This window comes from Prionailurus viverrinus, chromosome D3, assembly GCF_022837055.1.
Source record: "Prionailurus viverrinus isolate Anna chromosome D3, UM_Priviv_1.0, whole genome shotgun sequence".
Lineage (NCBI taxonomy): Eukaryota > Metazoa > Chordata > Mammalia > Carnivora > Felidae > Prionailurus > Prionailurus viverrinus.
The window spans coordinates 23,096,452-23,148,441 of record NC_062572.1 but is presented as its reverse complement, the minus strand read 5'-3'; the positions used below and the strand labels follow the sequence as shown (position 1 = coordinate 23,148,441).

General features: G+C 43.0%; 2 protein-coding genes and 1 long non-coding RNA gene across 7 annotated transcripts; 2 read left to right on the top strand and 1 right to left on the bottom strand.

Annotated features, from left to right (window-relative positions):
• Positions 1-300: 300 nt before the first annotated feature.
• MORC2 (MORC family CW-type zinc finger 2) lies at positions 301-41,252 on the bottom strand. 5 transcript variants are annotated; one of them, XM_047827705.1, is made up of 27 exons: positions 39,985-41,252; positions 32,440-32,493; positions 30,069-30,103; positions 24,261-24,329; positions 23,456-23,546; positions 19,912-20,020; positions 15,981-16,140; positions 15,761-15,872; positions 15,117-15,242; positions 14,432-14,511; positions 13,638-13,720; positions 12,994-13,079; positions 11,701-11,841; positions 11,448-11,602; positions 11,204-11,332; positions 10,580-10,685; positions 9,923-10,055; positions 8,503-8,577; positions 8,037-8,417; positions 7,398-7,529; positions 6,897-6,951; positions 6,335-6,476; positions 5,965-6,207; positions 5,784-5,877; positions 1,844-2,032; positions 1,658-1,750; positions 301-587 (listed from the first exon to the last, which is right to left on the bottom strand). In XM_047827705.1, the coding sequence occupies exons 1-27, from the start codon at positions 40,050-40,052 to the stop codon at positions 519-521; spliced, it is 3,210 nt and encodes a 1,069-aa protein (XP_047683661.1). In that variant the 5' UTR covers positions 40,053-41,252; the 3' UTR covers positions 301-518. The 5 variants fall into 5 exon arrangements, with proteins under 5 accessions (XP_047683661.1, XP_047683662.1, XP_047683663.1 ...); XM_047827706.1 differs by having other exon boundaries at positions 1,658-1,720; XM_047827707.1 differs by having other exon boundaries at positions 1,658-1,720; positions 1,853-2,032.
• Positions 41,253-41,524: 272 nt separating this feature from the next.
• Positions 41,525-45,912, top strand: TUG1 (taurine up-regulated 1; the record flags this gene model as incomplete). The annotated part of the gene is made up of 2 exons (XM_047828291.1): positions 41,525-43,929; positions 45,096-45,912. A coding segment is annotated over one exon (465 nt), but the record flags the coding sequence as incomplete, so codon positions are not given.
• A 2,839-nt stretch (positions 45,913-48,751) lies between these two features.
• On the top strand, positions 48,752-51,461 carry LOC125149093 (uncharacterized). Its single transcript, XR_007145805.1, has 2 exons — positions 48,752-49,638; positions 50,145-51,461. It is a non-coding gene; the product is annotated as an uncharacterized LOC125149093 (long non-coding RNA).
• Positions 51,462-51,990: the final 529 nt, after the last annotated feature.

Below are 51,990 nucleotides of genomic sequence, written 5' to 3'. Positions count from 1 at the left end.
ACGTCCCTGACCTGAGACAGGACCTGCTCAGTGCTGTTTCTCTATCCTAACCCACTACCCCCAGAGGTCTTCCAGATTAGAGCCCCCAGAAGAAGCACCACTCTGGAGGGTCTTTCCGTCCCCCCACCCCTCAGATCCCAACACTGTTCATCTTCTAGGAGAGACCAGCCCTGCCCCTGAAGCCTCTCCGACTTCCAGGTGGCACTGGATTTACCACATCTTGAGAAGCCAGGAGCCAAGAGAAGGAGCTTGGCATCCCAGTTCTCTGTTCTTTGCCCAACAGTTACCAAAAAAAATGTATGGTCTCACAGCAGGTGCAGCATCTTATTTCTTTTAAAAAATAAATATTTATAAACTTAGGGAGGAAGATTCAAAGAATCAGAGTATTTTTCCCTCCAAAAGCACAAATGTTTCATGTGAATCAAACCAAGGTAAGTCCACCAACCCAAGAACAAAACACCACCCCCCGAGGGCTCTGCCTTGAAGGGCAGAGGAGCTGGTTTTTGGCTCCAAGCCCTTCAGTCCCCCTTGGTGATCAGGTCCTCGATGTAGGCATCCAGCTCATCATCTGTGTTGATGTCTATGTCCTGGAATAGAAGGGAGCAGTCAGCTGGGGGCCTGAAAGCGGTGAGGGGGCCCACCACCTCCCCATCCTTCTTGCAGCCCATGGAGCCTGAGCCCAGAGTCCCCTCCTCTTCCCCCTCCGCCCTGTCAGGCCTATCCCATCTTGGTCATTCTCCCCCCTCCCCATCCTCTATGCACAGATGACGCCCAGATTTCTTGCTACTTCCCTGCCTCTACCCCAGGTTTCTGGTTGCCTTAGATGTGTTGCAGGCTTCTAAGAATCAGTACATTCAAAACAGGCCAAATGCACCGACCCACCCCAGGTTGCATCCATCTCAGTACAGGCTACCACCTTCCCTCACCTAGGGACTCAAGACAAACCGAAGAATCACCCGTTTCCTTTTTCCCTCAGATATTACAAATCTGTGTTTCTCACTGTCACCATCCAAGAATCAGGCCACCAAAATCTCTCACCCAAGTCCTGGGTTCTAACCTCCACCCCACTCCAGGCCTTCCTACAACCAACAGAGTAAATGTCTTGGGTTGCAAACTGGATTGTGCCACAACCCTCCAGGGACATCCCACCTTGTACAAGCCCTGCCTCTTCTCCTATGGCCCACAACTCCCTGCCCTGGGCCTCAGGTCCTACTCTTACATCTGACTAAAGCACTCACACAGCCAATCTTGTATGACTGATTCTACTCTCAGCTCAAATATTAATACCCCTTTCTCAGGCCATCCCTGAACACCCTAGTAAAGTGGCCTCCCTGTTTTTCTTCTCTTGTATTTACTTCACAGGACTTCCCATAATCAATATTCTGTGTCCTTTACCACTGTTGGGCCATGAGGATAGGGACCTTATATTGCCTATCTGGTTCACCCGGTATCCACAAGAGAGACACAGAGCCATGTCCTCAGTTTTCACTGCCTGGATGAAGGACTGAGACCCTCTAGGGGTATTCCCCACTTCTAGGCAACCCAATCCCATCTGGGCGTCATCTGGAACAGTAAGAACATCTTTGTTTCATGGCGTGGAGGATTTTCAAACCAGGCTATAAATCAGAAGATCTAAACAAGGGCAAAAATCTGATACCGTGGGTCTGGCTGGGATGAGGCCCAGGCAGCCGCACCACCTCCAGCCCTCTTGGTCAGGATGCTGTGCAGCCAGGGTTGAAACCACAGATTCCTGTGAGTGGGGAGAAGGGAGCAGGAGGTGCCCAGGCCCCCCTCCCTGAGACACCAGGTGGTCCAGCTACAATGAGAGGGCTGTCTGGCTCACCTCCTGCACCTTTTGCAGGAGCGCCACGATGTTGGTCCTCAGCTTCTGCAACTTCTCCTCTGTCTCTCGGAGCTTTCTCTCAGAAGTGCGCAGGCTCTCCTCAGAGGCCTTGGCCCGTGAGTCAGCACGGCTCTGGTAGGAATGGCACAGATTCTGGAGCCCCACTTCATACTGCTTGAAGTACTCTTTCTGTAGGGAAGAAACCCAGAGAGTGAGTGCATGGGCTTACAGGGGTCCCCAGGGCCCCTCTAGATAGGCACTAGTATCCCCAACTAGCTCAGCACAAGGATGTGTGAAGGGATATCCATATAAGGGACAAGTGGGCTCTTTAGTTCCAGAGTGGAGGACCCGATGCCCATCTCGTGGGGCTGCCATGAGGATGGAGATGAGATTACTCATGTGAAGCACTCAGCAAAATGCCTTGGCAGACAGCAAGCCGTCAGGAAATGTGAGGCAAGATTCTTCCACTCCAGTTAGGACAAAAAAGATGAGTCTCCCTCCCAGCTCAATCACATCTAACTTCACCACAGCCCTTTCAGCAGTCCATTCCAAGTCACATCCCACAATGTCAGAACCAAAAATCCTGTTCCAGAAACATTTATCAAGCACCCACCAATAGCAGATACCTCAGATTTGTATAATATATAAGCAGGATCAGAGCTTTTACTATCTTTCCTGAGTACCTGAAACTTCCAAAGTGCGGGGAAATGATGTTAACTAGCAGTTTCTCTAGACATGAGGCTTTTCAAACTTTTAAAAGGTAGCAGAAAACTTGCTTCAAAAGCAATTTACATGGAATCTCATTAAAAAATTTGAGCAGGAGCTCTTTACGTTTATTTTTAAAATTCAAATTTATAACAATTTACTCATAAGTCACCAATGAGAACGATAAAACCATTTTGGTGAAAATGAGTGGTGCTGACTGACCATTGCGGTAATATCAACTCCTGCATTTACATGCTTCTATGTACGAGCTATATGGCATTTAGCAGTTCCTTACTGCTGGTTTTAAAAACTATTTTGCTACAAGTACTTACCTTACAATTTTAGAATATTATCCTATTAAACCAAAATGGCAAGAGAAATTTCAAGTTCTGTGTAGAAAATAATTACCTTGGCAGCACAAATTAAGTGTTCAAGCAGGTTCCAAAGTATTAAAACTTTAATTGTATGATGTTTTGAGCCCATGATCTGTGTTCGTTTATCTCTTTAACTTTCTATCACAGATTTGCATGGTTATATTATTTTAAACATATATATTCATATATTCATATATATTCATATTCATATACATGAATCTAACATTTGCAAGACCTTCTGATGGTTTTATGGAACTCCTAGTCCAGCATGAAGGGAAAAAGGATGATCTTTTACAGACAGACAAGAACATAATGACCATTAGACTGTTTTGTCCGTGACATTAAAAAAATCAGTTTGCCTTATTTTACACATTCTGGTCAGCAGACTATAAAGTTGATGCCTTGGTGGTATACCTCCTTTTTTTTTTTTTTTTTTTTTTTTAATTTATTTTTAAAGAGTTCACAAAGTGGAAGCTTTCTTTTTTTTTTTATTTTTTTATTTTATTTTTTTTTTCAACATTTATTTATTTTTGGGACAGAGAGAGACAGAGCATGAACAGGGGAGGGGCAGAGAGAGAGGGAGACACAGAATTGGAAACAGGCTCCAGGCTCTGAGCCATCAGCCCAGAGCCCGAAGCGGGGCTCGAACTCACGGACCACAAGATCGTGACCTGGCTGAAGTCGGACGCTTAACCGACTGCACCACCCAGGCGCCCCGGTATACCTCCTCTTACAAGCATTGCTCAGATGCTTCTGGCTGTGTTTATGGTCTGAGCAGCAGAGATCCCACTGCACCCAGAGTTTGCTCTGAGTCTGGCAACAACCTTAAGCCAAAAGCAACAAATCTGACTGACAGGATGCCAGGCCATCCTAGCCAGCCTATCAGCGTTTTTTTTCCTGGAACTTTCAGACAGCACCTGCAGCCTCAACAAGGTCAAGAGTTGAGGTACGGAGCTTTCTGGGAAGCTGCTATGAGCTCTGCCATCCTCTAGCTTCCTTAGCTTGCACCTGCCTTCTCATCTCACAGGGAAGCAAGGCAGCACTGGGAGAAGGGCAAGACCCTTGTCCTAAAGAAGCACCTGGAGTCAAATCTGGGCTCTATTACAACAGACTCTACCTCTCTGAGCCTGTTTCTTCAACTCCTAACCTCACTGTCTAATGGAGGTTAAAATCCCCATCTCTTTCCTCAAGTACATACCTGCCACATGTGGGCCTGACATCTTGAACATACTAGCCCTGCAGTTTTGATTCTAGTTCTATTTTCTAGAAACTCCTCCCTGAAAACTTAAACTATTCCAACCATAAAGATATCTATCCCATTTGATGTAGACAACTCACAGATCCCATCTGCAGCCCTGGCCTTCCTGCCCCTCCAAGTTGAGAACTTGGACTGAGAGTCCCCAGTCTCCACCTGCCCAATGGACATCACCAGAACTGTAGGTGCTGGTGCTTCCAGCCCAACACAAATCACAATTCATCACCTCTCTTACCCTCACCCTCTGTTTTCTCTCCAGTTAATAGCTTTGTCATCATTTCCCACAGGCCTGAGACACAGGGAAGCATGTGGCCTCTGCCTCCTCCCCCATCACTTGCTTGCTGTCAACAACTTCTGACACAGACCTTTTACTGGCCAGTCCACTTTCACCACTCTTGTTCCTGTTCCCGTTCCCTCATCTCTGACCTTTCACGACTGGACCTGCCCCCTTGCCCTTGCATCTTCCATCCACCCAAACAATCTGCCACCAGAGGTATCCTCTTAGGACAGGGTCAGTAAACTAGAGCCCCAGGCCAAATCAGCTGCCTATTTTTATAAATAAAGCTTTACTGAAGCACAACCACATCCATTCCTTAAAAATAATCTGCAGCTTTCACGCTCTAATAGTGGAATAGTCACCACAGAGACTCTAAGACCCACAAAGCTGAAAATATTTGCTAACTGGCCCTCTACAGAAAAATTTTTTGACCCCTCCCCTAGACCAGGTTCAGACTAACAACACCCCCAAGCTCCAAACTTTTGCTGGCCCTCCACTTCACACAAGGTTTAAACTACTATAGCTAAGATCAGACATTCAAGACACACCATAACTTGGCTCTCAGGCCCTCTTCTTCCCTAAATGCTCACCACATGCCTGCTGCCTTGACTTGGGAACTTTCATTCCTCTGACACCTCACTCACAAAAGTTCCCCTGCCTCAAACCTTGCCCATCACTTACACAGGCACTTGCAGAAATCCACATCTTCTTCAGGCTGCTGCTCTCTCCTTCCCCAAGGCTGCCACAGGCCAACTACCTGCTTCCACAGCACTGACTGCTCTCATTGGTCTCTTGTCCAGCTACCTGGTAAAAATTCAGTCTCTACTAAATCTTTAGTCCCCTGCAGGCAGCACTCTCTTTTGTTGCTCATTAAAAGGTCCAGCAGAGGGCCTGTGACACAACAGCATACCACCACCCAGTGCTTGCTTCCACACATCTCTACCTCCCTCTAAGAGTCAACTTTTAGGCACTTTGAACCTAAGTTCTTCACTACTGCTTGGGACAAGTTTACTCCATCTGCCAGGATAGAGGAAGAAGGACATATTCATTGTAAAACGTGAAACTAGGCTTCTATCCATGAGGATTCAGCCCCAGCATCTTATGGTAGGGTGTGGTCGGCTTCTGCACACCACAATCATATCCAGCTAAGCTGCTTCTTTTTCTACAGTAAGTCTCCTATTCCTTTTAGCAAAAAAAAAAAAAAAAAAAAGGGGGGGTACTGGCTGGGGGGTGGGAACACAGCTGAGAGCTTGTAATCACAAGCACAAAGGGGCAGGGGCATGTGCAGTTAAAAAAAAAAACACACCCCAAAGATTAGGCCAGACTCACCAGAGGAAATGATATTAGCTCATCTGAATTCATAACACTCAGCTCCTTCTTGGAGATGGGGAAACTTGGAGGCAGGAAGTACCGTAAACAATTCCTAAAAAAAGAAGGTGGGGACAGGAATTCAGAACAGCAAGAACAAGGTGGAGAGCCACTGCTAGCCCGAGTGGGAAGACACACGCACCGGAGGATCTGAACAAGCAGGTCAATGGTCTCGTGGTTGGTGCTGGGGGCGGTGGTGTCAGGCTCTATGCGGATGCAGTCAGAAGTGGAGGGCTCTGCCATGGCTACAGCCTGCTGGGCCACCACCACCTCCTCTTCCTCCTCCTCTTCCTCCTCCTCCCCACCCTCCTGCTGAGTGTCAGGGCTCTGGTACTCCGGAGAAGGAGGTTTCATCAGCCGCACATCCTCACTGCCTTTCTCCACCCTAGGAAGCACACAGCATTTATTATGTGTGTCCCAGACTCCCAGGATGGGCTGTCTGCAGGGAAGCTAGGGACACACCCACCCCCCCCACCTGGCCAATTTTGTCAGCCTCTGGAAAGGGGCATTACCAGCGGTCTCTCGGAGTGGTGTCTGTGGGCACGTAGTCAAACTTCACCTTCCACCGCACCACATGCTTGCCCACCTCCACAGCTGTGACACGGCCCGTGTACCACTCCCTGTTCACACGCACCTCCACGTGCAACCCTTTATCTGAGACAATGAGGATGGAGTGAGTGTCAGAAAACTATAGACTCCCCCACTCAGCCAGGGTCACCTTGACAGAGGCAGCCCCAGGATTTGCAGGGACAAGAATCCCCTAGATGCTTGCCCTGCACTTTTCCAGGAACATGCAGCCCAGCCACCCTAGTCTCCTTCCCCATCTACCATGAAGGTACCAAAGAGCAGCAGGATGAGTGACTGCTAGAGGTGCAAGCCAAGAAATTTGTGCTAAAAATACACATAAGGGTGTGTTCTCTTCAGACTTCTTCTTGGGATCAGACTTGGAATGATTGCTGCACAAAAGCTCAGAGCCAGGAAAGCCTCCAAGAGTCTTTAAGATAAGCTGTTGCTGGCCGAGGGGTCCGAATACCCCCTTCCCCCACAGGCTGCCAGGAACCTCCCCAAACTCACCTTTCTGAGCCCTCTTAAGGTCAGCTGGATCCTCTTCCCCAGCACTGTCCGAGAGCTGCAAGGAGAACAGTCTGTTAGAGGCATCCCCAATGCCCCTGAAGAGCAGATTTTTGCATGATTGGCCACCCAGGGTCATCAGCTATCACTTCATACTGCATTATGTGGCTGTTTAAATCTCCATGCCTCACCAAGAGCTGTTCTCTAAATCATCTACCTTGTATAAACAAGATAACACACAAAGGACAGAAAATCACAGACACAGGGAAGCAAAGAGTTTCAAGCCTTCCTCATCTGTATGTGATCTCCAGCCTGTGATTAGGGCCAGAAGCCAGTCTCACTCAGAAGCCTACCTGACACCATGTTTCTAAATCATCTGGATAACTAAGAGTCCTACAGAGATGAACTGGGTTTCTGGAAGGCTGAGGTCACAAAACAGAAACAGAGCTGGTGCAGACTGCAATCCTAGGGAAGGAGGCTCTAACCTCACCTGGGACCACCTACCTCATTCAAGTCCTTCTTTTCCTCCTTCACAGCAAACTTGCCCCGCTTAGACCTCTCTTTCCTCCTCTCAGCCTCTTCCTCAGCTTCTTCCTCGTCAGAAACCCCAAGAGTCCGCTTCCGACTAGGAGTGGTCTACAGCAACAGGAGAGGGAATGTGAGGGGCCCTGTCAGCCCTTGAGGTGCAGGAAGATTTCATCTGGCCTAAAGCTGTTCTACTTGTATGCTTCTCAGTCCCCCCAGGGCTGAACCTTCCCTGACGTTACTCAGTACACAGCAACCTCCTAGTCCCTGTGCCCACGAGGACCTTTGCTCAAAGCTGTCGTAGGGGGAGCCTCTCAGTTCACTTCTCTCTTAGCCTGCCTGGCCAGCCAGGTGTGATGTCCCTGAAACATACTGACCATCTGCTGCGGCCCACCAATGCTGCCACCAGGCTGCCAACCTATGCCCACAGCATAGAAGCTGATGGAAGTGACTCAAATTAATGGCAGACCAATATTCAAAGGGAGCAGTGAAGAACTCCCTTCAATTATTTAGACTCCTCCTGAAGGGCAACAGAAAGCTCCCCCAGTACAGCTTTGACACAGCCTGATTCCACTCCTACACCACTGAAGGTAGGTTCAGGTTGGAAAAGCATCTCACTGGGGAGAGTTTACTGGGTGGCTCTGGCTTCTTGACCACTGGAGTCTTGATTGCTCTGGGAGCAGGGACCTCCCGAGGGCTCTTGGAGTTGGGCAGCAGAGATGATGATAGTGGCTGCACCATGGGGGTGGGCCGGGATGCAGTCTTGACCGGCGTGTTAGCAGGCTTCCGGGGTGCCTCCGGTGGTTGGAGAAGCCTGGATGTACTGGCCTCCTCCCGGGCTGCCAGGACAGGAGGCTTTGGGGTGGTGTTGATGACAGCAGCCTTTCGGGGCTGGCTGGCTGGCCTGGGAGCTTGCAAAGAAGGGGGCCTGCTTGGGGCATTCTTGATGACAGCAGGTAAAGGAGGTGATCGAGGTCGCTGAGGTCTACGTGCAGGTTCCTAAAAAAGATCCAGAGAAAGTGAGAACACTGATCCTAGTACAAGACACCTAAGGAAAAGCTCCTCCCCTGTGCCTGGGCTTTACCTCAGTGGAAGGTCTGGTGGTCACTTCCAAAGGCAGTTTCTTCAGGTCAGCTTGGGAACGGATAGGTGTGGTTTTCTGCACAGGAAACATGGTGATGAGGTTGTTTGCGTATCTTGGTACATTCAAACAAAACTTTTTTTGGATCCCTACTATGTGTCTGGGACAGTGGGAAAACAAAAAAGAAAACCTAGGCCTATTATAAAACTCCCTACTATGATAAGACTCCCATTCTCACTGGGGAGACAAAAAATAAAGTCACTAAACCATCAGCAAACTACAGGATTCTATGTCTGATTAACCTAGCATTGGAGAGACCGGGAAAAAGTGTCAATGGACTAAATTCCTATAAAAGAAGCCAGAAAAAGTAGGAAAAGCTTGACGGACAAGGCCAGAAGGGACAAGTGAGATTCAGCAGACAGGAAGGCACGCATAAGACATCCAGGTTAGTGTGACCATCTCCACAGACAGGGAAGCCAGAAAAAAAAAAAAAAAACTTTTATAATAAATACAATAAAGGATTAATACCTCAAATATATCTCAAAAACCTGACAAATCAATTAATAAAAAAATAAACAAATCTGAAAAAACAGAAAAGTAAAAAAATTATCCAATTTAGAAATATGAAAGAAATTCTAAGATGCATAGCTTTGTCTGTCAAATGTGCAAAAAATACCCTAAAATAAATGTTCTGCTTGTAAAAAAAACAGAAATTAACACATCTTCTGGAAGATAATTTGGAAGCAGTTATAAAAAGCCATAAAATTTTATAAACCCTTTTATTATTTGAAATTTCCTAGAAAATTATCCCAAGAAAATTGTGTGCTAAAAAAAGTTTGTGTGTGATGACATTATATATATGTATCATGACCTCCATATTTTTATTTATATATATATATTTATGACTATGTAGGCAATCATAAAAAATTAGAAGAATATGTTAGTGGTGGTTACCTCTATGGTAGGATATTTATTTTCTGACCACTTGGGAACATATAAATAAGACAGTTTGCTTTTTTAAAATGATCATCATGAAAAAAGAAAAAAGGAAAAAAAAAAAAAAAAAAAAAAAAAGGCCAGGTGCCTGCGTGGCTCAGCAGGTTAAGTGTCTGACTTTGGCTCAGATCATGATCTCACGGTTCATGGATTCAAGCCCTGAAACGGGGTCTGTGTTGATAGCTCAGAGCCTGGAGCCTGCTTCAGATTCTCTCTCTCTCTCTCTCTCTCTCTCTCTCTCTCTCTCTCTCTCTGCTCCTCCCCCACTTGTGCGTGCTCCCTCATTCTCTCAAAAATAAGCACTTAAAAAAATTTTTTAAATGCTCATGGTGTACTCAAGAACCAGTGAGTCACTGAGGGTTCCTGTCCCATCCCAGACAGATCCCTGATACAGGCTGGCTCTGCCCATTGCCCATGACCCATGTACCTGCAGGGCCTCTAGCTTCTCCTGCTGCTGGCGAATTTTCTCTGTCAGCTGCTTCTGCTTCTCTTCTTGTGTCTTCAGGTCCTTTCTGAATGTCCCCAGGGGAACCTTCTGCTTCTGTTCAGAAGCCTCACATCTGTTGAGAAAAGGTGCTAGGACGGTTATAGCAAAATAGGGCTCTAGGGGTCCCTGGGTGGCTCAGTCGGTTAAGCATCCAACTCTTGATTTCAGCTCAGGTCATGATCTCACGGTTCATGAGTTCAAGCCCTGCGTTGGGCACTGTAAGTGCAGAGCCTGCTTGGGATTCTCTCTCCTCCTCCCTCTCTGCTCCTCCCTGGCTCCTGCTTTCTCTCTCTCTCAAAATAAATAAACCTAAAAAACAGGGTTCTAAGTAGGACATGGTCCTTCTTCCTCAGTCAACCCATTCTCTTACCATAGTATAACAACCTCAGGGTTCTCAAATGTACAGAATTAATACTCACTGCAGGACATACATGTATTCGTATTTCCAGGGCACTTATTATTTGCAGCAAGACAGAAATATGAGGATATCAGCAATGACTTCAAGATGTACAGCGAGTTATTTACCCAAAGAGTGGAGAGAATATAGTGGAAGAGATAGGAGATACCCACAATCTCCTTGTTAGAGCAAGTGCTCACCGGTCCTGCTCAGGATCAGGGTTCATGGAGCAAACCCAGGTATCAGGGTAATCTTTTTCCACAGAACTCAGCTGGAAGGGGAGGGTTCGCCACTTCAGACACAAATCTGTGACACAGAAAACACCCCAACAAACATCAGCTATACCCGACAACAATTGTAAGCAGGTTCCTCCCAAGCAGGCACAAGGCAAAGATGCCCCCCGACTTTCCATGCAAAGATCTTCACTCTGGCTTCAACTCTGCCTTCCTTGAAGAATAGTAATTCTTCTCAGGGACAGTAATTCCAGCAAGAATAGACACTTTACATCGTAGACTTTCAACACTCCCAGCCCCTCTCCCTCCAACAGGATCCTGGCTCAGTCACTACTCACACTGTTAATAATGTGGTACCAAACCAAATGAGGTCTGGCAGGTTAGACACCTTCTGCCTCATTCAGGAGGGACAGGTAGAACCTGGCACAGCCCCAAGGCTGAGCTCCCAGGGCCATCACCAAACAGACATCCCCAGTGGGACCAAAAGTCCATGAATGTTAGTCAAGTCAGAAGGCCAGCAAGGGTACAGTAAAAGAGGTTCATGGACTATATCACATGGGAGTCAGAAGGGGGTTCTGACCACTGGCTCACCACACTGGATTGTGGTTGGGATTTCCATAGCTCTCCGACGCTTGTAACGTAGCTCACTGGATGGGGGCTGGTTCCAGTTGGCAGAGAGGTAGCCAAACTCATCCCAGAACTTGATGATTCCCCTCTGGGCTAGAAAGCAAACACCCACACATCATATTAGGAGCTAGCCTCTCGCTCTTCCTAAATTCACACCCTTGGGTGCTAAGAGTATCCTAAGATTGGAAGTGAACAAAAAGGTAATTACCAATCGCAATGTCCTTCCAGTACTGTGCCAGATGCTCCCCCATCGCCCTCAACAGGTGCCGGTACTCCTTGGCATCAGCAAAGTCCTGCTTGTTGTGTGTAGGTTCCAGGACCAGGTAGGGCACATCAACAACCCCAACAACTCCACCACATGCCCTGCAGGGAGAAAGAAGACATAGCTCTGTCACCCCATTGGCCAAAACCCTCCCTGCCATCTGCCTTGGGCTGAAAAGTCCTCCTTGGGGAATACTCACATGCCCCCTTCCAGCTGTGGGCCCACTTTCTCATACATCTTGATCAGGCGGCTACAGTTATAGATGAACATGCCATCCAGGTCCCGGTGTTCAATGTTGACCCCAAAAACAAAATTCAGTTCCTTAGGTTCTTTAAGTGCTCTGAGAAGACATGAGATAAATTCAAGCAGATCAACCCATTAACACACAAACACCATGGTGTTTAAGATATGTTAGCTTATGCTTGAAACTTGAGACATGTTAAGCAAAAAGTTTTGCATTTCCATTCAGTGTGTAACCTATTAGACTTGGTGAGGATACATGAAGCACAGTGACTCTAAACATCCCAAATTAAAAGTATATGACTTTGACTTTTGGTAACAAAACAGGGATGGATTTAAGTATAAATGGGATACTGTGAAATGGCTACAAATCGCTGCAAAGATAGTTACATGGTGGACCAAACACAAGGTTATACCTATTCTACCAACGTGACAGTAATTAATCTTAAAAAGACAAAAATTCACCGGCACAATGAACGTGTATGTGAGAGAAGAGACTATCATGTGATACAGATCAACAAAATCATGGAGCTGGAAAGCAGATGAATGGAGCAGTGAAATGACTTAGAAGAAACCTGAAATTGATGCCTATGATAGGAAGGTCATGAAGCAGCAACCCAGGAATTCAAGGTCCAGAGCCCCAAGAAGCTCCAGACATAAGGTGGGACATGGAGATAATCAAATGAGCCAGGACAAGTGCCCATTCCAGATGAAAAAGGTCAAAACTCAATTTACAGCATTATTTCACATTTGTAACCACAGATAAAATATTAAGATATTAACAAATAATACAAATAAAAGGGAGTTTTAAAATCCTATTTCTTAAATGATCTGTGCTTTACAAGTTTTATACAATAAGCATTTTCTACATCCTTTAAATGAAAAGGGAAAAACAAAAAAGGACAAGAGAGGATAGAAGGAAAAAAAAGAAGAGAGGGAGTGAGGAAACAAAAAGAAAAGAAAGAAAGGAATAAAGGGAGGGAGGAAGGAAGGAAAGAAAGGGAGTTTCCAGGAAAGAAGGTCTGGTGTTCAATTCCAGGGACTGGCCCTGCCCTGGCTTTTCCTACCTCAGCCAAGAAACCTGCAGTGGGCATGTGACAAGCATTTGGGATCACAACATCAACAGTTTTCTCAAAGCAATCTTTGTGACAAAAATGGCACAGGAGGGGGAAGGATTCCCCAAGCTCTTTGTCAATAACGAGTAAAAAAGTTACAGAATTTTAAAAAACCAAAAGCCAGCCCTGGCACTCACCGCTGCTTGGCCTCCTTGATCCGCTTCTTGACATCAGCTTCCCTGCGCAGGGTAATGGCTGTGTTCTGGACCTGCCGCAACATTACCTGGAAATGTACATTGGCGCAAGTGAGGGAGGAGGTGCTCTGGGCCACAGCAGGCAATATTATAACAAACATCTAAAACTTCTTTAAATCACAGGAATTCAAAACCACATTCAGAGACTTACTTCTTTCTACAGAAAGTGGTCTTGATGAGGACAAACTCAAAAGCTGTGTTTCACCTGACCAGGCTCACTCACGTGAAGGAGGAAACACCCCCAACTGAAATAATAGTCTACAGACATGTGTGTCAGACAGGGAAGGGTAGAAAACTGCTCAGACTATCACTACTGTGTGTGACCCAGGGCTAGCGACCATCTTCACTTCATTCTTCCTTTCTATAAACTGAGAATACTAACAGTATCCACTTTACATGGTTGTCAGGATGTTGAAATGACTAGCCAAGATTCTCATATACAGTGTATTCAACAGTGATTAGGGAAACATCCCATTTTGCAGCTTTAGGGCAAGGAGTTCATGACTACACTGGAGCTGAGCCAGGCCAGCTCTGGGATCCTAATGCCAGAAATGCTAGACAACAGCTGCTCAGATCTAGGGCCTTACCCTAGAGTCCCGTGTGAGGTCTCCACCTAGGCGAACTTCTAATGTCCGAGCTTTGCTCTCCGCCTCCCGTGCCTTCTCCTCAGCTAAAACCCAGAAGAAATCATGAAAAGGAATTCAAAGGTTCAAAATTCTTAGTCATCCTTCCTGAATCCAACAGTGTAGCTCCCACTGGGAAAGATGTATATGCACTTTCAAGGAATAGGACAGCTGGGAAAGCAACCTCCCTGCCTGGAATGTAGAGTTGGTACAAAAAGGAACATCCTTTTGTTTGGAGGCCCTAAAGAAAACAGGCACTATTTATACTTGAGACGTACTTTTTAAACTTTACAAATGAATGAGAACAGGTCAAAAACTGCCCAAGGCAACCAGAGTTACAGCCTCAGCAGGAGCAGGAAGTTATCAAAGTACTCAGCCAATCACTCTCCATCAAGCAGCCCCGAAGCCCTGTCAGCATGAGAGACCTTGAGATTTTTGCCCTGGAGTCAGGATAATCAGTTTCACAAGTATTTGGGCCAGAAGACAGTAAGATTCTTCACTCTAGGCAAGCTGAAGAGTTGTCAGTTTTAGTAAGTCCCTATAAATGGCTGATAAAGAGAAAGTAAAGTCTGGGGAGAAAAACAGTTGAGAGGATTGGCATGCAGGGGGAGGGGTACAAGAGGAACCAGACCAGTGGTTTAGGAGAACAACTTGCTCCTGGGTGCTGGGCGGAGCTTTTTTGGATCCTGCTGTGGCCACAAGTATTTCCCAGACAACCCCAACCTGACTACTCCTGTCCAGGGGGTGGGGGACATTACCAATCCGTGCCACATGTTCAGCTTTCTTCACCTCCTGCTCTGCACGAGTCTTGAAACGGCTTGATGTGTACTTGTACATCCTGAACAGGGGAAAAAGCAACCTGAAGACACAAGCAGCAGTGGGGTAGGACAGCAACCCGAGCAACTCAGGAAACACTCTGCCTTCCTGCCTCCTCCCAGGCTACAGTGATAATGAGTCAAAAACAAACATTTCAGCAAAAAAGACTAAATTCCTTATTCCACTGGCCCCTTCCTCCACCTTTGATTAGCAACCCCACTACTCACCAGGTGTGTCATTAATCTCACAGCAGAAATAAATCTCAGCAATCAGCCAGGGCCTTTGCTCTCCTGTGTACTGTCTAAAGGCCCCTTGGCCCTGAAGCTGAGAGGCTCAGATAGTTCACGGTGCCAGGCAGGGCACCCTCCATGTCAGAGAAGGCACTCATGCTCAACGAGCTTCACCAGCCAACCTCCATAGCTTATCAGCCATCTGTGTCCCTCCCTCAGGACTCAAAAGTTTCTATGTGGTAAATCACAAGCAGCTTAAAGGCCCAAGTGCAATCAACACTGTCAGAGCCTCTTATCATCATTCCTAGCATCATTCCAACAATGCTCCAGAGAATCACAGCCAAGGCCCCATTCTCAGCTCAAGGGAAACAGCAGACCAGGGTGGGCAGGCCCCTACCTGGGCTTATACAGGCAGCAGGAGAGTCTCTTGGTCTGCACCTTGTGCCCATGAATGAAGATCCGCATCCGGGGATCAATATAGAGCACGGCAGCATAGGCTCGGAATGAGCGCCGCTCTGGCTTCCTAGAGGTGGCAGGAACAAAGGAGTGCGATCACCTACCCCACAATCAGCTTGACCACAGGTAAGGTAAGACAAACTCTCTGCAGGCCCTTCACCTTTCCACCTCACATCTTGGCTTCTCTCACCACCCTGAAGGGCTGCTCCCTCACTGTGGGCACCACACCCCTCACGTCTCCAGCACAGGCACTCCACAGACACTTGACCCGGCCCTACCACTGGCCCCACTACAGACCCAGCAAATCCTCTCCCCTCTCTAGACTCTGGTTTCTTCTGTCAAATCAAGGAACTGGAACCAGAGATAATTAACCTTTTCTTTTGGCTTAGCTGAAGAGCTGCTGTCCTAGTCATCCCTCTGCTTGGGGCAAGAAGACATGGGCATGCTCAGCTTCATCAACTCCAATACTGGGAAATTCAGGGAACAAGCTCTCCCCCACTCCCTGAAGTCACCTCCAGAGCTTTCCCTCCCTGAGAAAATGGAACACCAGTTCCAAGCCTTCCCTCCCTTCCCAGCCACACTCACGTGCCCTCTGGGGAAGTCTCTGCCATCTGGATATCTCTTGGATTTGAGATTATGTCTAGCTCTGGCTCTCCATTATCCATGAGTTTGAGATTGAAAATGATCACCAGTGTTCCTGGGAAACAAATCCTTTCATTCTCCAGGTGCCCCCTACCCATCCCCAAACTCCTCATGGCTCTGGAGCTACTGGATTCTAGGGGCTGCAGGCTCAAAGCCTACTTACCACTGTCCCCAGGAATCTTCATGAACTGAGACATAACCTCCTCTTCATTGCGGAAGGGAGAATACTTATAGATGAGTTCTGTCTCAATGGCAAACTTCTCCACATTGTCTGTGACAGGTTCCCGGGTGCGAGCATTCCAGGTGGGCAATGGAACTATCACCTTTGGAGTAAACATGGGCAGATACTTTGAGGGAGGACCCAGAACAGCCTTCCCCCAAAATGTGTATCCATCTCATCCCTCTCCACAGTGGCTCCACAATGCCCCAGTGGTGAGGTCCAAGCTTTGCAGCTTGGCACCAGAGGCTCTGTGGCTTCTGCCCCTTCCCAAGACTCAGCGTCACAGCACTAGATCCTCTGGGATGTGCTGATTTATGCTGTTGGGGGGTCTCTGCATGAGCGGTGCCCTGCTTGGGATGCCCCTGGACATCCTCCTAATCTGCTAATAATTCTACTCTACTACCAAAAAAATATTTGTTATTATCTAGTAAATCCAAAGATACAAATAAACCTACAACTCAGCAATTCCATCCCCAGGTTATATCCTAGCAGAAACTTCCGCACTTACGTACCAGCAAACATGTAAGGGTAACACAAATATCCAATACAGAATAGATAAATTACACTGTTGTATATTTATACAACGGAATAGTGTGTAGTGACGACAATGAACAAACAGCTACTAACATCAACATGGATGGATCTCAAAAACAATGTTAGGTGAAAAAGGCAAAGTGGAAAAAAAACCTATGGTAGGAGCCCACCTCTATAAAAGTCATAAACACACAAAACTAAACTGTTACTCAAGAATGCATACACACAATACAGGTGACAAAACTATAAAGAGAAACAAGGCAATCATCACAAAACCTACCTGAAGGCAGCTCCTTCAGAGGTGCAATAAGGAATACAACTGGTGAGGGGCACACTGGGAACTCCTAGTATCAGTCTATCATGGCAGCTATCATGTTCACTTTATACTTATTCTCCCAACTGTACCCATATTTTAATATACTCTTTCATATTATGGAATTTAATCTTATGTTTATGTTTTTAAAAATCCTACCCTTATCAACTATACCTCAATAAAACTAAGAGGAAAAAAATCCTCTTTCTTCTAAAACTGTATCCTCAAGTGCCACTCCCACAGGCTTAGATGTACTCCTCCCCCAGCCAGCTGCCCATGAGAGCCTAGGGATGGCTGACTGCTTGATTCCCTCTATAGAGCAAACCAGTCCAGATACCTCAAAGGTTCAAATCACATGCCCCCCTCCACCTAAGGAAAAAGGGACACTGCATTTTAACAAGTGCCAGGGTGATAAAACTGTTGAGGGTTGGAAGAGATTTTACTGGTTTCTAAGAAGCTTAATGTCTGATGGTATTCATCCCTAGAGCTGGTTTGGACACATTCCTAACCAGCCAAAAATGATCTTATTTTGAAATCTTGGCTGAGTTTGCACTAGAGTACAATCCAAAATAGTGACCTTCTAGCACCAAGTAAGGAAAAAATTTCAACCTAGCTTTTTCACCAGGGGAACCGAGTTCCATTTGTGTTCTGTGAATCTGTACCTCACACTGCAACTCCCATTTTTCACAGCAGCCCCAGGTGATAAGAGCTTTTTTTGTTGTTTTTTGTTTTTTTGACAATAATATTACTTTAAACTGCATGTACTTCCACTGGCACCCATCCCTGCCATTGGGACACTTCTTTAGTTTCAATGTCACCACTCTGCTGGTTTTCCTCCTACCCACTCCTGTCTTTTTTGCCACCTTCTCCTCTTCCTACACTTTAAATGTTAGCATCCCTGAGATCCCAAGTCCTCTTCTCACTCTGCATGCTCCTTTAGGTGAGCTCATCTGCTACCAAGGTTTCCAGAGCCTAGGCCTCCCCTCAAGCTCTGGACCCAGACCCAACTGCGTGTCCAGGAGAAAACTTAAGTTCTTCAGCAAAGACTAGCAGAAGAGGATGTCACTCTCTTCCATTCTTCACCAGCTCCAGACAGCCCACTATGCCCCAGCTGCCACATCAGAACCTGCATCGTGACCCTCCTTCCCCTTTCTGCTAATCAAACATCAGGTTTGTGGGCCCCGCATGCTAAAGAGATGACAATTCTTCCTACATCTCTCGCCTCCCTACTGCGGCCCTGCAGGCTACACATAGCCAGGGCATCTCAACTAGTTTACTCCAACACCTCTATCTTTCCAATCTAATCACCACACAACAATCAAACTGATCTTTTTATAAAAGATACTGATACTGCTACACCTTTGCTTAAAATCCCTTTGAAGCTTGCCGTTTTAAGTCCTGCACACTCACCAAGGCCCTGAGGTCAAGCCTGACTGACCCTCCCTGATCTCCAGAGGCCACCACCTTTCTTCAGGTGGCACCTCTGCCAAGTCCCTTCCCACAAGGGAAGGTGATGGCCTTGAACAGATGATTTCCATGGACTTCACCACCCACCTCCTACCACCCACAGTCCATCAGGAAACATTCCTGAAAATCGCAGCATGGGCAAAAGTTCTCCTGCCCTACCTTCTCCCAAGAGACTGTTCTTTCCAGCCACAGCACCTCTCTCACTCCATGTATGATGGGTGAACTGACGCAGTGCACCAAAAAGGCAAATACATCCACCGGCTTGCCAAGGAAAGGCAGTGGAAAAAGACAACCTTTCATTCCCAACATGAACTATTTTGCTATGATTTAGGCTCATCTAAACAGGGCCAGCACAAATTTACCCACAGCTAACCACCAGAGATTAATCAGATTGAAAACCTGACCAAATTCACCTATCTATTTATGCAACAGCCATGGATTTCTCTCTGAAAACCCTCTTAACCCCCTCTCTAAAGCTCTAGTCACCACTTCTCACACATGAAAGGAGGTAAGAGTCCAGTCTGAGGCTGGGAAGACTGAGGCTATCCCTGATCCCCACCATGAGGAAGCACAGGCCTCACCAGACCAGCTCTGCAGATATGTGAACCACCAGGCCACAAAGAAAATCAATGGAGCATGTGTTTAGCTTACATAGTTAATTACCAACAACACGTTTTAAAATCAGAATATTCTAGATTCATTAGAACTTCCTTCCAATATAGCAATGATGACCTGGGGCTATTTGTCATCTGCCATTTAGTGAAGAACTTAACAACGATTTCCATACACTCACCACCTGCTTCACTACCTACCCAGGCCCTATAGGGATCTGACTTGTACCTTCTGATACAGACGATTAAAGCAACATATTTCTTCAAAAGGAAAATACATTCATAGCACATCCCACAAAATCACCATCATATAGGAAAGACTATGCTGCTCCAATTATTAGTTCCTATTATTATTACAGCCTGTGGTCTCCACCCATAGTTATGAAGCCAAAACACTCCCCTTGATAAAACAACTCCATATTGACACCCTGCCAGAATGAATTCAGGCTGCAGCTCTAAAGAAGGTACAAATCCTTGGTTCCTGCCATTTGATGACCCCATTCTCAGAAACAGGACAACTGTTCTCTGAAGCTTTGAGATTTTACCTTCTCTTAAACTAAAAGGTCTGCCTGATGCTTCAACCAATTCATCCAACCAGCTAATCCAATAACAGGGGTGTGGCTGTAATCCTGCAACCTCAATGAGTCCAGCATCGATGGCAAATGACCTACAGAAAGACCCTGGTCAGATGTGGGAAATGTCTATTTGTGTGCTTGTTTTTAATGTTTATTTATTTTTGGAGAGAGAAAGAGAGGCAGAGAGAGACAGAGAATCCCAAGCAGGCTTCATGCTGTCAGTGCAGAGCCTGACGCGGGGCTCAAACTCATGAATTGTGAGATCACGACCTGAGACAAAATCAAGAGTTGGATGCTTAGCTGACTGGGCCATCCAGGTGCCCCAGATCTGGAAAATGTTAAATGGCAACTCGAACCACAAGGATAGGACCTACCTCATCAATGCCTTCCTCCTCATGAAAGGTCCTGGACAAGAAGAGGCAAGTCATGGTATCCTCCTTCTTGGTGAAGAGTATAAAATCCTTCCCAATGCGCATTGAGCCCCTGAAAGGGAAGCAAAAATGGATTATTCTCCCAGGGATTCAAAAACTCATCTGAAAAAGAAGCAAATTCACTCTCTGGACGTGACTAAAACTGCCTTTAGGAGGCTCTTCTCAAGACCTCCCTCCATCCTAGGACCCTGAGCTGAGGCCCACGGCCCTCATTCCTCTGTTCTTCCATCAACTTTCATCACTCCTCACAACTTGCCTGACCCCACTTACCCACCATACAGGGCTCCTTCACCACCCTTATAGGGCACATTCCCAGCGATCGTCAGTCCCAAGTTAGTGTCACCCCCAACCTGCTGCCACAATAGTAACAAGTAATCCTGCTGCCCATGCACCAGGTTCATCTCAGCTACACAAGGGCTGCTGTACTCTTTGAATGTGTCACCATCAAGTTTCCCTCCAGGAACTGACACCTTCAACATGCTGACTACATCCAGTTCCCGTCAGGTATTTCTCATTCACTCATCAAATGGCAGAACCATCAAGGGCATAGCCCACGATCTATGCTCATAAGTTCTCAAAAAAAAAAACAAAACAAAAAAACAACAAAAAAAACCCAACGGTATGACCCCAAAGCTCAGCTAAACCTGACCCCCCCCAACCATACACAATATAATTCTTAATCACAGTTTTTAAGGCCTATAATTGGTTCATATCTTAGAACTATAACCATCTTCTGTCTCAAAATTGTTTTGCCACCTCAAGCTCATTATGACATAGGTGGTCCCTGCTTCTGTATGCAACTGGTTCTGGGAAATGTGCCTTGAGGCTGGGTTCCACAAGGCAAAAGTCTGAATGGAATCAACTGCTTCCTTCCTCTGGCCACATTCAATCATCTGAGGAACAGGCAAGGACAAGCCTTTCTGGGCAACATGGAACAGGGCAGAAGTTCTAACAGTTCATTGCCCAATGAACAATGGGACTGTTTTAGCTCCCTTCTTCTGAGTAGCTTCTGGGGCTTTATGGCTATTATCTCATTAGTCTCCATAATACCCCAGGGAGAGGATGGCAATGGGAAGCCTCAATGCTCTCTTCTATGTACAAATACAAACCAGGCTAGCATGCCAAACACATAAATGAATGCCATGTCCCATTTCCCCCAAATGCTCAGGAAAACACCCAGGACACTATCCAGAGACACCCTGGGGGCTGCCAAGTTCTGTTTTTCATCCTCTAGTTCCTAAGACATTGGCAATGTTCCTTCCCCTGACAATTTCACAGCCCTCCTCCTTCTTCTCTGAAGCTTATGGGTGGCAAAATGAGGCACATTACCTTGCCTTCTGTCAAAGCTTACTCTTGCCCTAATTTGGCAAAAACTCTCACTTTGTGCCTCTTTCTTCCCTCTTTGAACCTGACCTTGGAGGCTGAAGAGCAACAACTCCAAAAATACCATGTCTGCTGGCTTCCTTGCTTCTCAGCCCTATTCTCAGCACAAATCACTCCCTCCCAAAACACTCTTTCAACTTCTGAATTGGTATCAAAATAAATACACTCTCAACACTAGATGGCTCCAACCTCAATGGGTCCTTTACAAATATCATTGTACTAAATTATGCTAATAACACTCTCAACTTCCTGGTCTTCTAATTCTAAGCACAGTCAGAGTCACATTTTGTTTACTCCTTAAGCTTGCTTTGTAAGAGAGAATGTCAAAGAGTAGAACCCCATTTTCTAGATTAGGAAATAGATTTCAGAGACATGAAACAGCTTGCCTAAGGTCACAAAATTACCAAGACCAGTTAGGAGGAGGTTAGCCTATAATCCAGAAGGGAAGTCGGGCTTCTTCTATCACACTGACTCTAGGAGACTACAGTCATTGGGGACTTAGAGCACCGGTGATGGAATCACCTGGGGAACCCACAGAACCCACAAACCCAGTGAATCAGGCCAGGAATCTGCCATGGAAAGATCAAAAGAGAAATAAAATAAGAATCCAGAAACTAGGGGTGCCTGGGTGGCTCAGCTGGTTACACATCCAACTCTTGGTTTCGGCTCAGGTCATGATCTCACAGTTGTGAGTTCTGGCCCCACATCGGGCTCTGTGCTGACAGCACAGAGCATGCTTGGGATTTTCTCTCTCTGCCTCTCCCCTGCTTGCTTTCTCTCTCTCTCCCTCTCAAAATAAATAAATAAACTTAAAAAAGAAAAAAATCCAGAAACTAGTCTAGGGCTCTCACAGCAATGAGAGCATTTAATCCTTAACTTATTCAGTATGTATTATAATCCCAATTTACAAAGGAAGAAACTGAGGGTCAAAGAAGTAATTAAGTGGCTGAAGTGAGATTTGAACTTTAGTTTGTGTGACTGAAGTGAGATGGAGAACAGCTCCAGCTCTGCAGTCAGAAGGACCTGGTTCTTATCTCAGCTATACGCTCGGGCCAATATTTTTGTAACTCTGGGGAAATCACTTCATCCCCATAAACCTCAATTTCCTCAGTAGAAAATGAAAATAATAGTCCCTACACCACAAAGGGGTATAATGAGAATTAAACGAAATCATCCAAGTAAAGTTTTTAGCATGGTGCCTGGCACATGATAAGTGCCTGTTATTTCCATTTGGTTTCTCCCCTGAAAGACAAATCAAAAAGTCCAGGTACCATGTCCCTCATGTCTTTGTAAGCATTCTCTTCCCCTGCCACACACCCAAAGCACACTGCATGTGAGGGACTACTGATACCGTTAACTAACCAAAGCACCATCCTCTCTCAAACAAAACAACACGTTTCCACAGCAAGACTGGAAACGTGACTCAGAATTCCATTTGTACAAACTCTAAATCTTATTCCATCCAAAGGTATGTACAGCTGGAAGTGAGCACTTCAGAAATAGAAACCTTTCTCTTGGGGCTTCACTGAAAATCAGAACAACACATTCCAAACACCAAACAAGTGGGAACCAAGGGCTGAGAAAGAAGTCCCAAGAGATTTGAAGACATTAGGTAGGTCCCTGCTACAGAGTCCAGCAGGACATATGAGTGGAGACCCTGTCTTCTGGGAGGGAGGGTTCAGATCTTTTACTCACCCTGGATCCCCATATGGCAGGCGCTCAGGGAACAGTGCTGTGACATGAAACAACCCTTTACCATCTCAGATATCCTAACCCCCAAAACAACCACCTCAACCGCAGGGTAAAAATAAGAATTTTCCTCAGGAGGAGAGATGTGGTTCCAGAGCACATTGCCAAGAGAAAACTACAACTCCACTCACCCCAATTGGTTTAAGATGTTCATACTTTTCAATCTGTAAGGAAAACTACAGATTTAGAACAACAGTTACTAAGTCCCCAAACTACCACTTCTTTTTGACTTTTCTTCTGTTCCAGAGTTACAGTGATGAAGGGATAAGGAGCAGGAAAATTTTCATTGGACAGAAGCAAGAGAGCACTGCTTGATTTTGTACGGAGTCCTATGACAGGTTTCTGGTATACTTACGATTTTAACCCATTCCCATACTGCCCAATCTGGGTGGACTCAGGCGTTCGCTTGGCTGACTTCCCAAACTGGATCACACTGGCAGCATCACCTGAAGTGGCAGGCACAAAAGAAAGTGAAGCATTTGCATTTCTTTCCCAGGATCCTCAAAAATCAAAGGTCTGAACCTTGTTAAATCCAAGCAGGGCTGTGTGTATGGAGGCAATCTCAGACTGGCCTGTCAACACCACCATCACTATGACCTTATTCTGTTACCAGAACATGGTATGAAGGCTGAGGGAGACCTCTGTAGTTCTAGCTCTAAGATGTTGTGCAAGCTGATAAGTACACTGTCAAGAGACAGGTAATCTGGGGCGCCTGGGTGGCTCAGTCGGTTAAGCATCCGACTTCAGCTCAGGTCACGATCTCACGGTCCGTGAGTTCGAGCCCCGCGTCGGGCTCTGTGCTGACAGCTCAGAGCCTGGAGCCTGTTTCGAATTCTGTGTCTCCCTCTCTCTCTGACCCTCCCCTGTTCATGCTCTGTCTCTGTCTCAAAAATAAATAAACGTTAAAAAAAAAATTTAAAAAAAAAAAAAAAAGAGACAGGTAATCTGACTGACTTCAGGTTGCCACTCAGATCCTATCTCCCATGCTAGGACAAGACCTGGCAAATCCATTAGTGGAATTAAGCCTATGATCCTGCAACAGACCTCTCTCTCCAGATGGATCTTCTAATCACAATAGTGAGGTAACAAAAACAACACGATAAGTTTTTTGTAAAAAGAGTTACGTCCTCCCCCAAAGAAGCAATCATCTCATCACTTACTTGGATCCATTCCTGCTCCATCATCCAAAAAGCAAAGCATAAATCCTCCTCGAAGGTCCTCTCGCCTTTCTGTAAAAGAAGCAGTTGCCATTACTGGGTAGTTACCTATCAGAGGGTGGCAACATGGGTAAAATCAGAATGTATACCAATGTGACGTTTGATCCAAAAAGGTTAGAATGCCAAATCTAGCTCCTCCTTCTAACAGCCTTAGCTAGTATGAAGTAAATGTCAGAGCCCTTGAGGGTGGGCCTTACTATCAAAGGTTCTCCAATGCTTTCTAGTTCATGACAAAGCTTGAGAGAATCTTTGAGGGCAGGAAATACCTGGTCCACTAGACTAACCACACCAAGGACCACTAAATATCATGTATTTCACACAAACCTCAATCATCCTTCTGCCTCTTTCCACCTGGATTACTTCTACCTCTGCCCTCTGCCATGGACCCCAAGCCACTAAAGCATTCCAACTACTACACACTCTACCTTATCAATACTCTTCAAATTCAACAGAGCATCTCCTTTGTGGGTTAAGTTTGGGGTAGCCATCAGACAAAGCAATCAAGCCAGACACGCCACGGGCACAGCGGTGACAGCTACTATCCAGACAAACTGCTATGTCTATGTGTGACTAGCCCCAGGCTAACTTTAGTTTCTGGGCTATATGTATTCATTGCCACATCTTCTGCTTGGCACGGGTCCTTGAAATGGCTCCCTAACCTAGGAATGAGATGGCACAAGGTGTAGTGAGAACTTCCTGGTTCCCAGCTGGACTTGCTCAACTGGAAGGAGGAGCAGTCTTTTGACAAAAGAAGTCCTTTGACAGTGCAGCCATGGCAAGACTTCCTGGTCAACAGGAAGGGAACAAAACAAACTGACTGCCATTTCAGTAGGTGGAAGAACCTCTTCTTTCGGTAGCTGTCTTCTGCAGCAGCAGGTGGTTACTCAAAGTAGTCTGGGTCTAAGCATCTCACAAACACTAAAGAAAAGATTCTCAAATAGGGAAGGGGACCATACTGGAGTTTCCAAGGTGCCTTTGACCAATGATGAGTACTGTGTTGGCAAAGGAGGAACAGCACGGGCTTTGGAATCAGGAGAGCACTTCTATTAAAAGAAAGGTCTATGTAAGGTACTACGGAGACAAGCCCAAGACTGCTTTGGAGACTACTTCCTGAGAACTTTTTTGTCTCCCCTAAGCTGAGGTTCACCAACTTCATACACTATCCAAGCTGAGGAATCTCAGTTTAAAACACTCTTTGTCCTCTCCTAAGGCTAAAGATTCAAGGGAGTCATGATCACCTTCGTTAAATGAACTAGTTAGTGTAATTTAAAACGCTATTTCAAAAGTACTATAAAGCACAGAGATTTTCAAGTATCACTAAGTGTTCAGGAATTTAGCTCTACTAAAACGTTAATAACAAGTGCTTCTTGAAAGTTCAAGAACAAGGATCTTCCTGGAAGTACTACTAGTAGATAAGAAAATTTCTCCTTATGGCAGTGCCTCTTATCAAAGTATGGAGAATCCAAATGAGATCTAGTAAGCAGGAGCAAGTGCAAGAAAAGTGCAAAAAGACTTCAAAATTTCCTTCTGGAGGAAGCAAGGTATCACATGGAGACTCAATCTGGGTCAGATACAGAACATGGTAAAAGTGTTCTAAATCTAACCAAGAGCCATTTGCTGTACACTTCAGCCATAAAATGTACATGAAGACTGTGCTTCGGGATTCAGAAATTGGTTCAAGCCAAGTGCATTTCAAAAGTCTTCAAAGATTACTGGCATTTCTGGAACACTAAATAGGAAGTTACTCTAGGCCCTTGTGTTTGTTAGAATAGGATTTGCAGGCTGTTTTAACACAAAATCACCACTTAACAGGGGGTCTGAGATACCTTTCTTGTTCAAAGACTTCATTTCAAAGATTTTTCATATGGTTTACAAGGGTTAAGAGATCCACCAATAGAGGATCCTCCTGGCCACACAGTAATCAACAGCCTGTATGCAGCTAGTAGTAACCAAGTCCATGATCAAGTGCAACACTGCCTCAGGGCCAAGAGAGACTAGCTGACACAGCAGTCACTTCTTCAACTTTGTAAATATGCAATGTGGTATCTTTACCTGGCTACAATGCTTATCCTAATCACTCATTTATTCAATGAGCATTTACTGAGCACTTCCTCTGTGCCTGGCTCTGTGATAAAAACAACAGTAAACAATACAGATATGATCACTGCCTTCACAGAGCTTAGAGTCCAAAAGCTGCTACTCTCTGTAGAAGGTTAGGTAATCAGGAGGGTTTAAGCAGGAGACCAAGAAGAGTAACAGCAAGAGCAAAATGTAGTCTGCGTTAAGAATCAGCTGAAGACCTTGTTAAAAATACAGATTCTGGGCTCTACCCTGGAAAGTCTGTGTGAATCTGAGGTGGTACCTAAGAATTTTATTTCTTTTTTTTTTTAATTTTTAAAAATGTTTTTATTTATTTTTGAGACAGAGAGAGACAGAGCATGAGCAGGGGAGGGGCAGAGAGAGAGGGAGACGCAGAATCCAAAGCAGGCTCCAGGCTCCAAGCTGTCAGCACAGAGCCCAACTCAGGGCTCGAACTCAGGAACCGCGAGATCATGACCTGAGCAGAAGTCAGACGCTCTACCGACTGAGCCACCCAGGCGCCCCAGAATTTTTATTTCTAACAAGCTCCACAGGTGACGCTGTCCATCAACAGACCACTCTTTGAGAAGCACTGAACTAGAGAATAAAGAACCCATTGCATCCCTGCTTAAAACAATCTCCTCAGACATTCCACAAGTTAGAGATGTATTCCTAACACCTGATATTTACTTTGTCAGTCATTTGAGTGATATATGAAGCCTCCAAGCAAAGGATTTTGATGAAGAACAGGGAGTTCTGGAGAGAGGAGAGTCTAAGCAGCTGGGGGTTGTATGCTTCCACTCCCATCATACATTTTGGAACCAAGACAGGGAGGGCAAAGCCAAACTGCCTTCTTTGCAGTTGTGCCTCAGATCCTGGTAGCAGCTATGTAAGATTATCAGAACAAATTTGGAAGGATGCACATCTAAGCTCCCCCCAATATGGCTAAGTCTAGCTTCTCCAAATCAGCCTGACAATCCACATCCCATCATCCAACTCTCACTGGGGAGAAGACAGGAAATAGAAGCAGAAGAAATGTAAAATGGAGCTAATAAATCAAAAGTCAGAGATGATAAAATAATGTCCTCAGCAGAAGTTGTAATAAAATGACACCCAAGTTCTTGTTCTTTTGCCATCTGAGCACTATACATTTCAGGTTCACATGCTCTAATTTTCCATTTCTATGATTCGGCATCACAAAAGGGATCTTTCTTTGAGAAGTGACACTCCTATACAAAGAAGTCAAGAAAGTCAATAAAAATACCAAATCTACTTCTGACAGGCACATTATGGTATGACCCCATCTAATAGGAATGTTTTGGGTGAGTGAACACCTCTGCACTTCAAGAGCCTGGTTCCTTTGTCACCCTTCTTAGGTTTAAATACAATCTTTTGGGGCGCCTGGGTGGCGCAGTCGGTTAAGCGTCCGACTTCAGCCAGGTCACAATCTCGCGGCCTGTGAGTTCGAGCCCCGCGTCGGGCTCTGGGCTGATGGCTCAGAGCCTGGAGCCTGTTTCCAATTCTGTGTCTCCCTCTCTCTCTGCCCCTCCCCCGTTCATGCTCTGTCTCTCTCTGTCCCAAAAATAAATAAACGTTGAAAAAAAAAAATTAAAAAAAAAAATACAATCTTTTAAAATGTGAATTTGTAGTGAATTCAAACTAAATCTGATGTTTGAGGGGATTTCCAAGTTCAGTATCAATCTAGTTTCAGAACAGGAGACAGGAAAATACTTTCCCCTCTGTACCAACAATAAGAACTTTATAGTACTAGGATATTACTGATTTTATTATTCTACTTGTAAAATGAGGTTGCTTTTATTCCTCCTGTTGAATGTGTTAATAAGGCTCTGAGGTAGAAAAGAGTGAAGTGATACCTCAGCCAAGACTCCCAATCTCGAGCTATTTGGAGTAAATCTTTTTCCAAAATGCTGTAGTCCTTACTGATTCTATCATACCATTTAATCTTTAACTGCCTTGACAATTCCCTTAAGACCAAGTTATTGTTCTCTAATCATCTGCAGAGTGCTGTCTCTCCAATTAGAGACTTAAGTTCTCTAATGAGAACTTAGAAAAGGCCCCATCACATCCTCTCTGGACTCCTCCCAAAGCACAACAGCAGTAAGAACACTGAGCACAGAATAAATGCACAGTTGGCCCTTTTCATTTAAATTGAAATCCAACTGTTATGCTCCATTTTGAGTATAATGGACAAAATTTTCTTAGTGAAATTCACACGCCGAAGGTGGAAGGAGGGGACAGAGATGATCTCTGTTTAAAACTGTTTCTTTCAAATAGACTCAGCTCTGATGATTTTTCCTTTCAATGTCACTTGGAGTAGAGGCCCTTTCTCTGCTTTACCATCTGTGCAATGATTAAGACAACTGCTGATTCTTTCAGAGGTAGCTGTAATTGCTCCTCATCATAGCACACTTGAGATGTAAGATACACAGTAACTTGGGAATGGTTCCTCCATTTGACCTTAGGGTTTAAGTAACCATCTTCTAAGACTCTTCTGCTATGCCTTTTTCCTGTTCATTTCTTCTAAAAATAAAAGAAGTCTTATTTTCACCACTTCGGCATAGCTTTTTGAGAAGGCTTTCAGAATTTAAACAGTATAGCTGACGTTTAGCTATCCTGAATGATTTTCTTTGCTCTAAAGAAAATGTGCATGAGAAATCCATCATATCTAGGGAGATTCATCATAATTATATAACACTGAGGTTCTGAGAATCACTTCTTAGTTATGTGCTTGTTCCCATTTATCAAATGAGTGAGTCCATGAAGAGGGGCTATTTGATAATTGTATATTCCCACAAAAACTACCAGTATTCTCAGATGTTAGTCAATGTTATTCAAAATATTAGCCTAAACCTTTCAGAAGACTTTAGAAAAGTTTATCAGAAAAACAGAGTATGCTAGCCAAATTGGATTTAAAAGCTATCTTCCCCTATTCCCCTTCCAAATTTCTAGCATTCAAATTACCAAAAAAACATGCTGGTACAAACACTGAACAGGCAGAAAGCAAACTAAAAATGATAATTTAAAATTTTTAAAAAGCCAATGATAATGACTAAGAATTCTTCCACTGTTGTACCTACTCCAGAAAAAAAAAGAATTTTACTACCAAACAGCAGAGCCAATTAAATAAGCAAAACAGTAGACACTGTTAGTATCTTTAAATTCCAAGCAAAGCAGCCCTCCTTTCTGACATTTCTGCCTGAGAACATCTCAGTGAATTCCAGCACCAACCCAGTTAACCCACCTGTTTTAGGCAACTGACACCAGCAACCCTCCAAGTCCTTGCTGAGGTTGCAGAGAGAGGAAGTGGCCTCCAATAAGCTCTTTTTGGCCTCAGGTAGCAGTAAAATCAACCAATCAGTAAGCCAACCAATCAAATCACTGGTACTTGGTCACTTTGTTCCCCACTACTCTACTCCATTAACCCATAAATCTCTCAGTGGCTACTTAAGTAGATCTATAGATCTGGACACCACGTTAGTTCCCTTGCACCAAAATTTTTGGTTTCTATTATATGCCTGACCAGGAATGCCCTGTTTCTACCTGTGACCTGGAATAATCAAGCTCTTAAGCATTTCTTCTTAGGCATAGCAATAAATTCATTCAAAGGAACTGAACGTCAGAGGAAAGGACTGACATGTAACTTAGACTTACCTGCATAAATATCTATTCTGGTGGCATCAGCATCTCTGCAAAATTAAAAGAAAAAAATCAAGATCCAGTTGAAAATATGAAGTATCAACCATCAAAATGTACAATATTTTAAGTGGGATGCATACTATTTTGAGTCTATTTTCAGGAAGTCACACAGAAATTCTGTATCCATTACACTTTCACACTTAGTAATACTGTTTTCCTTATGTGTCTGTGAAACACTTCTGAAGCTCTGAACTATTTAAAATAATCACATGACACATAGGGCCTGGATACATTTTTTTTTTTTTTTTCTGGATACATTTTTTAAATACAGATTTCACAGTAAAAATATCTAGAGAATAAGAAAGAACACCATCCTTTACACACTAAAAAATGACTCACAACTGTGTTTCTCTCACTCACTTGACTGCAATCATAAAAAATGTTCTAGTAACTTGTCCATTTTTCTTTGTCACAAAATGTTAAAGGAAAAAAAAATCATCTGCCACGAAGCCTATGAAAAATCAGGTCTCATAGTATACACACTACAGTCAACATACTAATTCACAAGCCCATAATCTTATCCTAACCTAAAAGGAAGTTGGGGCACTCCATCAGACTCCAACCATTAGCTGAAATAACAAGTTCAGTCATCAAGAGCAGCTTGAAGGTAATCTAGTCCAATTCTGCCAACTGCAGGCAAGGAAAATGAGGCACGGAGAGTTTCATCAGTTTTATTTTTTTAATTTTTAAAGTTTTTTTATTATTTGGAGAGAGAGAGAGAGAGAGAGAGAGAGAGAGAGAGAGAGAGAAAGCACAAGTAGGGGAGGGGCAGAGAAAGGAGACACAGAATCCGAAGCAGGCTCCAAGCTCTGAGCTGTCAGTACAGAGCCCAATGCGGGGCTTGAACCCACAAACCGTGAGATCATGACCTGAGCCAAAGTCAGATACTCAACCGACTGAGCCACCCAGGTACCCTAAGTTTCATCAGTTTTAAGTGGGGGGAAAAAAACCCACTCAAGTCCATTCAGTTCTATATGTACCTATTCCTAAAAACATAAAAACATTTTCAAATATGAGAAAAATTAGCAAAATGTGTGCATGAACAGTAACATATACTCCTAGGAATCTCCAATTCACCATAGGATATAAAAAAAGACAGTCTGCCACAACACACCATGGTCTCACAAAGCTAATAAGTGGCAAAGTCATAGTTCCATTAAGCTACAGCATCTTTAAATTGAATACAAAAATTATGACTCAACCAGGATTGAAACAAAATGGAACTTTTCTGGTGAAACAACTTATTAACAAGCACACTTTCATGAACAGTCCAGTGAATAACAATAAAAGTAATAATAGCATAGATTTATAGTATAGATATAGATACAAACAGAAAACTACCCAGCAGCTCATTAACTAGGGATCTGTTTAGAAAGTACTTCTACTCTCAGGGCACCTAGGTGGCTCAGTCAGTTAGGCATCTGACTCTTAAGTTTGGTCCAGGTCATGATCTCCCAGTTTGTGGGACTGAGCCTCACGTCAGTCTCCACAATGACAGCACGGAGCCTACTTGGGATTCTCTCTCTCTCTCTGCCCTTCCCTTGCTCATGTGCACATGCACATATGCATTCTCTCTCTCAAAATAAGTTAACTAAAAAAAATGGAAGTACTCTACTCTCAATTCTTACCCTCTTCCTTCATTAGTCATCAACACTTGGTCAATAAGCAATGTGTCTGAATTTTATGTCTGCATTCAGAAACAAAACTGAGAGAATATTTTCATAATTATGAACAGAATCGTGATTTGGATGTTCCTATTTGCTTATCTTTGAGGCAACCTAAACTTTCTAGTCTTGCACATAACATTTATAGACTTCCATCACTAAGAACTCAATATAACACAGTGCTGAAGACTTTCTTCCAAACACAGCTACTAATAACAGAAGATACTTTGATCAACTAGGGTCAATTAAATATACATTTTAGGAACACACTCTGGCATAATTTTAAAGACTTTAGATGGTGTACATTTTTGGTAACACAAATTAAATAAGATCTTGTCTGTCCCATTACCTTGATTGCTAAATTCCTATCTTAAATCCTTGCATTTCATTGCAATTATCTTGCTCTAATACACAAGGGAAGATAACTTGGAAGGCCATAAGTTCACTATTTTTAGGACAAGCAATGGGTGAATTAAAGTTAATCAAGTAAAGTAGAAGTATCAACTAACATGCTATTAAAAATACTTTTGGGGTAAGAGGCCTCTTAGGAGGGAATTGCAGCTGCTTACAGAACTGTCTCCTTCCTAAGTCTTCAGAAAACAATAGTCACAAGGACCCAAAAAGTTTTCAAGCACAGCTTGTATGCCTAAAAGACTACATACCTTGCATTATCAACCAGTTCAGCAAGAGCACCAAACAAGAATTCATGAGTAGTTCTGAAATGATAAATACTAAGAATCAGCAAAAGAATTACAGAATTGAACTATGACACCTAATAAGTCAAGGTTATAAAATATTAAAGTTTTTAGAAAATCTAAAATTGCCATTTGCATTGTCACTTTACACTACTGAAATTTCCCCACAACTCGAAACCTTTAAGAGTTGCTAAGCCCCCTCAAATGTTAATCTATTAAATCTTGCTGTCTACTCATGTCTATTCTTACTATGTTAAGAAACCCACTCTGAAGCATTAAGATTCCTATGTGTATATACTATTTTAAAAGCAGCATTTTCCACTACTCATGTTCTGTCTAGAAAAAATGTCTGTATTTTATTTTTCATTGCCTTAACCAGCTATCAGTTTCCGCATATCTCTAAGCATGCTCAATGGGTGACTTGCTAACATTCTGCTTTATCAGTACTTATGTGTTATCTATTGGTAAAAGAAGAAAACCCATTTGCTTTTGTGCAGTTTATAAGCAAAATATTCCATTTGGAAGTGAGGAGAAAGGAGAGGATAATCTATTTCCTGACTTTCCAATTCTAGCCAAAAACAGCTTTCTCCACATTAAAGAAGGGAATCCAAGACCCTGTTGAACAATTCCTCTTAGGAGGACAATAGCGTGGTGTGTTCTTCCTAAGGTCCCTGTTAGCCCCTTCAAGGTCATCTCTCTTCCAGGAGGCTGCTCAAAGTTGGGTTAGATAAATACACAATTACCATTATTATTCATAACTCAATAAATATGTGTGCCTAAGATGCATCCTTAAATTACTTCTCCACTTATACTCTCTTTGTGATATTTTCCATAATAGTCCTCTTATAGGTATGAGTAAAATGCGTCCCCCTAGAAACCTTGACTTTTGATTAAAGAAAATGTAAAATCATTAACCTAAGTACATTACCATCATCAATTTTTCAAAAATACACAAATTATACCCATTGATTTTTTTTTTGGTATAACTTGTAGCCATTAAAGTGAAAATTTCTAAAAATTTAGAATGAAATATACCAAAATTAAACAACCAGTGTCCAGGATCTCTGATCACTTACTATATCATGTAAAACTTAAAACAAATTATAAAATATTTGCTTATAAAATAAACACCCAAAGCTGAACTGTCCAGAAACCCTGGTTTCCCCTCAAGTAAACCCACAAATTTTTACAACTACAAATTTTGAATTAAAACTGTTACTAAAAGAAAAAAAATATTGGAATTTTAGGAAGAACTTTTCCCCCATGAGATCAGTGATTATATCTGTTGCTAATCCAAGATGGCATCAATAAATAGGTCTTAGTAAAAAGTAGAAATTTATCTCCAATTCACTTAGAAAATAGAGTTCAAATTCTTCTGACCAAAATCCAATCCTTAATTATTTTACATGAAAAGAAAAACAATTTCAGGGGCACCTGGGTGGCTCAGTCAGTTAAGCATCAGACATCAGCTCAGATCGTGATCTTGATGCTCATGGGTTTGAGCCCTGCCATTGGGCTGTGCTGACAGCTCAGAGCCTGGAGCCTGCTTAGGACTCTGTGTCTCCCTCTCTCTCTGCCCCTCCCCCACTGGCGCTCTGTCTCTCTCTAAACTAAATAACCATTAAAAAAATTTTTTTTAAAGAAAAACAATTTCTATGAAAAAAACACCTGCATAAAACATATGTGTCTTTAATTAAAAATATTTAAGTTTCTAGAATCATCTCAAATTCTTCAAGTTATCATCTGAAGAAACAAAGAAGTATTCTGTAGATTACTACACTAAAGAAATAGAGAGAAATGTTAGAAAATTAAAGGTGATTTACTAAAGGTAATATAATTTAAAAGTGAATCTAACATTTGCTCTCAAGCTTTCAGTCATTTTCCTGTCTGAATAGAAGTAGCTAAAAACTTAACAAAGTGAATTACTCTCCATCCTCAAAATTTTTTTTAATTTTGAGGATTGTTATATAAAATAACAAATTCTATTGCAATACTTATTTCAATAAAAAGTTATACTTTAATATAGTCAAGGAAATTCAGAAATAAAACTCCTGTAAACCAAAAAAACCCAAACAAACAAACAAACAGAACAACCATAAGAATGGACTACAATTTATATGCAGGAATCCTTGGAATACATCAAAGAATGAAGAACTGGCCTTTGGTAGTGAAAACAGTGAATATGAATAGTCTTCAAAACTTACTCTAATACCCTTTACTATCAGGGCAAAGAAATCACAAACAGAAATGGTGACCATAGGGGCACCTGGGTGGCTCAGTCGATTAGGCGTCAGCTCAGGTCATGACCTCGCAGTTTGTGAGTTCAAGCTCCACATCAGGCTCTATGCTGACAGCTCAGAGCCTAGAGCCTGTTTAGGATTCTGTGGCTCTCTCTCTCTCTCTGCCCCTCCCTTGCTTGCTCGCTGCCTCTCTCTCTCTCTCTCTCTCAAAAATGAATAAACATTAAAAAAAAATTAAAAAAAAGAAATGGTGACTGCTTCTCAGCAATACATATTTCTTTTTTTTCTTTTTTTTTTTTATATGAAATTTATTGACAAATTGGTTTCCATACAACACCCAGTGCTCATTCCAAAAGGTGCCCTCCTCAATACCCATCACCCACCCTCCCCTCCCTCCCACCCCCCATCAACCCTCAGTTCTCAGTTTTTAACAGTCTCTTATGCTTTGGCTGTCTCCCACTCTAACCTCTTTTTTTTTTTTTCCTTCCCCTCCTCCATGGGTTTCTGTTGAGTTTCTCAGGATCCACATAAGAGTGAAACCATATGGTATCTGTCTTTCTCTGTATGGCTTATTTCACTTAGCATCACACTCTCCAGTTCCATCCACGAGCAATACATATTTCTGATTGCTTCACATGAAAACTGCTTCACATGAAAATGAGAGACATTCAGAATTCAAGAAGATCTCAATAGGGCAAGGACAAAGTATCTCTGGCTAAGTTTTCACTGCTTTCTACACGATGTTTAGAAATGTGCCTTGTATATTTAGAATTTAAAGAAAACATTCCAAATGGCTTTTGTTGTTCCACATAGTATCAGTGCTGTTCCACACGTAACTATTTCAGACAAGCTAACAAATATCTTTAAAATGTAACCAAGGGAGGGGCACTTGGGTGGCTCAGTCAGTTAAGTGTCAGACTCTTGAGCTCAGGTCATGATCTCATGGTTCATGGGATTGAGCCCTACATTGGGCTCTGTGCTGACAGCACGGAGCCTGCTCGGGATCCTCTTTCTCCCTCTCTCTCTACTCCTCCCCTGACTAGCTTGTGTGCACACACACACACACATTCCCTCTCAAAATAAATAGACATTTAAAAAAATAAATAAATAAAGTGAGAGCTCCTGGGTGGCTCAGTCAGTTAAGCATCTGACTTCGGCTCAGGTCATGATCTCATGGTCCATGAGTTTGAGCCCCATGTCAGGCTCTGTGCTGACAGCTCAGAGCCTGGAGCCTGCTTTGGATTCTGTGTCTCCCTCTCTCTGCTCCTCCTCCGCTCACACACACGTGTGCTCTCTCCCTCTCAAAAATAAACATTAAAAAAATAAGAATAAAATTTAAAAAGTGTAGCTAAGGGATATTATTGTGATGTATACTGACACATCACAAAAGGCGCCTTTTGTGACAACTGTTGGGAAAGTCAGAGACAACGCACATCTCTTCTCCAGACCTTCAACTGATTGATTAATGGGTCCTACTAACAAATTCTAAAATCAGAGTTCTAAATGTTTTTTAAAATCAGAAGAATCAAAAACATACTGACTGCGTAAGTTCTCTCCTTTTTTCAAATAATATTCAAAGAGGCACACTCATTGCTTGCTAGCATTTGAAACAGATATCTGAGCAAGTATCAAAGAAAATTATTTTCACAGATGTAAAGATTCTTTGCATGTTATCAAAGAAAGGTCAACCATCTGGAAAAAGACAAGGATTTTTAACAAACTCTCACTTTCAAGTGATCTTGGCTTTTATGCCATTTGTGCCATGATCAAAATAGTTTTGCAGCTCAGCATTTCCAGTGACAAATTCACGGGTAAATCTACTCATTACATAAGGAATATGCTGTCCCTATTTATATTCAGCCTGAATTTAAACCAATAGATTATCCACAAGTCTATCATACAGTGATAGCTTCTGCTGTGTTCTTGGAGATGTTGACAACAGTTAATTGCCTTAACTGCTAGAAAATAAAGCTGAGAAACTAGAGCAACAATTTTTACATTCAAATAGCTTTAATATATTTAGAGCGTGAACCCACATTTCAACAGGATTGTAAGTCCCCAAAACTATTAAGTCTCTAGAGGTGACAGGTTCCTCTATGTTCATTCACTATATATATAAATAAAACAAACCAAAGTATCATATGGCCAAGATAATTTATCAAACGTGCCAAGAGGAAAAGACATGGAAAGCAGTCATCTTATACTTAAGCATCCTGCTCTCTCAGACCACTTAGCAGTACTGCAAACAGTGACATAAGACACGCATCTTGTCACAAAGGAACATCACTACCATCACTATATCTGGAATCTAGCACCTAGATTGCCATGAACTTTTTACTAACAGTCACAAAACCCACCACTAAAGACCAGTAACTGTATAAAACTCCTTTTATTCAAAAACTCTTATCATTTCGTAATTGCAACACCCAGTATTAAAAGAAAATAACCAAGACTAAGACTTTCATGTTATGAAAATTTCACAGGCCTGCTTTAAACCTTAATGCTGACGTAACCAATAACCATCAACACTTACCACAGACATCATACCAAAAAAAAAAAAAAAAAAAAATTCAAGACAGATGTTTACTGTCTCCAGTAAATGCTCCTAAGAATGTACCTGTCTAATGAATACCACCAAACAGCAACTTGCTACCATATTGACCAACTTGTGGTTTATATAAATCATACACTGAATAAACAATAATCACCATCTATTCAATGATCATCATGTACCATGTATGAGCTAATTACTTTATAAACATTATTTAACATACTCCTCATAAACACTGTCAGATTAGCTCCATTTTATAGATGAAGAAACAGAGGCTCAGGGAAATCAATCTGCCCAAAAACTCAACCAGGAAGCAGTCAAATCCAAGCCTGGCTGGCTCCCAAGCCTATGCATGCTCTCTCCATTGCACCACACTGATTTCTATCTTTCTAGTCTGCCTGTGTTCCACCTGCAAGTCTATGTTACACGGGAGGTAAGCAAAGGGTCATACCTTACATAATTCACAATATGGCAATATTGCAGATGTCAGACACTCTATAATGGTTTTGTGTTTTAAAAATTGTAACAGAACAAAGGAGAAGGTAATCGAAGAAAAATCTTCCCATTTCTGAAGGTGACCTTGCATCACTTAACACAGAGAAGATCCATCTACCATCATAACGAGTAACAAGTCACGGCTTAGGAAAATTTAAACATTTGTTTCCTCTAGAAATGAATAAATAAATAAATCTTCAAACTGGTTACAAACCAACTTATCTTGGTATTCCAGGGTTCATATTTTCTTCTGGCAGGATTAGATACATCCTAAAGTATACAACTTCAAAGGTGTGATCCAGATTAAAAAATCTAGAGCTTCCAAAATGATACATTCAACCCTCAAATGTTCATGCAAGCAGGTGGTTCCAACTCAATATGGGAAAGTCAAATTCACAGAGAATTCTCCAGTTGTATTTTAAACAAGTGACTTAACTAGAATTTTATTCTATACCTTAGCTCTGTTCACCTATTGTTAATAAGTCATAAAATGGCAATATAAGAGTATTCCAGAACCTCAAATTAAAAAAATTGAGATAAACTAAAATTGAATAGACTTTCAAAGTAGGAAGTAAACCCTTTGCTTTATAAGAAAACAAGCCCTTAAAAGTATACTCGACTAGAGTTAGTACTGCCTGATAGCTAAAAACACTAACCATTATAGCCAGGTAAAACTTATTGCCTTAAATCTTGATGCCTTAAACCTGCCACTTAGCAGATGTGTAACTTCTGGCATGTTACTCTGAGCCCAGTTTCCTCAAATGCAAAATAGGAATAATCCTTACTCCAGCAAGGTTACTATAAGGATTATTTTACACGTTTAAAAGTGACTGGCAAGAAGCAATTAACTGTTGTTACTATTATTATCAAAAAAGTCTTTGGGGAAGCTCTTCCAAGATTATCATATAGTCTTGTCATTCCAAATTTGGCCCCTCATTCCACAATTCAGAACTGAAGTAACCAATTATTAAATACAATCACCGGTGAACATCTAAGTGGCCTTCAAATGCTTGTTCTTAAACACAATTCAAATATAAAAAAGGATACTGAGGGTCTTGCCCAAGACGTTATTAATTAGCTAAATAAGCATCACCAACCTATCTAAGTGGGCTTCAGATTCATCTTCCGTAGCATGAGACTTCGCCTCTCAGGCTCTACAGTACCTACTCTAAAACCAGTTCTAGTTCACTAATAAGCTTCCTAAACAAAAAATAAAACCAGACTATCACCATTTGGCAATTCACTACTCAAAATTTTTATTTCCTTGATAGGAAAAAAAGCAAAAAAAAAATTACAGACGTCATAACATGTTGCCCTTTCCCATAAAAAGCTAAAAATTATTTTACTGTTACTAGATGTTTGAAGTCTATATCATCTCAACCCTCAAAGCGGTTCTTCAGATCTCTGAGCCATTCATGTAGCTGCTCATCACCTCTGCAGATACTAAAATGGTAGAATACTTACCTTCATCTCAAAAGTGATGAATGAATGTATTAGAACACTAAGTAGTTATGACCCCACTGAATTACTTCCAAGAGGGTGGCATTAACAGTTAACCCTGAAACATTCCAGATCAACACGGAATAATGATAATCTCCTCATGAGCTCGAACATAAACACCATATGTGTTCTGTGATTTGCACACATTTTGGGGAAAGGCTACTTAAATTATGGGTTTAAACAAGTTGCTATTTTCTGCCTAGCACATAAAAATTTCATTGGAATTAGGGACGAATTGCCCAGGAAGATAAGGCCAACTGTTTGCTGAAAACAAAAATTAGTAATTTCTTCTCACAAGTTGTCATTTAAAGATCTTCATTCTTTTCTTTTTCTTGTTAGGAAAAAAAAGACTTGTTATAACCCAACTGTTTTGGCTGTTGTCGCTAAAAAGAAAGTTGATATGAGAATAGTCCAACTCCTGCGGATCCAAAGAACAGCACTTGTTTGATTCCTATCAAACACTTGAATCAAACACCTCAATATATTGACTTCAAATAACTAAAATTTGCATTTGATCAAATAAATTTTGATCCAACAAATGAAGATCGTATTCTTCTGGATTAGCAACAAATATCTCACTTATCTCAGTTCTTCAATACAGAGCTCAAGACTCATCCAGTGATACATCCCAAAAAGTAAAAAAAGCAGAATTTTCTGGGAAAATGATTTTCGTATTATCAAGGAATGAGTTATCAGTGACCTCAGTGGCACCTAAAGGATACTTACGAATTTGTATGTAGATATTCAAAGGTTAGCTGAGCTCGATTCAGACTGCTGTAATTTGTGAAAGCCATGAGTGCGGTGAGGTCTCCAGTCCTTCACCCACTAACTGGGAACTATAACTTTATAATGGAATAGATTTTCCAGGATTCCTCCCAGTAAAGGTTTGGTTAAGTCTGTGCTCCTTACTGTTAAACAAGGTTAACTGGTGTCTATCCAAAATATATTGAAAGAGATGTCTAAAACTACAATTGATCTCTCCAAGCTTTTTTATCTTCGTAATGACTATGATGTAATATTCTGAAAAAAACTATGTCATAGATTTGTAGTCTTAAGCTTTAGTTTAAGTTGCGATAGTTCAAGGAGTCGAATGTGGACGGTCTTGGAGTAGACAGTATTGGACTTGAGAGGTTTTATTACTGCTCCATCTTCACGTTCTTCGAGCTTTTTTGTTCCTCTAAATTTCCGGCCAGGAAATTTATCAATCCGGAAAGCTACCAACTTCTGTCATAAAACTGGACAGCCACCCATGTCTTCACCAAAGATCCTGTGATTCTTAAAGAGGCCCCAGGCTGGCGGCCACGAAGTCGACTGAGTGCATATGGCGTTAGTTCCCGCTTCACCACCTCCCAACTGAAGTCTCCTAATCGCTGACGGCGATTTCCGTTTCGAAAGCCCAGAACAGACCTAGCTTGTGGTCCCGTCGCAATCTCCTCAGGGTAGTGGGTCAAATTACCTCACAATGACCCACAAAAACGCCTCAGAATTGACCCGCCCAAATCACCTCAGGCGGGCAGCGCCCCTCCCCCACTTCCCTCAGACAGAGGCCTCCGGCTCTCAAGCCCTTCCAGGGCCTCAGTCCCGAGGCCGCCGCCTCCTCCTCCTCACAGAGAGGAGTTAGTCCCAGCTTTCAAGGCCCGGATCGAGGGCAGGGTGGCGAGCGCAGCACCCGACCCGGCGTTGCCGGGTGCTCAAAGCTGCCTTTGTCCCTCCCCACGGAATTGGAACCCAACAACCGCAGCGCGCTCTTGGAACCATGTGCTGCCTCCGCCTCCGCCGCTGCCGCCGCCGCCGCGAGACCAGCCGCCCACGCGCCGCGCTGGATGAGATGACAGGACTCAACACCACAGAATTCGTTGTTTATAGGTGTTCTGCCGCCGCTGCCGCAGCCGCCACAGCCACCTCTGCCACTGCTTTGTCTCCGCTAGAGCACACAACCCGAGCCACCTCGCGCACTCCCCGACGCCCCAAGCCCCCGAGGCCTCCGCGGTGCATTAGGCCAATCACAGAGCCACAGCTCCTCCCGCCCCCGCCCTGATGCGACGCCTCCTGATTGGTGGGTAGCGTGTCTCCACGTGACCGGATCTTGTTAGCCGGGCCCGCCCCTGTCACGTGAGAGCGCGCGCCTCTCTTCCTGCTTTCATGACCCTCTCCGCCATTTAAAGAAACAGTACCGGGGGCGGGCCGAGCGACGCAGCCGGGACGGTAGCTGCGGCGCGGACCGGAGGAGCCATCTTGTCTCGTCGCCGGGGAGTCAGGCCCCTAACTCGAAGACGCCCTGGCGCGCCCTCCCCCCCTCCCCGGTCTGGTAGGGCGAAGGAGCGGGCGCGCGGTCGATCGAGCGATCGGTTGGCGGCTCTTTCTCCTGCTCTGGCATCCAGCTCTTGGGGCGCAGGCCCGGCCGCCGCGGCGCGCGCCCGGTGGCCGTTGGCGCTCGCGCCGCGTCTTTCTTCTCGTACGCAGAACTCGGGCGGCGGCCTATGCGTTTGCGATTCGACGAGGAGTCGTCCGGGTGGTTGGCGGCGGCGGGCAGCTGCTCCGCCCCGCTCCCGGGGAGGCGGCGGCGGCGGGATTTGGCGCGGCCGGGGAGGCGGGGGTGGCCGGGGCCGGCGTGGAGGCCTGGCGCCACCCTTCGGGGCCTGCAAGGACCCAGTTGGGGGGGCAAGAAGGGGCTGGGGGATGGTTGGTGGTGGGCTTTCTACTTTGTCTTTTCCTCCTCATGCCCCCTTAGTGAGGGGGGGGAGCTTTGGCGGCAGCTCCGGGGCGGGGAGACAAGCCCCGGAGTCGGAAGAGCTGGGTTTGCTTCCGGGCCTAGCCACCAGCTGGCCGAGTGACTTTAGGCAAATCACTCTGTAATTTGTCAGCGCCTCAGTTTCCTCCTCTGCCTATCAATGTTTGTAGGGTTGAAAGCGCTTTGTAAACTATAAAGCGTCGGTGTACGTAAGGGATGATTATTGTTTGTAATGGGGTTTTTTTTGAGTTGTAAGAAAAGTTAGCAATTGCCCAGTTCTTGGATTTTGAACCTGGGAACCTTGGATTGGAGTTGGAAGCCCCCAAGTTCCCCCGAAATTGTATGCAGAAATAGTGGGAGTGTGCATTTGGGGGAATGAGGATCCATCGCCAGCAAGTTTTCAAAAGGGGGCTGTGACCCAGAAGAGTTAAGAACTACAATTCCGTAATGCCACGAGGAGGAAACTGAGGCCTAGATGTCATTTGGGACCCTTCACAACCGATTTGAAGCCCCTGTTAGGATCCCTGGGATATGTGAGCTGTTTCTATGCATAATGGATATTTGGGGTAACAACACTCCACTGCTTGGCTTCTATTCTGAGTCCTTTCCTTTTACCATGGGGTGCCTGAACGCTGGCTGACGTGTATGGTATGGTTTATGGCACCCAATATAAAGCAGCTGAAACTAGAAATGGATGTGTTCCCTACTATCGAGAAACCTATTTAATCCTTGGCCCAGCAACTCTTGTTTTTCTGCTGCTTATACTGGTGCCTGACTACCTTTCCCTTTCATTGACCATTTTCCACGACCATGGTTCCCATCCATTACTTGCTTCTATTGTATATCTTTAGTCTCTGCGGTTGGTAGTGAGCAGGCTTATTTTTAAATGGTGCTGCCGAGTCCAGCTAATTAATGGTGCAGGTGGATTTTTAGCAAGCTGGCTCACTGGAACAGACTAAACCAGGCATGGAATTCTTGAAGATGTTTGGGGGCTTATCTTTATTAATTGAAGGTTAGCATTCTCTGAAATTTTGTTATGACTTTGGCTGAACTTCAAAATCAGTAGATTTGGAAGTGTTTCAGTGCTTACTTTTTTCCTGGCCTGCTTTGTATTCTATTTGCTTGCAAGTGTGTTACTAAGATGGCCAAGATGCCAGTTATTGCTTCTTTGTTAATTGTCAGCTGCTTTTATCAAATTCCAGGCCGTTATCCAGCAAACACTATAGAAATGTTTGAACAGTTGTATTTCAAACATTTTCTCTTTGTGGAGTGGTGCTTACCAGTGGTACAGCTCTAAGCAAGTGAACATAAATACATATAAGTGTATTTCGTCTGGTTAGGTGTTCACCTGTTTTGTTATTTCATACAAATGTCTGAGAAAATCAATTGACTATTCCTTTTACGTAAAGGGCAGAGACAAATGATCTCACTTCCAGAGAAAGGACTGTTGTAGAGAAAAATGTGTTGGTCTTTTAGCTCCTTTGTTGTTATCTGGATGTACCTCAAAAGAATCTTAAGACTGTGGTGATCTTATAAGATGCTTTCCTCAGGAGAAAAGAGGAAAAAAAAACAACTGGAACTCAAAGCTTGAAATTCTGTAACAAAACATGAGATGTCCAGGATAGGAGGCCGAAAAGATTTCACTACAGTGTTCTGCACTAGCTGCAGCAGATGCTTTTCTGTGTAGCCACGGCATGGACTCCAGATTTCCAGATTTTCAAGAACTGCACCTGGGACCTGAAGAGCTTGTCAGGATGTGACAGGGACTCTGGAGCTGAACATACTTGTTTTTGAATCTGGGGGCTGTTGACCTTGATTTGAGAAGAGACAACAATGGAGCAAGCACTGCCACCAGCGCTATTACTGGGAATTTGAAGACCTGAGTCTCTGCCAGAGCTTCATTGCAAGTTCTAGTGACGCTCCATCCAAAGTGAACTACGGTACTTGCTATTTTCCAAAATGCCTTATTCTTACATCTCTGCACTTACGTTCATGCTCTCTTCTCTACCCTGGAATGCTCTCCTCTGGTTCTTCACCTGTCAGAACAATGCCATTTCTTCAATATTCAAGTCAGATATTCTCTTCTTCATGAGTCTCCCTAACTTTATCTTTTTTTTTTTTTTTGAGTATTATATCATGTTGTTTACCTTTTAGCTCTCTATGCAGAGCATACCTCGTAGTCATTTGCAAGCATTTGCTCTCTTTCCAGATAGTAAGCCCTTGAAAGCAAAGGCTTTGTTTTAAGAGTCTTTGCTGCACATACTGCTATATGTAATGAAGCATTTCATAGAAAGGAGTAATTTAGAGACTAGGCTATCTCAGAATAAACATTTAGTAAGCATTTGTTTAATTGCTGTGTGGTTATCTAATTACTCTTGATTAGGCAAAAGATCACTAGTATGGGCCATGTTTCTTTCTGTGTTTCATGTATTTCTTTTTTTTAATTCTAAGTTTTAAAAGATTTAGGGAGCCCTCAAACATGGAAGAGAAACTGATACGTTGCATAGGGTATTTAACAGAAGGATGCAAAGAACAGTGCCTTATTTCCCAAGTACCTTATTCTCTACCACTCAAGATGGCATCTTGTTAAAATGAAAGTAAAAGCTTTTGAAAGCGCAAGGTCCTGAAATAATTTGAGCAAGGCATTGGAAAAGGAAGAAGGACAAAATCTAGGTTCGTGTTCTATGTAAATTTAAATTCAGTTCTTGTGCTATCCATGGAGCCACTTCTTCCCCCTCCCCCCCCATCAACCACTGCCCAACAGCCTGAATACAGTCACATTACTCCCCCAGAATATGAGACTTAAGGCAGTTCCTTGTTTGCTGCTTTCCTAAGACAGTTTGTTCTCAAGAGTCAGGAAGCAGTCCCTGACAGAGAACTGTTTCTGTTCTTATCATCACTAATTGTTAATCAGAAGGCTTTTTAAAAAAAAATTATTATTATTCCCCATTTTCCCATCTGTCAGCTTTTTAGCTAGGCTTACTGAGAATTAGTACCCATCCAGCAGCTGATAATCCTGACAGTAGACCCACTCTAGTGTTAGGAGTCCTGTGTTTGTAATTCTGTGCATTTGTTATCTTACCTGTTTTGTTCCTATCCCTTCCAGTCCTGTGCCTCCTGATGGCTGAGTGTTCACCTGGACCTTCTGACCACCTTCCTTGTACTGTTCCATCAGCCTATAGATCTGGTACCTGGATTTTTGCCCATGGTGATTCCTTCACCTTACTGCTGAAGAAGACACCATTCCAGTGGACCATGGTGATCCAAGAGGCATTCAACCATCATGATGTGGCCTTCATCTCCACTCCTGTCCTGTTCTACCCAGATTCAGCACAGCCCTTTATAGTGAAGTCAAACTATTCAAGCCAGATAGCTGAAGCTATTTTATCACAGCAAAAGGCCCAGTTTGTTCCATGAGTGTGCATTTCGTTTCTTCAATTAAAGCCTTCAGAGACACATAATAAATTTGGACCAGGGGATTTTTAGTTATCAACACTGAAGAATGGTAACATCTTTCAAGAACGACGTTGGATCATACCCCACAATTTCAAATGATTGAAATTCGTGAAGTGTCTAGGGTCCTATCCAGATCACGGGACCCTATTCTTTTTCCACTTCAAGTCTGTAGTAGCCTACTGAATAGAAAGCAGATATTCTGACCAGCAGATACTGGAATAAAAACAAAGGCACAGTGAACTCAGCATCTTTGGGATTACTCAGGAACCAGAACTTTTCACACAAATGTAAGAAATTCTACCAAGGAATCCCCGTATCTAACAGCATCTCACAAAGCTCCAATCAGATTCCAGAAAAGGCCTCTTGATACATCCAGGTAGAACCTATCATGGTAATCCCTTATGTTTATATAGCACTTTATAGTTTCAAAGCACTTTTACATGCATAAATCTCAATTATCAAAACAACACAATAGATTATAACTTCTTTTTGCAAATGAGGAAATTGAAGTTTAAAGGTTATCCAAGGTGACATAGCTACAAAGTGATAAAGGTCAGGCCTTCTGACTCCCAGTCCAGTTCTCTCCATGGAATTAATTTAGCCTCTACTTTACCTGCAGTGTTAAAATGACTGGAGTTTGGTAACCCCAGAAAAGTTTCCCACTTCCTGATCTGGTGCCCTCAGTCAGTCAGGATGTCATAAGTGTAATTTTATGATGGCTCCATCTAAGCCAGAATTTTATGGCACTACCCCTAAGGTTTAAGAGCAGACTGTCTCCTTAGTGGTAGATTTATCCAGTCAACATGGCACATGGTCATCTGACAGACTACACAACATGAAACACAAAGCTACTTCTAGATCCGTTGTTCACATAGTCTTCTCACATTCCCAAATGGCCTGATTGGAAATCCCTTTTCATGTTTTGTTCTTTGTAAAATTTTTAAAAAAGTTTTATTAGTACTCTTGGACACTGAGATCTTATCTAAGGTCTTCTGTCCCTCAAAATTTACTTAAAATGGATCGTCCATTTCTTTAGAGCAGTGCTGTTCACATATGTGTATGTATGCATGTATATGATGCATGCATACAACATCTATATGTAGAGCTTGTGTAGTCTTGTAAGGTGGTAAAATACGTGTTCCCTTCCCAATTGAGTGTAGCATATTAAAGGATCTCAGAAGACTTGCAACAAAGAGCCTCATTGAGATATTTAGCCTAGTGTGTAGGAAGTTTAATCAAGGACAGACTGTTCTTTTGGGAGCATTCCTTTTAATAGAGAAACTGCTTTGGAGCAGTATAGCCAGTGCTTCCTGATTGCCCTGAAGATTCAGGAGTAAATGGAATCTTTGAAACCACCACCCTCTTTTCTTACTTTTATCAATAACTGCTTGAATTTGTATGTCTTTATCATCTGAGAGTCCTAAATCTTGACCGTTACCTCTTATTTTCTGTGAAAGGAACCTCTAGAAGGTTTGTGGGGATATGTGGGAAGAGAATGGGGAAAAGTTTATTTTGCCCCCAAATTGGTTGAATTCCATGACATTTAACAACATATTTTCCTGTCCCTAAAATTGTGCTGTAAACCTAGTTTAAGGGCATTGTATCTCAGGTGGGTGAGGAGATTGGGAAGGGAAGGGAGGAGGAAAAGGATGGTGGGAGAAAAGGGGGAGGAGAATAATATTTTCATAGAATTTGAGTTGTGGCCCATTGAGATCTTCAAAGATCTTGAAGAGAAGTCATCTAGCCATGGACTTGGGATAATACTTGCAAAGAAATGAAAGCATTTTGCAGCTGTATGCTGACTGCAAAAATCCCAGTGCTATTGTCACTTAAAACCAATAGCCCTGTTCACTGATAGTCACAAACCCAATTTGAGGCAATCAGAATTTATAGCAGAGTTGAATGTTAACTTCATCATTCTGTAATGTGGTCCGTATTAAGGAAAGAATGAATAGGAAAACACCTTGGCTTACCACAGGCTTTGCTCACAGTTTCTGGTTTCTGTGACCTATTTTTTGTATTTCAGCATTTTGTGAACAACTTATTCTTAGATCATTGGTTTTCCAAAGGCTTTGTGACCATGAAGCCCTTTCAATGAAAACTATGTGGAAGCCCAGAATAAAAGAGAAGCTGCTGTAGATGAAGCAGGAGTGGGGGGCCTGAAACCTGCCACAAGCATCTTCCTTTACCACCATGGTGACCCCTAAGGAGACTTCTTTACAACACCTAGAATTCTTCAGAACACAGTTTGAAAACCACTGCCCTAGACAACATGTGCAACCTGAATGGCATTCTGATCTGTACCTCTACCCAACCCAGTCCATGTTCAGTCGATGCTGCACATTCTTAGGAATGCTTACTGTGGGCAAAGTCAGAAAAGTGCAAGAAGATGGGCATATCTTTGCCACCCCAGGGTAGTCAAGTGGGCTGAAAGTGGTATCAAATGGACCTAGATTAACAGCCCTGTACCCCCAGATGGATTTCAAATGAGTGATTCCTGGCATTCAATATAGTTAGAGAGCAATGCATATGTACTCTACACTGACACACTCCCTTACCCAACTTCTATCACAAACACCACATGCTCTAGTGGTACTTGAAATACATAACTTTGAAGTCTTGATCTCCTTGGATACCTGAATCGCCAGGTATTGAAGCTGGTACTAAAGTTGATGATGCCTCGTTGAGGCCATATAAGACCAACTTGTACATTGGACCTCCCATCATCAGCCATGGTACTCTACTTCGTGTGCAAGGGATAACCATTAACTATGAAAGCAGAACTGAAATTCTGGCAACATTACCTAAAAAGGTACCTGGTTATTCATGTTATTCTCAAAACTGCAAGTCACTATGACTCAACCAGTGGCAGTTACACTGCTCCTTGGTTTTTATTCAGTTTAACTGCTGTTTCCAGGATAAATGAGGTAATAACCTTAAAAACCAAAATTTCCTCCATCACTGGCATATCTGCTCCAAAATTATGAATATTCTGCTCTAACTACAGGTAACATCTGGTCCACAAGAGACAATTTTTGAACATCCTCTGATGTATGTGATTTTTTTTTTTTTTTTTTTTTTTTTAAATTTTTTTTTTTTCAACATTTATTTATTTTTGGGACAGAGAGAGACAGAGCATGAATGGGGGAGGGGCAGAGAGAGAGGGAGACACAGAATCGGAAGCAGGCTCCAGGCCCTGAGCCATCAGCCCAGAGCCTGACGCGGGGCTCGAACTCACGGACCGCGAGATCGTGACCTGGCTGAAGTCGGACGCTCAACCGACTGCGCCACCCAGGCGCCCCTGATGTATGTGATTTTAAATGTGACCCTTTGGAAGATTTTCTTCTAACCAATGAGAGATGTTCTTTTATGCTGGACCTTTTGATGTCAGGTACCATCAACTACAGGTGTTAGGATTATTTGGAGGTAGACCTTTTGACCAGGCCATGGAGCTTGCTTGCTGGGCATCTCAAGTTGCATATCTACCTTTTTGCTGAAAATGTAGACTGACTTGAAAAAAAATCTACAAAGCCTGCAGCTAAGAATTTTATCAGTAGACTCAAGAGCTTCCTGCAGCTTCTTCCTAATGTCACAAGACCACAGTGTCTTGTCCTTGTGGATATTTTAATGGAATTTCATCTGTCTCAATATTGTTTTACACTGATTCAGAGTGGCTGACTTCATTCCTTGCTATGAGATACTCTCAGGCATTAAGACACTTTTATCTGTTTCTGCAGGATGGATTCAATTCATGAACTCCCAGACCAGATCATGTCAAACAAGTAGACTTCGATTTTTGTCATGAGAAAAATCTCATTCTCTTACTTCACAGTCTACTTAAGGGGCAGCTGTCCTCAACTACTTTAATGAATGCACTGGTTAAATGTTGGGAATGATTTCTTTGTATCTTTGTCTCTTACTCTTTAGACTAACCCTGATTACATGACTCTGTCTACAAATCATCAAACAAGGCCTGCACATCCTCAACTAATAAAAAATCTAATGACTAGCTGCTTGTATATACAACTATTGTTTGTTAATAAGAAGTTATCTACAGACTCCATTTTTCTACTACCTTCAAAACATCAGCTCAATTTTCTCTTTCTCCTGTACATTACAGAAAAAGACATTGGTCTACACTGCCAGTCATTCCCTTTAATCCGGTCAAATGCAGTCAAAATGAGGGGCTTAAGGTGAGGATGATCATCTGTTCAAGAGTCTAATATGCTCTGTGTATAAGAATTGATAGTTGAAAATGCAGAAAGCCTAAAACTGAAACCTAGGATCTTACTTACTATCTCCCTGCTTCAGATCTCAATATAAGTCTCAGCAGCACCACCCACCAATCTAAGGCCTTGTTTTTAAGCTGATTCTCAGAGATGGACTGAGTTTCAGAAGGTGGAGACTTGATTACCAAAGAGAGTAGGGCCAACCTTGATGAATCTGGCTCTCCCAACCTTGTCATTCCCAGATGTAGCATAGACTCCTCAACAGAACCTCAAGTCTGAATTGAGAATATAGCCTTCTACTGAGCTGAAAGTTCCTGGGCAGATAAACAGGAAAATTAAAGCTGCTATTCCTGACTGGCCCTTTAAGATCAGAAAATGGTATCCAGAGTCAACCCTATGGAATAACCCTGGAGGACTCAGGGTAAAAGCTAATTTACAGAGCTTTGATATTAATCTGCCCATTCTTCCAGATCACATCCTGGCTATTGGTGTGGCTAGCCCTGCTGAAGGTACTCTATTTACCTGTTTACCTGACTCAGCCCTCGTCTGCCTTTTTTGACACGTTGCAATCAGACTGGCTGTGCTTGAGAAGACTACAACTGGTATCAGCCTATCTTACACCCAGTTCCACCAGGGAATTTTGAACAGAAGCAACCTGCACCTCACCTCCCCCCCAGCCCCCAGGACTTACTATTCATAACTGGAAGGACCATGCTATGTACTCCTTGACCAGCAGCCTTTTTGTTTGTTCGTTTTGTTTTGTTTTTAATGCAGAGTAAGCCTCTATGCCTATATATATTTGATCATTTTCAGCACCTGAGATCCTTTCCACCCAATCTGGAGTACAGCAGATTACAAGCTCTGTCCATTCCTCTCTTCTGCAATAATACAGAGATGACAGAAATGTTCCAGTTCAACTTGGCGAAAGACTAAAGAAACACAAGAGCTTTCCACTGAACTTAAAATTTACCACTGACTTCAGTAGTCTCACAGAACTATTTGCCAGTGGGAGGCTAGTTGTCCTGCTTCATGTCAGCAAGATGGTTGGGCTGTCAGATTCATGGCCACTGAGTTTTACTTTTATTGAAACTTTATTGCATCATCCAAAGTATGCTATTGGATATGATTATTCCATTCAAATGGATTACAAGCTTCCTGAGTACAGGACAAACTTACTCATGACGTTTTTTCAGAATTCTTTTATTGTCAAGAAAGTAACAATGCCAGCTGTTACTGAACACAGACTAAACTTTTTTAGTATCTGGTCTTATCATTGGCATCAGTTGTTTTTGATTGACCAGCATTCATTCCATCTCATTGTAACAACTCTGATGTTTCTTGGAACCACTTCCCTGTTTCTAGTCCACATGGTTCAAACAGTCTGGCCTAACTTTAAGCTTCTTGGGTGGACATGTAATTCAGACCTGATCAATCAGCATGGTCCACCTCCTTCACCATAGTAATTGGTTCTGGAATGGCCGTGTGATTCAAGCTGGTCCAGTGATACTCAGCCCTAGGAGTTTTACTGAACTGTGGAGGAGAGGCTCAGGAGCTCTCTTTACTGAGATTGCTTGACTTTGTAGTATGAAAAGTTCTAACCAACAGGGCCCACCCTATCAAATGAGCCAGAGAATGAAGCCAGTGCAAAGGAAAGCAGAGCCAAATGATGGAGAGACTTGAGTCCTGATGACAATGTTTATGCCCCTGGATCCAACCGTGCCTGAAGCTAGTTTATCCCTATGGACTTTTCAGTTATGTGAGCCAATAAATACCCTTTTTTGCTTTAAGTTACTTTGAGTTGGGTTTCTATTGTTTAAAATTGAGTCAGCCCTGACTAAATACTATCTACCAATATCAAAACTTGACAAATCCAAATATTTATTAAACTAGAGGTCATGGCCACACTGAAATTTATTTTCCATGCCAGAAGATAAAGTGAAACAAGAAGTGACAATGTTTAAGTTACTACAGAAGCATAAAAATTACGTGGTAGAAAAATATAGAGGAAAACCTAAGTGTTTATCCATAAAGGATTGTTGAATAATATATGGTTCAGCCATATAAGGAAATCTACATGTCTGTTAAAATTAATAAAGTACATGTATTGTGTATGGACATGGGAAAATGGCCATGATACATTAAGTGAAACTATCAATAGAAAAATGTATAGTGTGAACTCACTTAAAAATTTGTGTTTATGATGCATAGAAAAGTCTACTAATGGCTTTCTTCGAATAGTGTAGATTACATGAGACTTTCAACTTTATACATTTCTGTATTTGAATATTTTACACTACTCACATTACTTTTAAACTT

Bases quoted from the DNA above. Each gene is read 5' to 3' on its own strand.
- MORC2 (XM_047827705.1), bottom strand. From the start codon at position 40,052: ATGGCTTTCACAAATTACAGCAGTCTGAATCGAGCTCAGCTAACCTTT. The intron at 24,330-30,068 runs GTAAGTCTAAGT...CTTCTTTTACAG, and splicing joins CAGAATAGATATTTATGCAG to AAAGGCGAGAGGACCTTCGA. The intron at 13,080-13,637 runs GTAAGGCCCTAG...GTACATTTCCAG, and splicing joins ACCTCACACGGGACTCTAGG to GTAATGTTGCGGCAGGTCCA.